Here is a 63,038-nt window from a genome sequence, read left to right as displayed (position 1 = left end):
GCTATAGCAAAAAAAAAAAAATATACAGTATTTCTTCGTTAATGGCTTCGGTTATGGCTCAGCATGTCTCATAATTAACGTCCGCGTATTTTTTTTTTCTCCTTGCGGATAAGAATGCTACTCAGAAGTGAATTGCCACTTTAGAGTAGGGGCCCTTTGTAAACGTCATTTTTATAGGACACCTTTTAGTTTTCAAGAAACTGTAATTTCGCAGGACGCAGTTGTGTACATGTAGGTGGAATATAGCGAAGCCTCCGGAGCATGGCAGAAGTTTGTCTAAAAACGTTCCCTGCGCTTGCATGGGCTATTTAAAACTCCAAAAAAAAAAAAAAAAAAAAAAAAAAAACAGTAGGTAAAGTTTTCAAAAATAATTATGAAGTGGGAGCGGAATATTCCAATCAGTGTCTCCACTGGGAAACTAGCTACCACCCCTCTAACACCCAGCCGAGCGCGCTAAACCTTACTCCAAGTCGATATATATTTTTTTTCAAACAAAACATTGTTTTACAAAATAAATACGATGCCTGGAGTGGAATGGACAGAGTAGCATCCAATAATATAACGTTCTTGTTTGTACCTATAGCAACACAAGAAGGGTCAGGTCAATTCGACCGAAAGAGACAATAATTCATGATAGCACATATAGATGCACATGTGAAGGCGAAATAAATATAAAATGAGAACATACATGTAGCAATAGAGGAGGGGAAATAAAGGGGGAGTGTCAGTGTTCAGAGAAGAGATGATGGGCATGACTACTTTGAAAGACGATGAATTGCGTTCTGACAAAAGCTTGAAAATGTTGGCCATAAAAGTGGGGAGGAAGTAATAAGCTGGAGTTGGAAGGCTGAGATTTCAATCAAGAAAACTTCGACGGTTCGGGAGGGAAAAGTTTGGGACGTAGGCCGGGAAAAGAAACCTCCCCCCAAAAAAAGAAAGACACAAGAAACAAATAATCACAAAGGGTGAAGCCGAAATGCGGAAAAGTAATGCAGGATGGAATGATTTAAGGAAGAGCCATTGGTGAAGATAAGCGAAGGGACAGGTATCAGTGGACTTTTGCCCGGCGAAGGCAGGTTCTTCTCTCAGTGGGCTATGCAAGGATGGTTTTGGAGCGTCTTAAAATCAATTGCCGCCTTTCTCTCATCTTTGAGTGCCATGCTTGAGTGAGGAATCTCGAAGGCACTCAATCAACTTTGTTGACTAAGTGCCTCCACGCCGGGCTCGTGAAAAACTGATCATAATTCTCCTTGTCTAGCATGAAAACGATAGCAGTGATGACAATGACGGTGAATTTAGTTGATAATGATGATAACAGTGGTAGTGATGATGATGATTTTGACGATAGCAGGAATGAAAATAACGATTGCATTTAATGAAAACGGTCCAGTAAAGTGGCTTTCCCCCTTTCCGTTCCTCGGCAGACTTAAGCGCAGTCCTGTAAGATTTCGACAGCACTATTTATACTGTATGACAAAAGCTACTAGCCTGCTGACGGAGGCAAAAGTTAGCTGGGACACAGGGTGTTCCAGCGAACTTGGACCAAGATTTTGAAAAATACGGTTAGCCCTAGCCCAGTGAAACCAATTCAGAGCTGTTCAGAGTCGCCTATGGTAACCTTTGGTATATTTTTGTTCACTAAAGTTAATTAAGTAGTAAAGACTAATAATCTATTTTTGTAATTATTGCCTTGCGTGAAAAGGTATCAACGTAAAAGTTGTAGATCTCGAAAAACAGGCAGCTATGTTGTTTCCGTCACGCTCCGACTTACTCTAAAATAAAGGGGGGGGGGGGGGGGGAGCCTAAGTTAATTCTTAGGTCACGCCAAAGTTTCGACAAGCGGACTTGTCTTCGCCTGGGCAGAGCGATCATCACTGGCTGGGGTTTGAATATGCTTTTGCTTCCGAAGAAGAAAAGGTGGGGAGGGACAGAGTGGGTGAGAAGAAAGTTGGTCAAGGAGTGAATAAAAAAAAAAAAAACGCATCTTCAGTATGTATTTCTCATCTTGGAACCGGTGATCATGTTGCCTGAAAAAGAAATAAAAGCGGCAGTACCAGGAAAATCTATAATGCGGGGTGGATGATTAATCAGCACCTAAAGCAGGTTCGGTGCAGACGTACCTAATAAGTCCGAAGAAATTAAATTATATATTCTCCAGTTAGGCTTTAAATCTGCGAGGGACAGAAAATATAGAGAGGCATATCTAATCTATAAATTTAGAACATTAGAACCAGCGGGAATAAATATCTGTAAAGGAACGTTAGAATCCCTTAAATATACTCCCTCTGCACCATAACTGGTTGGGAAAACAATGCCATACAGCGTTAATTGTACAGTATATTCACAGCACATGTACACTCTATTCCCCCCTCCGCAATACAGGGCTGGGCAAGATAATTCGGTGAAGTACCTTCGATACAGATACTCGATACCCTAAAAAATTGTATTTCCGATGCCGATACAAGATACAGGATCGAAATCGAGTTTCGATACAGATACTCGGTACTGTATCGCCGATACTTCGATACATCACTGAAATTCTAACATAATAAAAGTGGTAATACGATTAGCAGCATTAGGAAATTATAGCGTACTTTCTGGAATCCTAGAGCATTCCTATAGCGCAGGTTTTCTGAAAGGGCTTAGCGAACGTCGCACAAAAACCAGCCCCGTTAACACACGAGGCAGTGTTGTAGGGAGAATAGGGCTAAGGTTAAAAAGAAATGACAACGCATGCAAGACTGCTAGGACTCGAACCTAGAATCTTCTTTTCCGTAGTCAGACGCGTTATCCATTCCGCCAGAGGCCCACCTCTTTTCATTCTTTGTTGCCTGGTCTTGATACATTGCACTTTACGAAAACAAAATCGACAAAAATCACACAAACGCTATTTACATATGACACGCATGCACGACAAAGGTCTTGAGAGCCACTCGGGAGGTTCTGCAGCAGCTTTCTGGATTGCCAAAAACCTGTCCACGCTTTCCGAAAATAAATTCTGGCCGGCCGTGCATCTTTATCACAATGGTAACTAGCCATTCTTGAGCGCCATATACAGTGGAGGCCCATCAGCATAATTAAATCAAATGGTACCCTATCCTCACTTTCTAGCACTGGATGGCATGCGGGTCTAGCGAAAACTCTTTCATTAGCGTTCTTTGCAATATGTCCCAAAAATATACCCCTTCCCAACAGTGTTAAAAAACATGATCTATTGTTTCTGGCTTGCTGCATATTAAACAGTGTGATGCTCATGGTATAAATAATCCTTTTTCCTCCAAAAATGTTTTTACAGGCAAGGTTCCGGTGTGAAATTTCAAAAAAAGAAGGTTTTTGCTCCTGGCGTCACCTGCATTGTTTATACCCTTTTTAACACATCCGCACCTGGGACTCCACTGTACAAGGCCCTGTACAAAGGCACTGGGAACACAATGTCACACAATGCACATTACAATTTATTTCGTTTTACTGTTGACAAATAATCGCTCGAAAACCGCGCTGAAAGAAACCGCATACTTGCTACGACTTTTCTATAATAACCCTTAATCCCTGCAGAAAAATCTTCAGTTGAAATAACCTACTCCGGGAGCAGCCGCCTCAGTAGAACTAGGCATACGGTGCGTAAGAAAGGGTAAAAACAAAAACCGACTGACCGACTGCCGCAAAAACTGGTGGCCCAATCTTAGCCCACCTTCTTTTACTCGTCTGAACAAGTTGATCCGGCTGCAGCGCTCCCATTCAGACGCCGAAACAAATACCGCTTTAAGTCCTGTGCTGCTTCTGAATACTTAACCGTGAACAGTGAAACACCTGCATAACATACCAGAGCTTCCTGATAAACAACAATTTGCAAACTGTGGCCCTGGCAAAAATAGATAGGTCGGTCCCTCTCCACTTTTCAGCTTTGTCCTTCATCTCTTTAGTCTGCCCTCTCGAATACTATTCACGGCCACGGTAAGCCATAAACGGAACTCCCAAGTACCTCTGGTGTCGTCGTCATTGTTAAGCGTGGGATTTGGTTTTAGTGGGAAATGTGGAAGTTAAACAACAAGCTACTTGAGGATGGATTGCACAGTCGAGCAGTAAGAGAAGAAATAGCAAAAATAGACCCAAGTAAAAAAACGAAGGTTTGGCAGCAGTGGGAGCTACGTAAAGAAGCCTTTAAATTCAAAGCAATCGAAAGAGCTGCTGTTATAAGTCACGAAGAGAAACAAAACGAAGTGCGGTTAAGGACACTGCTTCATAAAATGGTGCCATAGCAAAGCCGAGCACCGGGTGAATGTATAGAGGACATAAAGAAAACCAAACAAAGCTAGAACTAATTGAGAAACAACGTTACCGAGGAAGGCTGGTTAGGGCAAGGGCTGTAGAAAGCTGCAGGCGAAGCGCTAACGAAAAGAGCGCCCGGTTTAGAAAAAGCCCGTGCTGAAAGGAATCACATCGAAGAAATAGAATGGGGAGGGGTATTATCAACAGACATCAACCACATCAAAACATTGCACCCGGTAGACGTTATCACATTTAAGGATGAGTTTATAGCTGAGCTACCGCGTCTAGACGACGAAACAAAAGACAGATTAGTACTGGACATAACTGAATCGGAGGTGGAACACGCAATTATTAAATTAAATCCCCTGGGCCCGGTAAATCCCCTCGACCGGACGGGTTCAGTGCGGTTTCTTATAAAGTACTTAAGCACATAGCCCCTGTCCTGACGACGAACGAAGCCTTCAAAGAAAAGGCTCTGCCTCCGTCATATGGGTCGTCTCCCACTGTGCTCATTTCGAAAACAAATGAAATTAGTTATGACTGGTTGCTGCATACCGGCCAATAGCACTCACACACGTGGAGTACAAAATTTTTATGAAGGTTCTGGGGCAAAGGTTGCAGACCGTGATTAGTGACATAGTTGGGCCTCATCAGACGTGTGGGATTAAAAGGCGCTCCATTTTTACCAATGTCCCAAAGCGCTTAGTGTACTAGAATACTGTGATGACAGTAATGGTCGGGCGGCCTTTTTACAGATAGACTTAGCAAAAGCATTTCGCTGTGTCGCTCATGAACCAATTTTACCAATTTTAGACCATGTGAATGTCGGTTCTGTTGTCCGTGAGGGCGTGGCCTTGGCGTAGCGGAGCTGCACGACGAGAGTAATCGTTAACAAGTGTTTAGGGGCCCCCATCAGCATACAGCGTTCCGTACGCCAGGGCTGTCTCCTCAGCCCTCTTTTATTTTGTATCTATATGGAGATCCTTTGTTTGAAAATACCCAAAAGTAATAGCATTCAGGGATTCAAGGTACAAGCAGCCGAAGTAAAGCTGTTAGCGTATGCAGACGACATCGGCGTTTTTACCGATGACGAGGGGGGCATATGCCAAGCTGTGAAGTGTGTGCGCGAATTCAGTCACGTCACCGGTAGTGGCGTTAACTGGTCGAAATGCCTTGGCCTTTGGCATGGAAAGTGGCCATCTACGCCTGAACGGTTTGCCAGTGTGCGCCACAGGCCCACTTGCCGCGGAGTACCGCACGCGCTTGTCTTAAATATGAAATTGCTGATGTCTTGCACAGGGGGGTGAATTTTCGCAGCTTTATCAAAACAGTTTTATTCTGCAGCATTCGTGCGCGTCACAGCAATAAGAACGCACACATGCGCTGACCATTTATGAAAATTTAGGGCCTTGATTTCGCGCATTACACACTATGTTTAACAAATTGCAGTGCTATTATGAAAATCCTCTTCAGGGCGCCGTATGGAGACCAGTCACAAAGCCACTAAAACTGGGAAAGTACCCCAACTGCTAGAGCCGCTCAGTTCAGCCCGGAGCGCTTGTGACTGTGTATGTTTCTCCTAGCTTCGGAACTTGAGGGGGCGCTCTGAATTGGCGCATTTCTTCAAAATTTTGTGCCGCAGATTGAATAAGCCGTGCTTATATAGTTAGGAAAGAAGCAAAATGCAGAATTCAGCTTCTTTAAGAAAAAAAATTGATTGTGAAATGAAAGAGTGTAATGAAGGAAGTAGCTAAATGCGTCAGCTGTATTCATTTTATGGCCGACAATAATATCCGAGCCCGTAATTAAATTATACAGGCTTGGGGAACGTGCCTAAACCAAAGATTTAGCGTGCACTTGACCGATTTTGGCGGTGTGGCTAAGAGAACAGCTTTTTCTAGTATCTTCATGTCCGCATCGCATTGAAGATTACATTATGCTCTTAAAATTCATGAACGTCGTTGGTGAGATCATAGTAAATTCCAATATACCATATCTCATACAACTCTTGTTTTCTTCATTTTTTAGCGTTACAATTTAGAGGAGCTAAAAAGAATATGGAGCAAATATCCTACTGTACTTTTGTTATCTTACAAGCACGAAAGTTGTACTTGTAAGCACAACTTTTGGTTTATTTTTGTAAGCACATACACAAAACGCAGTAATCCATAGTTTCCTGCTGATCATGCAAAGAGCAGTTCTTTTGCTTTTAAGCTCGCCTGGATAACATGGCTAACCCATCCTCGTATACCTATGCAGCGACACGTCATGGTCTTCATTGCCATGGTCTTTACAGTCGTGATTTTATTGCTGCTTGTATACTCTGTTCTGCAGACGCGAGAATAATGCCTCTGAATGTCGAGGCACAAAATTGTGATAAAAAATGGCTGGAAACCTGCATGTAGTTAGTTGTCATTGCAGTTGTGACCCATATTTAGGGCGGTGACGATAGCTGGCGGTTTAGTATTCAGCATAACTTTGATAAATTTCGCCACCTTACTTCCTATAACCAGCTTAACAAAAATCGTGACGACGTCTGTGTCGCTGGCTGCCTGTCACACGCAACCAATGAAAATTGGTTACTCCTGGAAAAAGAGACAGATGAAGTAACTGTCTTCATTAAAACGTATTCGGTACCGGTCACGAGCGACGGCTCTGAAGAGTGACGGGCTGGAGACAAGGAGTGGAATCCGGCCATGTTAATATCATGTTGCCCTCCCTGCCATTGGCGTTGCTACATAGGCGTCAGATAAAGATAACCAGACTTTAACAAAAATAAGAAGTATCCCGGCCAAGTGCCAATTGAATGCTGTTGAGAGTCGTGTGGTCATGTCTGCGGTATTGCATTCGCTTTCCGGAGTTGATTAATCAGTGAAGACAAATTAGACTTTTTTTTGGTTATGTGCTTCAGCAAGAAAGTATTAATGCACAAATTGTCGACAGTCTCGAAAAAAAAAAAAACCGCATTGAAATATTTTACCAATTAAGGTACCATATACGTAGTTTCTTCTACTGCCTTAAAAGATAACATACCCACTAAAAAATCTCCCACACAATGGCGGTCATGTTCCGGCACCTGAAAACCAAACTCACGCAAAAAATCTGCTTTTCTACATCACTTGCATTTCTGTGCTCGCCATGGTGAATGCTATTTTTTGCCCATGGACCGGATGGACCACAGTCTGGTGTTTGGATTTTAAAGGGTCATCTGATTTCGTTTACTATATAGCATGTCCTACGAATTCACATTTGCGAGTCTAATTGTAGTTGTGTGCATCAGTGGCGTGCAGAACCAAGCAAGTAGAATCCAAAATATACCCTTTTTTCTGAATCAGCTTGAAGTTGCAATTCTGTGCTAATTTTTGCGTCGAATAAAACTGCTAGGATCCAGGCATAGATCTGGTTCTTGAAAATCAGGTGATGAGATCGTATTCAGGTCATGGCATAATTACAAAGGCATTAAATCCATCAGGCCAAAGGCTGAATTGCCCTCCTAACGCCCCTGTCATGCAGCAGAGCGCTTATAAATGCAGCTTCCAGCTAGATCATTAAACAATACATTTTTCGCGCCAATTACTTTTACTTAGTATACATTATTCTGCTTTTTAACGAGGCCTGCCATTTCATCTTGAACGCAAAGATAGCTTTTTCGAAAGTATAATCGCTCGTTCGGCGCACATCCTTATTCTAAGAATTTCCCCATACCTTCATTTTTCATTGTGTTCTGATGTACTTGCCAAGTACGTGTTGTTTTCTGAACTTCGCGCGGACAGGGTGTATTTATCGTACGTGTCAGCAAGTGTTGTGAGTCTCAACTTTTCTCAATAGGAGGCTACGTGACCGTAGCACTTATATCAGCATCATTGAACGGTGGTACTTCGTGCAGGTCGGTTGAACTAAATTTGTCATATGCTCAGTTTTTCAGCAGAGAGTGACGAGCAGCCGTGCTGTGGGTAGCTGCGTACCAGTGGCAGCTCTGAAGAGACCACCGAGTAAGCTGAACGATGCAGAACGCGAGGATCATGTTAAAGACTGAGAAAAACAAATTGTTTGTGCACTGGTGCAGCTGTATTTAGCAGCGAGACAAAGGCTACGTCATGGTTTGTTTGGTTTGGCTAATGGGGTTTAACGTCCCAAAGCGACTGAGGCTATGAGAGACGCCGTAGTGGAGGACTCCGAAAATTTCGACCACCTGGAGTTCTTTAACGTGCACTGACATCGCACAGCACACTGGCGCCTGGCTTTTCGGCTCCACCGAAAAGCGGCCGCTGAGGTCGGGATTCGATCCCGTATCCTTGGGAACAGTAGTCGAGCGCGGTAACCACTGCACCACTCCCGGCGGGCGTCATGGTTTGTGTTGGACACTAAAACGCACGTATGGCGGAACTGCATTAGGTACCGCCATTAGTGCACTTGCGTATTTCTTCAACTGGTGTATACATGATTGTAGTGGAAGACAGTGCAGCTCCCCTTGACATTTGGTGGAGCGCGATCAGGAATAAATGATGACTCCGTGCAGTGAGAACCTAAACCACCCGCGAGAAAACTAAAGTGTGAGGACACGCGCTTTCCAGCATTTTAGTGCCGATATGCTTCTCTCGTTGTCTATTGACGTTCTCACAGCTTACATCATCGGCCGATGTTAGCTTTCTCTCCGTCGTTTCGGTCCATTCATGAGTACACATATTCGAGCTCCCTCGAAGCTGTGTGTGCAGGTAACTTTTACGGGGTGAAAACCTTTAAGTGAGCCAGTGTGCAACCTTTTAAGGGCATACGGCTGAGTTCTATATACCGTACATACCTGGGCCATTCTGCAGCTTTTGTTCAGAGCTTGCTTTTCGAAATCTTGCATGTGGCACAATCACTCCAAAGAAAGCGGTACCAGTAGCTCTTTATTTTCTATCGTCTACTAATACAGTGTTTATGCAGGTAAAGCACCAGATTTGATGATGGCATATATGCAACAACCGGGCTTCGGTAATGAGATGATATACCTCTCAGACACACAGCCACTTTTCCCATTCAAGCATTCTGTTGGAACAACACTGTCAGTTCAACTGCTACAGTGTCGTTCACTTTCGTGCGCACGCCCTACTTCACTCACGGCAGCCTCGCTCACACACTCGACAAAGGAAATGACATTCCACAGACAGCCTTGCTATTGTGCCATCATTGGCTTGCTGACTTATTGTTACTGCGATGCTCCGCAGTAAAAGCACTAAAAACCACATTCTAATTTAAAATGTGCTTTTTTTATGTCACATAGTAACAAAACAAATTTATCTTCCGTAACGAAGACTATCTTTTTTTCTTAAAGTATGTCCACTATGTCTTACGAGCATACAGTTGCAGGTTCCAGCAGAAGTTTGGAAAACATGGAAGCCACAAAGAGTCTTGATTTCTTAGCAATGCTAGCATACAGGCATTTCACTCCGCGATGAGCACTTGGTAACAGCCAATATAACCCTGCACCCAAAGCCCCTAAAAAGATTTCAGCCTTTTCTTGACTTCCGTGTTTCGCAAACTTCTGTGAGTGCCTCGAAAATAACACAGACCCCTGCCGCGCTACAAATTCGGTCTCTATTTTTCCTTTTGTTCTGGGATCAATGACGCATTCTTTTTCTGCAATATTAGCTGGGAAAGAATACATCACACAAACAATATTTCTTCCTAATAAGGCTTTCCACCCGATTTAACAGCCACACTTGGAGATAAATTGTGCGCTGTCCTGATAGCTGCAACAGCTCCATCAACACCATCTGCACCAATCGCGCCTAGAAGTGTGGTGCCGCCGTCACCTCCTGCGCCACCATTTCCGAGGCCGCCTTTATAAGCCGGGCCACCCCTATAACCAATACCACCCAGCCCAATGCCGATCAAAGCTGGATGGCGCCCACCAAGACCCACAATTCCAGGTCCACCGAGGTCTCCGAAAACAGGTCCTCCGAGTCCAGGACCACCGAACCCACCGAGGCCGTGCATTCCTAAGCCTTGCATGGCCAAACCATGTAGTCCTAGTGGTCCCAGTCCTGGCCCTCCTAGTCCTGGACCACCGAGTCCTGGTCCTCCGAGTCCTGGTCCACTGAGTCCCGGTCCCCCATGTCCTGGTCCTCCAACTCCTGGTCCACCAAGTCCTGGTCCTCCCAGCCCGGGGCCTCCGACGCCGAGGCCAACGAGAGAGGGTCCGGGAAGCCCATGACCGAGAAGGCCATGCCCACCAAGGCCTTCGAGACCTCCCGCGCCACCATGCGCTGGCCCAGCCAAACCGTTTGCGGCAGCTACGTGCGCTGCGTGCGCTTTAATGGCGGCAGCTTTTACGTTGTTTATGCTATTAAGCGCAGCCGCTCCTCCACCAAGGGTGCCAGCTCCACCACCGAGCCCCGATGTAAAGCCGGCAAGGCCATGTCCGTTGAGACTGATTCCTCCGGCCGCCTGGCCCACGCGAACAACCGGTCTGATGGCGTGATGAACAGTGGCCACCGGGTGCTTTACATATTTAATAACCGGTTTCGTCACGTAACGCAAGTTCACAACAGGCTGCTTTAGAAATACCACAGACGCAATCGGAGTTGCCACCGGTGCGGGTACCGACACTCCTTGGCCATTTGGTGCTGCAATTATTGGCCCTCCAGCCCCAAGGAGTCCGGCTCCGAGTCCGCCGTTGAATCCTCCACCAAGAGCGGCAGCAAGTCGGGCTGCTTGACCAGGAGCGAGACGAATGCCCACACCCTGGCCGCCGAGTACACCTGCGCCCCCTCCAATGAAGGGACCTGGTGCCCCTGCGCCGGGAGCACCAGCAGAGGCCTTTCCCAGGAGCGCGTACAGGACGACGGCGAAGACCTGAGTCGCAAGGAGAGTACAGTCAGAGTATCATTAGTCACGGTGTTAACTAATCATTATTCGTAGCAATTTCGCGAGGAATCGATGCGACACTTCAGCTTTGGACGTAACATATTCGTGTGTTAATACTGTCCGCATTTTCAAAGGTTCCGATTCATTGCAAATGCAGATATTCCCATAACGCACGCACGGTTTGACGGCAGATTTGATACCTGCGTGTAGCTTGCGTCGAAGCTGCCAAGGCGACATGAAACAAAGCCCTGCATCATCTCTTAATTTGGAAATTAAGAGATGATGCAGGGCTTTGTTTCATGTGGCGCTGGAGCGCCACATTCTCGGAATGCGATTCGCTATATATGCTGCATTTATAAGCAGTTTACAAAAACTGGAGCACATTTTGAAACCTTGAAGAAGCTCTTCAACCGCACTGAGGACTGCGGGTGTAGAGCTACCCCAAGATGTGGCACTGCCCGAAGTCGCCAGTACAACACAGCTAAAACGCTGTAGACAGCACATGTACTTACGACTGCTCTCATGTTGGTATCCACTGCTGGCTCTCAGTTTCGTCTGACGGCGGTCTACGACGCAGGGTGCCCTTTATAGCGGACTCAATGGTTCCCGCTTAGAGTTGACCTCCTGAACGCGCCGGGGAGCATCGCGAGCTCACTTTCCTCGGTCAATGTCTCGCAGCGGCGCGGCCCAAACAACTGATAACGTCTTTGCCACGTACGGCAGGGCTGAAAGCGAATTCTGTGTCAAGAGGGCTCCTAAACAGCGCTTTCTTTTCTGGAGGACGTTACTGGGCTTGAAGTGCAACTGGTTTTTTTTTTGGATCAACGAGGAAATATTCATTTTGACCGGCATCGTGGTACAGATGTATAGCTAACTGACGACGCACGCGATAAACAGTTCTTTAAATGTTTGCGTTTATGCGTGCGAAGAGGAAGGAGATAACAGCAACCCTGTGAGGTATGTTCGCCAGGCGAGCGAGGACGATCCGGCGTGCCCACCTTTCATCGACGTTTAACGTTCCTACCACACAGGCTACAAGTGAGTGCTCGTTCACTTTATGAACGTAATCCGCCCTTGTTCATTTTCATTTTTTTTTTCAGTGACTTCACATTACAGGATATGATGTGCCCAAACGTATTCCTGTTTCTCTGTAGAAGTTTCTGCGAAAATTTTGAACTGCTTGTTTTTCTTTGTATTCATGATACACATATCCGCGTATATCACCAGAATTACAATAGGACTCTGCTGACAAAGGCCGCATAATACCCCGCTGGTGAAAGTGCTGGTTTGATCACTGAAGCCCCTTATTAGGTTTGCTATTTCATGATAACGATACAGAATAATGCTCAGATGCCATCTGCTGGTGTTGCTGTCCTGACTATCATTGGAATCTCAGGAATGTGAATCGCTACAATCATAATGATGGAAACGCGATTATTTACATGCGCCTGCTTCGCTTTTATTTCTCTTCGAAGCGAAAATGAGGGCTAGGGTGCCTTTTCTTGTTCATAAATGTGTTGATGCTTCCCGCATAAAATGTAGGCAACTCTACTATCCTTGCGACTTGAATAGTCTATGAGGTTAGTTTTTATATGCATGGAACTACTTTTTTATTCCAGGCATGTACGCTGGGAGCCAGCTAATCAATATATGAGAGCCGTTCGCTCTGTCGGGCTGAAATGTTATCAATGAAGCTTTTTAAATTCCTGCATAGAATACCTCGTTTAATAGACACTGCGGCCACTTATTTGAAACTCGGGATGTAGAGCATAGCACGCGGCTTAGTCAGAGGCCTGGGGCCAGAATTGGCTCCAAACTATAAGCCAAAGCCCGGTTCTGACCCGCGAAGTTATCTCTGCACTCTTCTGCAAGGTATCTGTGAATCTACTGTGAATCTACTGTATCTGCACGAAGATATCTACGCAAGTTAACTTGACCCGGACTGCCAAGCTCGGCTTGAGACGTGAGTACGCGGCTCGACGCAGTTTTGGCTAAGGCTTGACTTAGGCCCCTTCCCGGCAGCTGACCGACTGGCAAGTCTCTCACCGTGTACGCATATAGACGCATACCACACCACAGAATATAGGGCATGATTCAGTACAACTCGTGTCCAACGGCTTCATAGTGTTATATTTTTTTAATGCAATACACGTCAGCATTGGAATTAAACCGGAAATAATTACGGGGCCATTTAAGCTTTGCCTTTATTGAGTATACGATCGCGATATCGCTAAGGGCTCCCTTATTGCGGTTCCTCGTTCGCGTCGTTCGCCTTTGCTCGCTTGCTTACCAACGCCTCGAGTAGTGCCTCTTATATATCACACATTTTTATAAGCATACAGTACTAAGCTGCCAAGATATCCAGCCACCGGTCTTTGCCGACCAACCGTAATATAAAGCCCCACTTTAACCACGCCGTATGAACGTGTCTGCGCTTCCTAGTAGTGTCCCTGACTCGGTAGCCAAGAACCGCCTTGAAGGTTGATTCTTATTCCACCTTCCTCCCTCAAAGTAGCAAGCCAAGTTGGCAGTTCCTCCCAACTTAGTGATGTCATGTGTTCTCCTTAAGTCACAAAAACCATCCAAGAATCAGTGCTCGGCCATGTCAGCTACTGCCAGCTGCTGCCGCCACCTGATACTTTCCAGCGTCATGTCCGTTTTTTTTTTTTTTCCGCTCACAACGCCGGCGCCGGGATTCTTGGGTAACGAGGCCTTTAAAGCTATGGAGTTAAAATGCGGAGAAACTCGCCCTACACCAGCGGGTGAAACACAAAACGAAACTTAAGTGAACCCAAATACTCCGTTCGTTAATATTGGAGTGACAATAGAGGTGAAGAGGGCCTTTTGTCACTTCTCCTCGCAAAGACAAATAAAATGAATAGGTAGGTCTATCGTGGTGAACTGTGGCTCAAGGACTGGGCTTCTGAGCCCTTCAAGTTGTTCCGTGCAATCATGAGCGCTGCTGCTGCATTTAACGGGGGCGAAATGGAAACGTGTGGCGCTATGTCATCGCACATTAAAGAACCGCAATTAAAGAACCGCAAGAACCTTCCGATGGGGCGCATTTAGTAAACAGAACCGTGTACAAGCCAGGAATCGCGTGCTAGACGAACGAAGGATCCTGGCAACCATTCTCACTGAGGACCGATAAGCTGCTGGTCCAGAACGTTTCCTATCGACCGCAGGCCGTTTCGTCAAAACAACGTCGCCCAAACACATTGCAGTGTTGCACGTTACTACAATGTTGTTTTTATTCCTGGGTAAAACGTGTTGGTCGTCGTCTTCGGGATATTACCAATCAAAAAACATCCGTGCCGTTCGTGCAGTCTGGCGTAGCCGGAAGAAAGCTAGCCACCATATCCGAGCACATACCCAGTATGTACCTTGTGCCTCACACACATTTTCCCAAAGCAGAACAAAATTTCCGGGAAAGGCTTGTTCGTGTTCTAATCATTTCGCGTTCACGCAGCCCATCGTGTACATCAGAGGAAGGAGGAAGTGAGGCTTGGAGGCCGGAATCCCACACGGGCATCCCTCACAGGCATTCCTCCCGGGCTGGTTCTCTCTGTGCATGATCCTGATTGCTGCCAACTGGCGCTGACTTTCCGCGTTACCAAGGTGTGTAATCGCCATTCAGTTTGTTTTGTCGAAGTGCTAAACTACTAGTGAAATCTCAACTTTCCTTGTGAGCTGTTTGCTGGCGACAAGCACTGTATTGTAAAGTGTCACGCACCACTAGCTTTTTGCGTGCACGGGCGATTAACATATCTGACAGAATGAAAGAAGTAAGCATACGATCTTAATCTCGTCATTTCAGCTTTAGTTTTCTTGCTAACCAGCGGTCGTGCTTAAGGGAAAGCTGTTTTTATGGCGAAAGCCCGGTGCGCCCAAAGGGGCGAATACCTGCACGGGAGCTCTTCGCAGTATGCGCCTCATTAGGACAAGCGAGTGGCTACTCCCACAGACATGCCTACATTCTCTGAGAATCCCGCTGCTTTATGAACCCGAGGACGAAAGTTTTGCGTCATGGGAAGGAGGGCGTCGGCTTAGCTACTGCCTCATTGGGAGTCCGTATGGCCGTTCCTGGCTGCGAGCCGCGGCCGCCTGTAAGGGGCCAATGCTTTCCTATTGCCATCTCTTTTTCTATCGCCCGAGTCGGAAGCGGGATACTCAGAAGCGTTAAACCCTCAGTGCGTGCCCGTGTGCCTCCCTTCTAATTTGTTCGCCCCACTTTCCGTGAACAAGGTCCTGCTGTCGAAGAGGGAAAGGCTGTAATGCGTAGCGGCGCCTAACTGAACGTTCGCGTGGAAGGCTGTTTCGTTATAGGCCTCGTGCCAAAAGGAGAATGACCGAGAAAGTAGTCAGGAGAAACGGAAAAGCTTGACGACGGTTTGAGAACAGACGAGCAAGCAGCAGAATTAGGCATGACACTAAATCTGGTCTTAACTAGCTTTACCAAGTTAGCCGTTTTCACGATACATTTAGCGGGTTTTTACGCTGTTTAGTGGGGAAAAAAGTATTGCGGGAGGAACGCTTAATAGCGGTTTTTAAGGTGTTGTTGGTTTTTTTTTTCTGGTGGTTTTCAGTGGTTTCACATATTTTGTCAAGAATAGCATAAGTTCATTAAAAATGTTTTCATTTCTGCAAAAGAAAGTCGCATGAGCGCATGACGTCAATGAGATGCCATTCATCAGCGATGCAGGAAGCCTACTTTCGTCAGGTGGAACAACCGTGGAAGCACAGATGCCTCCTGAGGCTGTGTGGACAAGTAAGTACCTACGATGAAAATCTCTTCATCGAGCGGGCTGAGTTCGCTCTCTATATGCTGATGTTGGTCTGGTGGGATGCAGTTGAAAGTTCCTGCAGTCAGCAGTTAATAGTCAGGAAAGAACGAAGTGTTTTTGCACCTTTCATTTAAACTTTGAGAAGGCATCCGGAGTTCCTAGTCAAAACAAGAATAGTGCTTTGTAATAAATTGGTAATATTGGCCACATTGTTTACAGACAAAGTCAGAAAATAAAGTGTATAAGGTTGGCATTTTGATGGAACTATTGAATTTAGCCGTTTTTAGCTGATTTTGGTGATTCCTATAGCGAGTTTCGTATTTTAGAGTTGGCAACAATGGTCTTAACATCACAAAGAAAGCGGTTAGAGCTATCTCATGTAAGCACTTGGCTAATAAAGTCACGTCACGTGCAAATCCTATAGCTTGACTTTTAGTTTAAATGCCACTCAGTTTATAGTTTGTAGGGACCGCTCTGGTTGAGCTGTAACTTAAGCAGATATAGAGGAAACTTTACTGCAAGAGGAACAACCCGTCGATGCTTGCAGCTCGTAGCTGTGAATTTAAGCTACCCACTATTATACGGTATTTATCCGTGACCGACCAGGACCATCCTAGAACAACAAGACCTTCGGATGAGCTTGAGTTAAACTAGGTGAGATTATCGGACGGAAAATATTATCACTTAAAATAAGCATGAAACAGACGTGGAAATACTAGGTACTCAGTACGTACTTATTATTTTTTTTGTCAAAGTGGAGCATTAGAAAGCACCGAACAGACGACTGTACGCATTCTGGTCGACCCGAAATTCCAGACCAGCGCCCGGCCTGCAGGCTGGGCCTGAATATAAGTTGTCTCGCCCAAACAGAGCCGGGCCTGGGCCCGAAGTTGCGAGTCTGTGAAGGCCCCAGGATTAACTTTGCGGGCCCGGGTAGGTCTTGGGTCCGCACATGAAAGACCAATGTCCCTAGTTTGATTCACTATTGCAGAGTAAAATACACTGGCCGCGTTACAGCAGAGACAGACGACATAAAGTCATGGTGCGCGAAGAGAAAAAAAGGTTTATCGGCTTCAGCATTTACTTCTACCTCGCCGCGGTGGATCAAAGGCGTTTAACTGCGGAGCCCAGTACCCGAGTTTGTTCCTGGCTGCAGCAGTCGCGTTTTGATTGAGGCAGAATTAAAGCATGACACTCCGGTTACTCTGCGGTGCCACTGCACGTTAAACTATCTCTAGTGGTCAAGATGATAAGGGGCCTTCAACTGCTGCGCCCATCATAGTCTCAGTTCCCGTGGAATGTACGTGAGTCGTTTTGCTTTCCATCTCTATTTAAAGAGTACCAGTTTGGCCGTGAAGTCAACCCTTTAAACCGCGTTAATTGAAAAAAAGGCCCTTCCACCGGTGCGAGGAGCCTTTAATATTATGATGTCGCGGGCCGTGAAATACGACTGAATAAAAACTTTGAGGGAACGTCAAGCAGTTAATTTCGCGTTTATACGACCTTTTTCGATTGGTTGTTGGGACTTCCGAGTTCAACTGTGTTCTCTCTGCGCGTCTTCGAAATCAATGTTCAAAAAGGTGCTTGCACGAACGCCTCACTTCTTTTTGAGCTAAAAAGATGAAACCCAAATTTGTTCAAGCGTTACTGTGATTTAAATTTCTTTGTCGGCCAGTTCTTTATTTATGTAGTAAGAGTGCTTGCTCAGAGTGAGCCGTTTCATCATCATCATCATCATCAGCCTGACTATATATACCCATTGCAGGGCGAAGGCCTCTCCCATATTTCTCTAATTAACCCGGTTCTGTGCTTGCTGCATCCACTTGACCCCTGCGAACTTCTTAACATCATCCGCCCACCTAACTTTCTGGCGCCCCCTGCTACGCTTTCCTTCCCTTGGAATCCAGTTTGTTACCCTAAGCGACCATCGGTTATCCTCTCTTCGCACTACATGTCCTGCCCATGCCCATTTCTTCTTCTTAATTTCCACTAGAATGTCAGTCACCTAGGTTATTTCTCTGACCCACTCTGCACGCTTCCTATCTCTTAATGTTACTCCTACCATTTTTCGTTCCATAGCCCTCTGAGTGGTCCTCAACTTAAGTAGAACCCGCTTGGTTAGCCTCCACGTTTCAGCCCCATTGGTGAGTACAGGTAAGATGCAACTGTTGTATACTTTCCTCTTGAGCGATACCGGTAAGCTGCTAGTCATAATCTGCGAGTGCTTGCCAAATGCGCTCCTTCCCAATCTTATTCTTGTTATTTCCTTTTCATGGTCCGGATCAGCGGTTACTACCTGTCCTAAGTAGACATATTCGCCTACTACTTCCAGTGCTTCGCTACCTAACGTAAACTGTTGTTTCTTCCCGAGGCTGTTGAACATTACCTTAGACTTCTGCATATTGATTTTTAAGCCTGCCTTTCTACTTTTCCTGTCTAGGTCATCAATCATTATTTGCAGTTCATCCCCAGAGTTACTTAGAAAGGCAATGTCATCAGCAAATCGCAGATTACTTGGGTATTCTCCATCTACCCTTATCCCTAACTGCTCCCATTCCAAGCCTCTGAATACTTCCTCTAAGCAAGCTGTGCATAGTGCTGGGGAGATCGTGTCTCCTTGCCTAACACCTTTCTTTATGGGAATTTTGTTACTTTCTTTATGCAGAACTATGGTTGCTGTGCAGCCACTATATATAACTTCCAGCACTTTTACGTACGGCTCGTCTACCCCCTGATTTCGCAATGCCTGCATCACCGCCGAAGTTTCAACTAAGTCAAATGCTTTTTCGTTATCAATGAATGCTATGTATAAGGGCTGGTTATATTCTGAGCATATTTCTATCACTTGGTTGATGGTATGGATATGATCGTTAGTAGAGTATCATTTCCGAAAACCTGCTTGATCCTTTGCTTGACTTCAGTGTATGTTGTCCTGATTCTATTAGCGATTACCTTAGTAAATACCGTATAAGCAACAGACAGTAAGCTGATTTGTCTGTAATTTTTAAGGTCCTTAGAATCCCCTTTCTTATGAATGAGAATAATGTTTGCATTCTTCCATGGTTCCGGTACTGTCGATGACACCAGGCACTACGTATATAGGGTGGCCAGTTTTTCTATCACGATATCCCCCCCCCCCCCCCCCCCGTCCTTCAACAAAACTGTAGTTATCTGATCTTCTCCAGCTGATTTCCCCCTTTTCATAGTTTCTAATGCTTTCTGGACCTAGTCCTTCGTCACTGGTTGAACGTCTGACTGTTTTTCCCCACCGCCAATCTCATTACGGTCCTGACTACTTTGGCTACTGTAGAGATCTGTATAGAACTCCTCGGCTACGTTTACTATCTGTCCATATTAGTGATGACGCTGCCCGCCTTGTCTCTTATCGCATACATCTGGTTTTTGCCTAAGCCCAATTTCGTCTTACCGCTTTAAGGCTTCCCCCGTTTTTTACAGCATGCTCAATTTTCTCCATGTTATACTTTCTTATATCGGCCACTTTGCACTTATTGGTTAGCTTTGATATCTCTGCTAATTCTATCTGGTCTGTTGGATTGGAAACTTTCATACTTTGGCGTTTCTTAATCAAATCCTTCGTCTCCTTAGACAGCTTACCGGTATCTTCTTTATCTATCCTACCGCCTACTTCTACGGCGCACTAATGATATCTCCTAAATTATTGTTCCTTGCTACTAGGGTAATGTCGCCATCCCCGGTTAGAGCTGAATACCTTTTCTGTAGCGAGATCCTGAACTCTCCTGCCCTCCCCCTCACCGCTAATTCGTTGATAGGTTTCTTTCTTACTAATCTGTTGCGTGCCTTCTTCAGATTTAGACTGATTCGGGACCTCACCATCCTGTGGTCACTGCATCGCACTTTCCCGATTACCTCTACACCTCATGTGTTTCTAGAAAAAAGGCAAAGGCCGGTCCCGGACTGGGCCTCACTCATAGCTCTGTGGGCAGAGCTGGATTCAAAGAGTGATATTACAGTGGTCTCGGGCCGACTACGAGCTTCAAGATGCGGCCAGAGCCGGGTTCGAGCTTTTAGTCTCGGGCTTGGGCCGGGCTCGGGCCTCGGATTGAAGCGCGTGAAGTGATCTAGTACTTGCAATAAATACAGGAAAATGTTCCATTTTAAATAACACTAGAACGAGTTTGATGCGATCACAGCCTGCAAATCAAATTGCATTCTATATTAAATAGCTTTATATGAACTGCCCGGATTATTTCAGAGTGAGGGCACGGCGAGCTGAAGTTTTTTTTTTTTTCGGAGTGCGAAATGCTACGGCGAAATTCCGCTTGCGAGCAGTCTCCGCAATTCCAAAGATTATGGACTTTAAGGCTATTGAAGCAGTTTTTAACGTTGGGTCTTCAATTAGCGGAAACGGTCATTGCGATTGTTGTCTTTCGCAGTAAAAAGGGACCGACTTTGTAAAAGTGCAGCTAACGGCGCCTCCAGTCCCTTTGCAATAATCAATGTAATGATTTCTCTACTTTCACTGCAACGAACTTCTGGAACCGATTTTCAGTACCAAGTTTTTTTTTCTTTTTTTTTTTTATCTCCGGAAATGCATTGGAACAGCCGGAGGCACAGAACAAAAGAGGCATGCTAGCTACGTTTTTTCTTTTCTTTTTTCTTTGGGGGGGGGGGGGGGGGTATGGGGGGGGGGGGGCAAATTAGCAAATTATTGCTCTCTTTCACGCTCTCTTCCGCAACGCCATCCTTGCCGCTGGAATATCTTTCTACTTATACTTGGTTCGAAAAAAGAAGTGATGCATCACAGTCACGACACAGGTCTTTCTACGTACGCGCGCAGTCTTGGTTCAAACGAGCGGCTTTAAGCTAGAGCTCACCGCTGATCAGAGAAAAATCCCGGGTTTGGCCAAGGCCCAGGAACAAACTTTGCAGGCCGGGCTCGGTCGGGCTTAGGCTCGTGAGGGGGTCCGATCTGCTACAGTGCAGAGAGAAAGAGGTGCTAGAGCTTCGGACCACCGCGCGATAGAGGCTTTCGCCTCATAGCAGTTTAGTGATCCAAAGTGCCCCCTAGAGTTTTTTTTCTTCTTTTTTGTACATTTTGGCCATTGCTATAGGCAATCTGCAATGCCTCAGCGGAGCAGAAATTGTGGCATAGGGAGCCTGAAAACTGCTGCTATTACCCGCTTTGGACACCAAAAACGCAAGAGCGCATTATGAACTACTAAAGTTGCTGGTTGGATTGATATCCTTGCTTGCTTCACTCGACATAGGCCAATTTGCTGACGCACGCCACCCGTACATTGCCCGAAGAGCGTAAGGTCATGCCGGTAAGCGCAGTCAACTGATGGGAAAAAGTAGATATGGATATGCAAAAAATTCCTTACCCCTCTTTCTAGAATCTGTTAAGGCGCTCAGATCGACGCGGCAAACTTTAAAAAAAAAAAAAAAAAAAAAGATGTTGCTTATATTGACCATATCAAGTGGCTGGTCAGCCGTAGACATAGGCAGTCAGTGAGCCTACTAATTACATGGTTGTATTTAAATATTAAACATTGGAAAATTTTGAAACTATACCACCATGTGCACTAACAGTGCAGCTTGTATCAGCGTCGCTTCGGTCCCATTGCCCCGGAAAGCATACGGATACCTATAATATTAGGGACAGGTGTGGACATAAGCAAACGGAGCACACTTTTCCGTTCAAATTACAATCACGCCTCTGTTATTAAAGATAAGAAAACATTATTTGTCCAAGTGAAAGCACACTGGTGTCTACTACCAGTTTGCACATACCACGGCTGCCATTTTCAATTATAGAACGCATGAAGAAATGTTAGAAAACGTGCTTCGTTGACTTGTCCGCACTGTACATTGCACTTGTCGACGTGAGGTTTCATTTTCAGTTCATTCAAGCGTATATAATTTTTCAAACCGCACAGCAGTAATTAATCTCTCCCGTTTGAGTAATTGTAATGAAGGTTATTTAAACCTGTCATTCATTGTGGGAAACAGGAACACTGCTCCTCTGCCCGGCGCGTTGGGCCGCAAACTTCTGCAACAGACGGTACATAACAGCTCGTGTAAAATAAAACAATGGAAAGAAACATGCAAGGGGTAATGTGTTATAGTATTAACCTACTACACAAAATATTAATGTTTTATGTTACTGTATTACTTAAGGTTATTAATTTATCTATTATGATGCATGCTTGATGAGGAGACATGGTTGTAGTTTCTATATTTATAAGCATGAAAAATGCACTTGTCCGTACGAAGTGACCGCATTTCAGGAACACGTCCCCCTTGCAGCGTAGGCGCCAGCGCTCAAAAGTCGGCCAAAAAATGTTCCACGCAAGGGCTTTAGCATGCGCAAATAGGACTAAAAAATCTTTCGAAACATTGTCATACAACCTTCTAGTGAAAAAACTTGCGTTAACTTCATTGTTGTCATTCATCTATTAAACAATTTGAACTCTATCAGCACTTTCACTACAAACTTAAAAATGTGACACCGCTACAACATGCTCAGACTAAGATGCTCTCTTTGTTTAAAGCTATAGAAGATAGGCGTGGCTAACTACCTTAGAAATAAATCAAAATATTTCTTAAGACGAGGAGTGTTTTACAAACGCACTGCAAAATCATCGCACGGTCGTCAGATCCCCCCCCCCCCCAAAAAAAAAGTAGAATAGTTTATTTTCCTTCCATGACACATTTTTTCCTCGTCATCAACTATGAAGGAAAAATGTAACCGATGAAGCAAGCTCGAAATACGTAACCTTGGCCCTCAAGCGCGATTCGAGGTCGACATAAGATTTCCGGGTTCGCCGTGCGTGTGTGCCTTCATTTTGGTAGAGGCCACCGTAGCTCGACTCGGCATTGCGAGCGCGTCGCCGACTGCGCACTCTGGTGACGCCGCTGCTGCTTCCTTAGCGGCTTTTTTGGCAGCATTTGAGTCTTTCTGATTGCTGTTGCATTTAGCCGCCATTCTTCGGTCTTAACGACACAATCGGCCACTTTGGACACCTTCTCACATTCGCGTGCAGCAACATAAAACTGCCGTTGGTGAGGTAAATGACCTTTAATAACTCATAACTCCGGACTTACCCAGCCACCTTGAAAGACCACGGCCGAGCAATACTGCAGCCCGAGTACTGCAGCCCGATACCTGGCAGCGCCGAGTTGAAAAGTTGAAGGAGTACCAAGCCGCCGACGATGATAATGACGGTCACCATCATCCATGAACTTCCATTTCATGTTAGTGGGGATTCATTGATTTAATCAAAACTTTTTGTTTAATCAAACAAATATTAAAGAGTCCGTGGTCGGCACTGTGTGGTGCTGCACACTATAACTGTGATCGGCACCATTTCTTACGCCCGCGCCTATTTGATTGCTAGCAAGTACTAAATACCAAGCAAACCATATAGCGCGAAGCGGAAAGGTGATGGTATAATTTATTTATTTATTTTTTAAGGGGGCGTGGGTTGCAAAAAAAAAAAAGTCATTAAGTCACCCAAATGCGAAGTATAGCCGAAAATACGCACATTTCATTTCACTTTCGGTTCGAGGCTAGGGTTTCAAGGTAAGGCTTCAGACAAAGATCGGTGATATCGGTGATTGAAGATTTTAGTGATAGCGCACTATAAAACTTTGGGACCACTTAAGGCACCTTATTAAGATGGCTATGTGATAACGGTGTGTGTGGATCCATAGCGCACGGATGGAAGTTGATGAAGACAACGTGCAATGCACAGCGCAAGGGAGTGGTAGTTATATACGGGAGGTGGTCGGCTGCGTTTTTTTTTTTTTTCTTTTAGCACATTCTGGCCAGCGCCTGCCCTGATCCTATAGGTCCCGCAGACTGAAACCGTAAAATCAATAAAAAATTTTGTCCTATTACGTCAGTCAATTACGGTTGACGGTTCTTTTGTAAATATTCTATACTTTGAGTGCAACAAAAAAAGCAGCGCTATTTATGTAAAGAAAAAAAAAGTTAACTGTGCCATTCTGGACTGGCTTCCCACGAAAAATTCAAGCATAGCAATTTAGATATTTTTCTTCAGGTAAGGTCAAAGTTTGAGACTTCAGGCATACCTACTGGTTTTGCATTTACCTCGTCAAGTAGTGCTTGTGCGCTGAAAAAAGGTGTTTGAACACCTGTACCCACATGCTGTGGATGCTAGGGAATTTTCCTTCTGGATGCCGATTGGACGGCGCTAAATCTTGCAAAGTTCGTCTTTAATTTTCAAGTCGGCTTTTTCGGAGTTTTGGGGCTCTGTTAGCCTGAGTTTCCTTCAAGATGGGAGCTAAAAGCAGACCGCGCTTAAAAAGGGATTTCATGCGAAAACCAACAATCCCAGAGCAGCTCTCTGACGCCAAATGCCACACGAGCCTTGGCAGCCACATAAGCAGAGGCTGAGCATAAACATTCTGTAGCTATCAGTCCATGTGCTGAATCACATTTTCACAGCTTGTAAAATTTGTATGAAGTGTCTTTCTCGAACGTCTGGGCGACGGTAGCGATGTAGTGGATGGAGGAAGATGCGGAAAAGAAGTCGAACACTGAACGCTTATTGATGTGCCAACAAGTCTAAATGCGGAGGTGGAAACTTCGCTCCCACTACTAAGCATAAAAAAAAAAAAAAGGAACACTTTGGGAATGCAGTCAGTCATCAAGTTGATTGAAACGCACAGCACAGTGCACATCAGAGAAGCACCGGCCGCATATAATTGAAAATTTGTTGTCCCGTTTCGATGCCAGTGTGTTTCAAATTGTCGATAGTTAATGAGTCCTGTTTTCCTGGCTATCATATTTAAATGTATGACAACAACGAAATATCGTCAGATATTGACATGGGAATATTTAAAGGAATGGTTCCACCTCCCGATTGGCCGCAAATTTTTCTCCTTAGTTTCCCTTTCGTTCGCGTTGAGTAGTTTTAAATGGTTGCGTTGCTTCTAAAGTATTGTTTAGAATAGATGGCATATAAATCAGGTCATTTTCAAGATTTCTTATCAGGTACAAATAAAAAAAGAAACACATATGCATAAAAAGTATCAGAAAATATTTGTGAGTTCATTACATAAACATTCATACACACACGCGAGTAGGTTTGTCCGTTATAGAGCTAGTGAGTTCTGGCCGGCGGAGCAAAGCATGCGAAATTTTAAGGCAGGCTGAGGTTTTCACAGGTAACCCTTGCGGTCAAGTGCCGCCGAATAACTAACTGCACGAGTGGTAAAAGCGCAAGCAGGGGGCCTACAGCAAAGCAACCGCGATAAGACTTTGCGTTATTAATGCGAAAGCATTAGCAGACTATGTTGACGCCGAAAGTGTCCTCAAAATGTATCGCCGGCAGTTGCTCCCCTCATGACGTCATCAGCAAGTGGCAACATATTTTTTATAACTTAATTTCTTAGAACTTGTCTGAGCATTGCATAGCTTCTGCGCTGCGATTTCAGTCTCGCTCTGTCTTCTTTCCGGCATGAAAGAGGACAAGACAGAAAGCCCTCGCGAATTCCCATTTTCCATACGTGCACCTGTTCCTCCGCGGTAGAGAAAAAAGTTATTACGTGTTCCTGCTAGTATCTTCCTCATCTAAAGCGCTTGCTTGTGGTTTTGAATTTAGAGGCTGCCCGTACTTTTATTTTATTTTTTTTTTGCGCTCCATAGTTTTTACGGGTGGGCACGCAGTAAGTTGTATGAGTAAGTATGTATGTATGAGTAAGTATGAGTAACGGGTGCGCAGAGCCGTTTACGAGCAGCCGTAACTCAGTTACCCCACCTGCCTCAAATTACGAATGATATACGCTTTACCGAGAGCAGGTATAGTTGCCTTGTCGTGTCGCCCGCAGGATTCCCTGCCCTGCGGACGCTAAACTAACGGTACGTGAGCCGAAGGATTACAAGGAAGAAAAAAAGTGAAAATGAAGCAATAGTGAGGGGACGATGTTAGTAAAGAGAACAAAGAGGGTAACGGCTCTGAACTCGGAATAGTGCCGTCAGGTTTGGCGACTTCGAAACCCTGAAATAAAGCGGATGCTATCATCACAATGCTGCTATATATACGTGGAAAGCCGCGGTCTGTCACGCTTAATAGTAGTCTAGCCGTTCCTAACTGGTTTGCGGAGCGGAGTACAAGCTATGTTTCTAATTTTGCAGCCAATACAGATCACTCATGCTATCTCGGGTTACAAGAGAATACGCTGCTGTACTACGCTACATTACGTGCGACAAGGTAGCGAACGTGTTTCTTAAGTGCGGACGTTTTTTCTTTTTTTCGTTTTTTTTTCTCAGCCTATTCAATAGGAAAGATAAGACATATAGGAAAGTCTACCCTGTCTTAGTGCATTGAGCAATGCCCCAGTCGTGTTTTCAGCAAGAAAGAATGTTATTTGTGGTATCCAGAATTGCTGCAGGCTTTTAGCATGCATGTACATCTGTCGTGCGTATATCCGAACAAGTATTACGCGTGTCATGAGGCCTTATACAGCCTATACAGGGGGTATAAAAGGCACGTTTATGGTTTCAGGAAGAAGGTAAAGAAGGTAAACGTTGCGAACGTCAAGGCGATCAACAGATGAAGGAAAGACATTCCTCCTGAGGGCTAGCGCTACCGGAAGACATGCGAGCTTCTGCTGCTAGTCAAATGGGAGACGCCTAACGTGAACAACTATGCAACATATATTGAGATTATGGCAATATATCACGATACCGCATGCCAAGATGCGCGATCAGCGTAAAATGAAAAGGAGATATCGCATCGTGCTCGAATGATCCACCATGTAGACGATGTGTTCTTTGCGTAGTTTACAATTTCGACAACTGCCGCCCAGAGAGTTGGCGGAGTTGCCATCAGTCTGCATCGCTTTTGCGGCTGAGGCGAATAGCGCCACCAGCGTTTCAGCCCCGGCCAGGGAGGCCCAGGGTAGAGGAAAGAGGGCTTGTGTCTGCTACATGCGCTGCCGAGGACAATGTCCTGAGCGGCCGAGCGCGTCGACGCGCAGAGTAGCGTGCTTTCTATCGCATCCACATCTTCGGCGGAGCGCGGATCGGCCTGCCCGCTCGCTACCTTACCTGTCCACAGAGCGTCGCGATAAGGGAGAACGAAAACGCGGTCGTCTGGGTGAGAGCGGCTGCGAGAGCGGAGAAGATGGGGTCGAAGCGGGGGCGAGTGCTGCGAGAAAGTGGACTGAGCGCGCGAAACGCCCGGGACGGGCTGGCACCACTTGGATACGCACAGGCGCCGCCGACAAGCGTGTACCACCTTGGCGCGTTTCCTTACCTGCGGCGGCCTGCGAGCAGCCGGCTTCGAACAGTTGCGCAGCAGTATCAAAGCGAGAAGCATTTGTGTTTCTTTCTCCGCACCTCTTTGGCTTCCTCTCTGGCCGTGAAGCCTATTCTACGTCCTTGATGCGTACTGGGCCTCCTCTGTATTCTCTGCGTTTTTATGCGCGCCAGCGAGCACTACTTTCCATTTTTCAATTTGTTACTGCGGTTTCAACTGATGCGATCCGTTTTCCTGGCCAGTAAATTGGTTTCGTCTTGCTTTTGTGGTGTGTTCCTGCCTTTCCTCTTTTCTAATTTTTTTTTTGTCAATAGGTCTCTTTTTTGTGTCTAAGATTAACTCTTCGAGGAAGCAAGCGGTAGAGAGTTGGCGAGGAACAGCAGTGTGGTTTTTTTGAAGCTGCCCTCGACAAAGATGTAATTTCGGTAGGGTTCGCGAGCCAGTGCCCGCGAGCCAGGGTCTGCGAGCTACTTGAACTCGAAGTTCAGATCAGGCTGCCTTGCGAGGTATATGAGGATTCCCTCAACCTTGCGCAGGCCTGGTGAAAGCTGAAACTTTTGCAACAGCATAATACTGGCAAAGAACGTGGGAAATGTGTGCCCGAGAGAATTTTAGCATACGTGTTCTGCACATACATTTTGTTTTCTTGCTCATTTATTGGGCTGCATACCAAACAACCTTTTTTTATTTTTACTGTGTAGATGATTTAGTTTAATTTATGGAGTTTAACGTCCCAATGCGACTCAGGCTACGAGGGATGCCGTAGTGGAGGGCTCCGGGTAATTTCGACCACCTGGCCGCGGTGTCATAAAAGCGGCCGCCGTCGGGATTCCATCCCGCGTCCTTCAGTTGTTTAGACGCTTCCAAACACTTTTGACTTTCTATGACATATATTAAACTTTTAGTTTATTGCTGCGTCTGAAAAACATTCCTTCTTGGTGACCACACTAGACGGACGCCCACAAAGAGTGGTAGCACTTCACCGGGCTCCCATTAAGCTTATCTGCTGGATCAGATTTTTTAGCGCCTTCAGAGTGAATCAGCACTTTGCTTGAAGCTCAAGTGCGTTCAGTGGAGTAATAGATATTCTGAAGTAACGATTTTCTTCGAGGACCGTTCTCGCGCACTACACGTCTCCAGTGCAACCAGGAAGTATGATCCATTCACTCCGAATTTGTAAACGTGGATCTTGTCAAAACGCTTCGTGTAACTTCTGCCTATTCGTCAGAGGGGCTTCAGCTATGCGTATGATGAGGGGAGACGCTTCTTCAGTTCCGCGAACTTTCAAATTAGCGAAATGATTGGGAGTCGTGGGATCCTCAGTATCGAGTCAGCACAAAACAACGTGGGATTTTGATGTCAGGCGTCCAAAAGAATTGCAGTTGTCAGCAAAATGCGCCTTGTAAAGCTTGATATCTTGATCTATGAAAGCAGGTAATTGAAACTGCGGAGCCGACAGTTTAATACAACAAAATACATGAACTCGCACAAAGTAGGACAGCCACTACGCTTAAGTTTAGTTGCCGGCAGCGTGCGCGTCAAAAGCTGTGTACTGCGACATTGTTGTTTTTTTAGCCTCAATGGACGCTGCAAGGGCAACCACAGTTTCGGAACTACATTTAAATCTTATTTCCCAAGCATATTTATCTCTGTGCTGAAGAAGACTAAATGGTGCAATGTTCTTGTTAGCATTCTTACCTGTGCAATGATGGGAACTTTTACCTGGTCTGCAGTTGTTTTCTTCGGGAGAATTCCATTTGTATTAAGCCTGCATCCAGCGTGGGTTCCCCTCACGCCAGGAAGTTTCCATAGCGCATTGAAAGCATTTCTTGCCGCATCTTGATTAGCTTGTTGTGGAGAAAGCTCGCAGTACCGTACGACAGTAAAGCTTGCCAGTACATACTCAAAACGGTCTATGGGCATCTCATATACACCAAATTTTGTAATTCAAGCGCCTAATTCAAGCGGACAATACGTCTACACATGCAGTCAGGCGTATCTCAGACTCCAAAGTTCTCGAATAAACTACGCTTCCGTTGTACTGCCAGAAACTGCAGTTGGTTCTGTTATTATGGCTTGAATACTGATAAAACATTTTGAGGTCTCCTTTTTTCGCTGTTGCTTAAGCACACTTTTCTGCAATATAGTTCGTTTTGACAGACGCCTGTTTTTTGGTATTGTTGATCATGCCAATGTGCGTATTGTTCCGACTATGAAGTGAAGTTGTGAAACAGCGCGTGTAGGGTACTGTTCCTGGCCTTGCAAGCCAACCCCCTCCCCCCCCCCCCCTTTCCCTCTATATTCCGGACAAAACTATGAATACTTTGGAACTTTCCTAGCTCTCCGTTGTTCTGGGCCCCCGGACTCTGCTTACCTTCTACGCAGCCTGCGAAAAGATATCTCTGAGGGTAGTGCCCAGATACTGTCGAGTATCATAGTCGACTCGGTATGTGGCCTGCATCTTTCACACCTTGCAACGATTAAACCTAGGCCGGTAAATCAGCAATAAGGTCCAATCTAATTTCTGGTGTTGGCTGCGTGGTCGTAGTAAGACTATGAAGCCTAACGAGAGAAAAACAGAAATAAAATGTGTATTTTAATTCACTTCTTTGTTAGTTTCTATTTGTAATAATCAGTTTATACATGACGTTTCATTCGAGGGACACTATGGTCCAATAGAAGTGCTATATCGACGGGTATCGAATTGGAACGGAGGGAGAGACTACTGCCATCGAAAACGGAGCTGCCTTTTCCAGCCGGAAAAACCTCCAGGCTCAACACATCCAGAAAAGCGAGAGAAGGACTTTAGACACTAAAGAATAATTGCGTGGAGCGGTCCTCAGTGTCCTTCAAATATGGAAAGTACTTGTAGTGAGTAGTGATTAAGTTCAACTTATGTACATTATTAAAGTGAATTTTTGGCCCTAAGATATCTGAGTATTTGAGCACCCCGGTGTCATCTAAGCTGGGCATCGAGCTGTGCTCTTGAGGGAGTTGAATCATGGCTTTTCAGCATGCAGGCATAGGTTAAAGCGCAAAAAGATGCACAGAGCCTCTATGGGTGGCCGTTTCAAGGAGAGATGAGAAGCTTTTCTTTCTCTTTTTTTTTTTTGTTTGCACTGCGAAAAGGCTGCGAGAAGAAAAAATATGAACGGATGAGGGGAATAGGGCCGGATATTTCTGTTTATCTTAAATATGTTCAACGGGTCGGGTCATGCTGCACAAGCAGCGCTTGTACAGCTTAATGGCGCACGTCAGGCATATCTTATCAGCGTCGTTTTTTAATGGAAACTTTCCTCGAAATTCGTGAGACTTGGTTCGCCGCATATATAAGAATTCATTCACTCATTCCTTCATTCATACTGCACCACTCTGGGGGAAGTAATATAACAATGCCAAAGTCGATTTCATGCCATCGGCGATGATGTCGAAATGGTGTATGATTTCAACAACAACAACAACAACAACAACAACAAAAGAAGACTATGCGCAAGACACATCACAGAAGGAAGACAACCGAAGCATGCGCATCTCGTCTCTGTAGCGTATAAGGAGACGCCAACGTGAACGCCACCACGATACCAACGCGTGACGCTTTACGAATAAAGCTAGTGGGAATTAAAAGGCACGCACAATATTTTTGTTTTGTTTTTTTTTTCCTCATAAATCCCATATACGAGGTTTATTTATTTTTGAAAAAAAAAAGTTCATTTTGTAAAAGTTTAGTAAAAAGTTAGTAGTAATAAGGTGTATTTTATATAATATGGCACAACTGAAAAGAGCTCGTAATAGACGGAAAACAAAAATTGTTTTTACGCTGTCGTAGATGCACTTACAGACTACAAAAAAACATTCCAGAGTTTTGCAAGGCAAAACAACCATGCCGTTGCATAGGATCAGCTGATATGGCGCCAGGCTTTTATTAATTTCGCGCTTCTATGGCCGTAGTGTAGCGCAGTTGGTTGCGATCGATATTTGTTGATGTTCCCTCATTCGCGAAAAAATTTGCAAACTACGACGGGTATGCGAGCTGAACACCGCCAGACGAAAGCGTTGTGCGCGAAGCCCAGCCGTTTTGTTTAAATTGATTGTACGTTTTCTGGTTCAGTCCTAATTCTTGAACAGCTGCAGTTAGTTGACAACGGCCAATGGCCGATTTTGTCGTAGCAAACATTCTTTTTCGAGACGTTGATGAAACTGAACGTACGTTTAATCCAGTAAGGACGACGGGTGAACTCTGAAGCGAGATTCCCTGTTACAAAGTGCACCTCCGCACCTATAATACCTGCATACATACATACATACATACATACATACATACATACATACATACATACATACATACATACATACATACATACATACATACATACATACATACATACATACATACATACATACATACATACATACATACATACATACATACATACATACATACATACATACATACACACACACACACACACACACACACACACACACACACACACACACACACACACACACACACACACACACACACACACACACACACACACACACACACACACACACACACACACACACACACACACACACACACACACACATATATATATATATATATATATATATATATATATATATATATATATATATATATATATATATATATATAACACAGGACGTTCCAGGTAACACAGGATGTTCCACGTCCGCCGCTATGGTTGAGGGCAGCGCTGGTCAACACTCTCAAGCTTCGTATACAGACAACATTAATACCCGAGAAAGTAGCAGGGGGGACAGTGGCCCATGTAGCTCAGTTGGAAGAGCACTGGGCGCGATATTCGGAGGTCGTGGGTTCGGTCCCCACCATCGGCACGTTGTTTTTTCTTCTACTTTGTGTTCAATTATCTTTCCCCTAAGCAGATTGCATTACTCATTTCTGTGATTATCCAAGTAAAAATTAAAAAAAAAGACATAAAACATAATCCCCAATGCCTTCCTTGGCCTCGCCGACTGTTGGCTTCTTTCCTTCACATATATATATATATATATATATATATATATATATATATATATATAAACGGTGAAGCGAAGCTTACTGAAACCAACGGCTCATTTTCCGTCATGCAGCGCTTCTCGGAGTATTTTTGCATTGCGCCCAATTAGTTATTAACAAATTGCCAAAAATCTTTATTACTCATTTTGAAGCCAAGCAGGTGTCATCAAGTTGTGGAGGATGTTCGGAAATAACGTATTCAGTTTTTTCTACCTACGTGCCCATGACTTGGCCCTTTTTTTAAAATTATTTTTAGCGTAGGCTACACTGGCTGAGGTTAAGCAGTTGCACGTAACTCTTGGAGAGCCGTGCTATGCAATGCGCGAGGAGCAGTGACGTCACACGGCATGCAGCTGGTTCGCCGGAGCCGCGCGCGCGCATCGCCTGTCTGCGCAGTCCAGAGGAGTGACGTTTTAACTGCGGCAGACGCACTGGCGCCGGCGCGTGCCCAGCTGTGCACCTTCGTTGCGTAGTAGCTAAGGCTGATGCTGCGCTGGAGCCGCTTGATAGCACCGTGCATGCGCAGAGGTATCAGTGGGGGTGTATGTATGTATATATATATATATATATATATATATATATATATATATATATATATATATATATATATATATATATTGTTACGTTGAAATAGGAAAGGGGGTGTTTATTTACAGTGCTGTGGCAGCGGGACAAGGTGAAGCCTACTAGCCCCCAGAAAACCAATGCTTCTTCCTCTTCTTCTGACACACCATCGCAATCCATTATCGTTGTCAGTAGCGTGACATTTCCCCCCTACTCAGCCGAAACCCTCTGGGCGTGGTCGTCAGTCATGCGAGGCTGACTTGGCTTCAAGCGGGCAACATGACATAGTTCGGTTTTGGCAGACCGACGACCCGATGCTGTCAGGCGGGCTATTGCATAAGTTAAATCACTGATACGCTTGACAACCACATATGGGCCGTCATAGTGGGCCAAGAGTTTTTGATGTAGGCCGCGGCGCCGAATTGGACGCCACAGCCAGACTAAATCGCCTATAGAGTACGTGACACGCCGGTGACTGGCATCGTATCGTACTTTAGAACGTTCTTGTGAAGCACCAGACCGTAAGCTTCTTCGGCGAGACAGAAGGTCTCGGCCAGGCAGGAATCTTCACAGCTTGAGAAGGGCAGGATAGTATCCAGGGGGTAGCGTGGCGGTCTGGCATACAGCACGAAGAATGGACTGTACCCAGTCATCTCATGCGTGGCGGTAATAAACGCATACGTGATGAAGGGTAGTATGGTGTCCCAGTTCTTATGCCCTGCATCCACATACATGACTAGCATGTTGATAAGCGTTCTGTTGACGCGCTCAGTCAAGCCATTTGTCTGGGGATGGTATGGCGTCGAGTGTCGGAAAGTTACGGCACATAAACGCATGAGCTCTTCAACAACATCAGCAGTGAATTGTCGGCCTCGGTCAGTGATGACAATTCGTGGCGGCCCGTGTCGTAAGATGACTGAGTGCAGCAAGAAAAGCGACACCTGATGCGCCGTAGCAGATGGAAGAGCGGCGGTTTCACAGTAACGTGTGAGGCAGTCCACGCAGATTACAATCCAGCGATTTCCATCCAAGAACTTCGGAAACGGACCTACGAGGTCAATGCCTACTTGATCAAATGCAGCTGTCGGGGTCTTCATAGGGTGCAGCAAGCCAGATGGAGTTGCAGTTGGACGTTTGTGGCGTTGACATTGCTTGCAACTGGCAACGTATTGTTCAGTCGTCGAGCGCATTCTGGGCCAGTAAAATCTTCCTTGAGCACGAAGGAGTGTTCGAAACAATCCCAAATGCCCAGAAGTTGGATCATCATGCATGATACACAATACATCCGTGCAAAGCGTCTTGGGAACTACGAGTAGGTATCGCTGTCCCACAGGCGAATAACTCTTTTTCCATAGGAGACCATCACGCACACAAAAACGGCTTGTAGCTGCGCTGACTTGGGCGGCGGTAAAGACAGGCTGCAGACTGATATCCCTTTGATGTTCCGTTTTAAAAGCATTCGTGTCGGAGAACGCTGGCTCGAGGGTCGATATATAATTGTCGAAATCGTCGCTGTCAGATCCGGTCGTGGCCATTGGCATCCTAGAAAGACAATCTGCGTCTGCATGAAGCCTCCCGCTTTTGTACACCACGGTAAAGTCATATTCGTGTAACCGGAGGGCCCAGCGTGCGAGGCGACCACATGGGTCTCGAAGGTTCCGCAGCCAACAGAGTGAATAATGGTCAGTTACAATAGTAACCGACCGTCGGTACAAATATGAACGGAAACGCTGCACAGCGAAAACTACAGCTAGGCATTCCTGTTCGGTGACTGCGTAGTTTCGCTCCGGTTTGCTCAGGGTACGACTTGCGTACGCGATAACATACTCTCGTTCATCGTGTCGTTGGACAAGGACTGCCCCGAGACCGATTCCACTAGCGTCCGTGTGAACTTCTGTCACTGCAGCAAGATCGAAGTGACGTAGGATGGGTTTCGATAATACAAGAAACTTCAGTTGACGGAATGATGCATCGCAGTCTGGTGTCCAGTAAAAAGCAGAGTTTTTGTTGAGAAGGCACGTCAATGGGTAAGCAACGTCAGCAAAGCGATGCATAAAGCGTCTAAAATGCGAACACAATCCTAGAAAACTGCGCAACTCCTTCACTGTCTGGGGGGTTTAAAAGACTCAACAGCGGCAGTTTTCTGAGGATCCGGCATTACACCATCACCATTGACAAGGTGTCCTAGCACCAGCGCTTGGCGCTCTCCAAAGCGGCACTTTTTCGAGTTTAGAATTAGGGCGGCGTTGTGCAGACAATTCAAGACGCGTACTCGACGGTCATTGTGTTCTTGGAAGGACTTCCTAAATATGACAGTATCGTCCAGATAGCAAAGACAAATGTCCCATTTTAAGCCGCGCAAAACTGTGTCCATAAAGCGTTCAAATGTGGCTGGCGCATTGCACAGTCCGAATGGCATAACATTAAACTCATAAAGGCCACCTGGCATTACAAAGACTGTTTTTTTTTTCTTATCCGGAGGGTCCATTGGAATTTGCCAGTAGCCTCATCTGAGATTGACAAGAAAAATAGGACGCACCAGAGAGGCAATCGAGGGCGTCGTCTATGCGAGGAAGAGGATAGACATCATTTTTCGTAACAGAATTTAGACGCCGGTAATCGACGCAAAATCGCCACGAACCGCCTTTCTTGCGTACGAGAATGACAGGGGCCGCCCAAGGGCTAGATGACTCCTGTATCACCTTCTTCCGTAGCATGTCCTCCACTTGCTCATGTATGACTTTGCGCTCAGATGGGGACACGCGATATGGCTTTAGACGGATGGGGCGAGCCGAACCAGTGTCGATGGTATGATGGGTCCGAGGTACAGGGCGAGAGGTTGGTCCATCTGTTTGAGAAAAGTCAAACATAGGCGAAAAGGGTAGAAGAATATCCACAAGAGTACGGCGTTGAGGTGAGCTGAGATCGGCGCTGATCATGTGGAAGATCGAAGTTTCATCAGCAGTCGAAGGTACGGTGGCACTTGTAGCATCTGTGACCAAAGCAACGAACGACGCAGGGCGCATCGGGTCCACAGAAGGAAAGCTTCAATCCGGTTGGTAAAACTGCGGGCTCAGACGATGGATTGATTGTCCATAACGAGGTACTACCGTGATGCACGGATATCATACAATGAGGAATAACAACATTTTTCTGCAGGCATGCTGAGTAAACTGGATGCACCACGGCCTGAAATGAAACCTGGTCAAAAAGTGGAGCGGACACTGGGACGAACATGGCAGACAAAGGTGGAACTACTGTGTCTCGGTAATACTAAAAACTGTTTCTTCATTACGGCCGCTTTCAAAGAGAGTCGGCAGATGCGAGCCGTCAGAATGAACCTCTTGACTTCGGCAGTCCACGGTAGCGCCACAAAACTTCAAAAAGTCCATTCCTAAAATGGTGTCATGCGTAGAGTGGGGTAAGACGATGAATTCGGCTTGAAACATTGCGCCACCCACAGACACTTACGCACTTCACCCACCCAGAGGCCGGAACGCCTCTCCACTCACACCACAAAATGTTGAAGCACGGTCATATTCAAACATAACTTTGCGTCCCAACAAGCGCCTAAACTGATTACTCATCACAGACACAGTCGCACCCGTATCCACCAACGCTAACGTACATACACCAACAATGAACACACGAATCTTGTTCTTGAGCATTATAGTTGGAGGGATGTTGGCACACAGCACATTTCCAGCCGCCTCACCCCGATTGGTCGCGCTGGTTAGTTTACCTGCCGAGGTGACATGGAACGCAGCCGCGGTGATGGAGAACGACGCGCACGGAAGGCGGGTGGAGGAGTAACACTTCTGTCAGATGCAGGGAAATAGTCGCGGAGATACTCGTTATGGATGTCGCGGTAATACCTACGCGGAGTATTTGATTGCTGAAACACGGGGTTGTATTGCCGATTTTGGGGTGCTGTTGGAGGCGCCGGGCGGTTATAGCGGGGCGGGAACCTACTGCGGCAGTACCTGGCGATGTGGCCTAGCTTCGACGCCGCAGCGGTAGCATATCGGTGCGGAAGGTAGAAAATGCTGTTGTGAATAAGAACCAGCTACAGCAGGGCGCATCGTAAGTCTGACTGAATGCTCATACTGCTCAGGAATCCTGGCAGATCGAATTGAAGATCTAGGTGCACTTGAGGCGATGTCATACCTTTGGGCGTCAAGCATCGACGCCTTCAGGTTGCAAAATGCATAGGCGGGTAGTCAATAGAAGCTGCAACTTCAGGAGCTTGGCAGAAAGGCTGCACTGCAATCGCTTGCGGAGGTGAAGCCGGCCGTTTAGATACCCTTTGGACAGAGACCTCAGCAGATTCGTGCAGGGGAAGTGGGTTGAGCCGTAGAAGTTCTTCCCGCACGATTTGCCGGATAGTCGACGGAAGATCTAGTTGGGCATGGTCATCAAGGCTGGCCACGGTAGGCGCGTTGGCCAGTCACCCAAACTTCCGTGCAATACGACGTGTTTTCAGAGCTTGAAAAGCGCGGATGTGTCTAATGACATCGGAGACAGTGTCAAGGGTGTCTTTGGCGATAAAAAAGGTGTACACGTCAGCCGCGATACCCTTCAAAATGTGGCCGACTCTCTCTTCCTCGGGCATGTTGGAATTGACACATCTGCATATTCTGAGGATTTCTTCTGTATACGTGGTACACGTTTCATCGGGCAATTGAGCTCTTTGAGCAAGGGTCTGCTCAGCCCTCTTTTTGCCCGGAACCGAGTCGCCAAAACGCTGTTTTATCTCGGTGCCAAACCGTTCGCAAGTCATCAAGTTGTCTTCGTTATTCTCAAACCAGGTCATCGCCGTTTGAGTTAAAAAGAAAACGACATTTGTTAGAATGGTGACAGGGTCCCACCGGTTGTACCAACTTACTCGTTGATAATGAAGCAGCCACTTCTCAACGTCCTCACCTTCATCTCCTGCAAACGGTCGTGGTTCCCGGTAAGGCTGGGACGGAGTAGGGCTGGAGGGGGCAGGCCTGTCACCAGCCTGGCTTGCAGCGTCGCGGCTTGCACGGCTAGAGTCGGTGTGGTTCATGATAGTCGGGAGCGGTGGCAGTCCAGCAAGGTGGCGGCTACGTCGAAACTCCAGTTGGTCTAGCTGCGCCGTAGGTAGGGATCGAACGGAGCACCTTCCACCAAGTTGTTACGGTAAAATAAGAAAGGGGGTGTTTATTTACAGTGTTGTTGCAGCGGGAGAAGGTGAAGCCTACTAGCCCCCAGAAACCAACACTTCTTCCTCTCCTTCTGACACCATCATAATCCTTCATCGACGTCAGTAGCGTGACAATATATATATATATATATATATATATATATATATATATATATATATATATATATATATATATATATATATATATATATATATATATATATATATATATATATATATTGGTTTGGTTTGGTTTTGGGGTTTAACGTCCCAAAGCAACTCAGGCTATGAAAGACGCCGTAGTGGAGGACTCCGGAAATTTCGACCACCTGGGGTTCTCTAACGGGCATTGACATCGCACAGCACATGGGTGCCTAGCTTTTCGCCCCCATTGAAAAGCGGCCGCCGAGGCCGGGATTCGATCCCGCATCCTTGGGCACAGTAGTCGAGCGCCGTAACCACTGTCCGTAACAACTGGCGGGGGCTAGGCGATATATATATATATATATATATATATATATATATATATATATATATATATATATATATATATATATATATATATATATATAGTGAAGCGTTTGCCAATGTGGTAAAGCCATGGAGAAGGAGAACGAAATTGCTGCTCAGCAGTCTCTGGCAATTGGCGGTTGAGCGTACGAAGAAAGAACATAAGAAGGCTAAACGTGCGGGGAAAGCTAAGAATAACCAGCCGAACCTTAGCTAACGCTACGTATATCCTGGCATAGCCGAGCTAAGCCACTGTTATATTTTTTTTTTTTGAAAGGGGGGGGGGGGGGGGGGGGGGGGGGGGTATTTCAAGAAAGAACGCGAAATATAAAAAAAAAATGTCATGGGACTGCGCCCGCGCGTTCAATATTGCAGGGCTCCCAGCAACGTTTGTAGGAGGATCGAACGAAGCGTACGCAGTGACCGTGCCCAAGTGAGCGACCCGCACTCATATTATGAGCTGCACCGTGACCCAAATAGAAGAAGCCAAGCCTGCCGTGAATTTCTTCTTTTTCTTCCTATTGTGTTTCCTCAATGTAATAACACTCCGTCCGGTATTGGTGTCGGTGGCCTGCCCATTGCTTATTGCTGATCGTGGCTCGAGTTTTCTGTGCTCCGGCAGAATGGGCTTACGAAATTTCGAGGCTATATGGTGATAGTGGTGTCCGTCGGCCGCTCACTTTGAGACGGGTAGCATCCACGCTTCGTTAATTCAAAACGCGCTTGACAGCGCTAAACCGCAGTCACGTGGTATTTTTTTTTTCGTATTTCGCGGGCTTTCTTTAAATGCTGGAAAAAACGATCACGTAGGAGGTAGGTTAATAGAAAAAATGTGTCGGTTATATCTTAACCCCCTCTACAACTTACCGAAGTGCACTTAATCCCTAAACTAAATATTTTACATAATTATTCTTAGTTACTTAGCCAATTGAGCGAAATATAAAAATACTCCGAGCAGCACTACATGACAACAAACAATATGTAGTTGGTCTCAACCAGCTACAAGCTCGCTCTTTTAATAATTGGTTCAGGTTACGTGCAACACCGTGGAACACCATCTTCATTTATATATATATATATATATATATATATATATATATATATATATATATATATATATATATATATATATATATATATATATATATATATATATATATATATATATATATATTGTTACGTCAACTTAACTAACGTTGATGAGGGCCCCGATTTCACAACACTCAGCGTCGTCGTCTTCTCCGAGTCTGTTGCATTCTTCATCCTCATCACGAACAGCGAATACAGCTAAGTAACAATATATATCTGAAGATGGCTACGGCGAACAACACTTTAATGCTGATGTTTCGGCCGGGGACCGGCCTTCGTTGGAATGAACAAATCTGAAGTTAGAAAGAGGCTTTTAAGCCAGCAAATATCAAGAGATATGGCTCGTAATACAGCATATTTTTCAAAAGCGCTAAAACAACATAGACGGAGAAGAAACAAACGGGGATCGCGTGCTCCAAACGCCAAATGAAGCTCGAAAGCCCAGGGCTACAAAAAAAAACAGCAACAACAAGAAACCAACTCAGACTTGAGTAAATGCTGGTGGCCGGACGCGTTCATTGCCATGTTCTTCGGCTCACTGCCTTTTACACCTTACTTGCGACAGTCACTGACGCATATCTCTTCGACACCGAAAAATGCTGAACCCCGTTCAGGGCAGCGTTATATATATATATATAAAAAAAAGAGGACTCGTTAGCTGACCGGTCATCTAGGGCGCTGGAATTGCTGTCCTATCACGTGTTTTTTTTTTTTTTCTCGGTCTTTCTTCGAAGGCAAACACATAAAGCTAGGGAAATTGTAGCTTGAAGGAAAGAACATAGCCGTTTTTTGAGGCCAGCTACAACGTTTGCATTGACACTTTCTCACTCAAGGCAATAGAATAAAAGGTATAATTTTTCTTTAGTATTAGTGCACGTTAGCGAACAAATAATACTGCAAACTAGGATAGCCGACTCTCAACAGCTCTCCGAATGCATTGAGCTAGGGCGCACCGGATTTTGGAAAACCGTGGTTACATTTAGCTGATATATATATATACCGGGTGTCCCAACTAACTTGAACCAAGGGATACAAAATAATACATTTGAGGTAGGTCAGTGAAACCAATTGCATTCAACTGCCAGCCTCATTGCGCACTACAGGCGATTTTTTGTTTGGCAATTACTTAATTAGCTAATTATGTTAATTTTTTTTATTGAATAAATATCGACTTTAGACCAAACATGTGAATTGGAAACTTGTAGAGCACCTTCAGAAACCCCCATTCCATTAATTGCGATAAAGAAAGTCCCACGTGTATCTTTTTTTCTGGGCTCAAAAGAAAGCCCGCGAAATACAAATAATACCACGTGACTAGTGCATTTGTGCGCCGCGATTGTGGTGCTCTCAGTCGTGGTTTGAGAGAACGAAATTAGCTGCGGCCGTGTCTCCTTTGCCCCGTTAAAGCGGCAGGCCGATATGCCTGCGATGGCTTCTTCGCCCTCGTCCGACAGCCGGCCCACGTGATGGTGCAAGTAGCACCGAGAGCGGCGAGCCGACACCACCGGGATTCTAACAAACACTCCTTCTCTCCCATCAGCGAACTTTACGGCAAACGGATGAGCGATAAGGTATCAGCCACTGAATCTGCGCATACAGGCTTGGGTAAAGGGGCGAGATGACATCTGATTTGACTAAAATTAGCGCTGCACCTTCATTTGCCGGTTCTTTATCGTGATCCGCCTGTCGTGATGTAGGCTGCTGCGGTGCACAGGCCTGGCCAAGATCGCGGTGACGACGGGCGAGCTCGAGCTCGCTCCAACCATCGCCAACATTTCTGCCTGCCGCTGCAACGGGACCATCGGGTCACGGCCGCAGCTGATTTCGTTCGCTCAAACCACGACTGAGAGCACCACGATCGCTGCGCTCAAATGCGCTAGTCACGTGGTATTATTTGTATTTCGCGGGCTTTCTTTTGAGCCCGGAAAAAAAGATACACGTGAGACTTTCTTTATCGCAATTAATGGAATGGGGGTTTCTGAAGGTGCACTACAGCTTTCCAATTCACATTTTTGGTCTAAGGTGAATATTTATTAAATTAGAAAAATTAACATAATTAGCCAATTAACTAATTGCAAAACAAAAAATTGCCTGTAGTGCGCAAGCAGGCTGGTAGTTGTATGCAACTGGTTTCACTGACCTACCTCAAATATATATTTTGTAACCCTTGGTTCAAGTTAGCTGGGACACCCGGTATATATATATATATATATATATATATATATATATATATATATATATATATATATATATATATATATATATATATTATATATATATATATATATATATATATATATATATATATATATATATATATATATATATATATATACACACACAGGATGTTCCACGTCCGCCGCTATGGTTGAGGGTGGCGCTGGTGAATACTCTCAAGGTTCATATACAGACAACATTAATACCCAAAAAAGTAGCAAGGGGGACAGCGGCCTGCCACCGTCGTTTAGCAACGCGCATACGGTCTTGGTTCCCAAGACTGATGAGCCAGCCATGCTTTTAAAAGCTACAAGCTATAGACCGATCACGTTAACAAATGTTGGTTATAAAATTCTGATGAAGGTGTTAGCTAAGAGATTGCAATACATTATAAAATATATTGTTGGACCTCATCGAACATGTGGAATAAAGACCAGAAGCATATTTAATAATATTCATGTAGCGCGTAGTGTGTTCGAGTGCTGCGATGCTCTAAACAGGAGAGTGGCCATGGTTCAAGTTGATTTCGAAAAAGCATTTGATCGTGTGTCTCATGAAATATTGTACTGTTTGTTGGAACATATTGGTGTTGGTGCCGCTGTATTGAAAGTAGTTAAAATGGGTTATGCATGTTGTTCTACACGCCTTATGATTAACAAAGTGTTATCTGAAAGAATTGATGTAAGAGCATCTGTGCGGCAGGGATGTCCACTGTCTCCTCTCCTCTTTGCAATATATTTGGAATCATTGTGTAGAATGGTAATTGCTAACGAATACATCCGTGGTTTTAAGCTGGGAGTATATGAAGTGAAAATATTGGCATACGCTGATGATGTGGCGCTTTTTAGTGAAGATCGCGAAAGCGTTTCGGAAGCTTTGAAAGTAACACAAAGGTATTACAGGCAGACTGGTAGTGCTGGTAATTTAAAGAAAAGTCTCGGAGTCTGGCACGGGGAATGGGAAGAGGAACCGGAAATTTTCTGTGGAGTAAGATGGGCTACAAAGCCCGGAGTTTATTTGGGAGTCCCATTGGACAAATACGGGGAAAATACGAATTACTGGTATGAAAAAGCGGAAGAAATACGGGAAAGGACGAAAGGATGGATGGGACGTAACCTCTCTACTTTCGCCCGTGCGACTGTATGCAATACCTTTTTGGTGGCAAGAATAATGTATTTACTCCAAGTATTGTATTGTGCTCGAAGCAATATACAAAGGTTCCATCGTGTATTTGCGGTCTTCATTTGGTCGTCCAACTGGGAACGAATTAGCAGAGATAATCTCTTTCGGCGAGTTAAAGACGGAGGGTTGTCTCTAAGGCATCTATATGTGCAGCAGATGGTTTTAAGGTTTTGTTTCCTACGTGAACAAAAAGATGCATTCCTGAGAACCTTTATGTAAATCATGCTATCCAGTGCAATTCCAGAGTTTATAGTCTCTTCATGTTCTGCTCGGGGTACACTGTGTCACGCTTCCATGCGAGAAGTGGTGTGGTCGTTCAAGTTTTTGCGCGTGAGGTACTCTGTAGAGTATTTAGCGACGGTACCACCTAAGCGACTGTACAAGGACCTTATTTCACAATTGTTCCCAGCTCCATTGTACAGAACCTTATACTGTGAAGGCCGGAAAGATGTGCTCAAACGAGTTAAAAACATGACTGTTGCACCGGGCGTAAAACATTCTTTTTTAAATTGCATACAGGAATCCTCCCAGTCAAAACATGGATGGAAGAAAAGGGCCTTTTTGTAGCTTGGGGCTCAAACTGTCTACTATGTAGGAAACCTGAAACAGTTGAGCACGTGTTCCTGTATTGTTGGGATGCGGTGTTTTACTGGGATGTGTTACAAAGGACACTTAAAAAAGACCTGCCATTGACGCCCCTTGGAATTCAGTACTTGACAACAGTTAATGATGATTTTCAGTATGACCTCATCATGCTATTGGGCCTTCACAGTATTTCGAGGAATAGGATAGCTTATAGACACTGTAATGTCGATGCACGATCTGTATGTGATTATTTTGTTGAACAAGTGTATAAACTAAAAGAAATTTTGAAGCAGCAAGACGCTGCGGAGGAGGTCTTGAGTCTGATGGGCGAACTTGTGGTAATGAAAGTCCATTAGACACTGTTGTCAGCCAAGGGGCATGGCAACCACGATCTTTTACTGATGTATTTGTACCAATTCATGCAATAAAGAAAAAAAAAAGAAAAAGCCGATGTAGCTCAGTTGGAAGAGCACCGGACGCGATATTCGGAGGTCGTGGGTTCGGTTCCCACCGTCGGCACGTTGTTTTTTCTTCTACTTTGCGTTTAATTATCTTTCCCTGAACTCCTGAACAGATTACATTACTAATTTATGTGATTATCCAAGTCATAATTAAAAAAAAAGACAAAGTACAATCCCCAATGCTTTCCTTGGCCTCGCGGACTGTTGGCTTCTTTCCTTCATATATATATATATATATATATATATATATGTTTTGTTAACAACAATGGTGCAACCTGAGTTGTTAAATCATGTTGTGAGCTGCGACGTGTATTCTCAGCAACATGCTATAGGAATTGTTTCAAGGATGTTTGTTTTGCTGCATAGATTGTTATGCGATACGCAGCAGTTACGTTATATTAGCTAACTGACACCTTCTTTGTTTTCGAGATTAACAGGCATGTTGTAGAATAAGCGCGCCGTGCGAAGACGGCAGCGAGGACAGCTGTCTTAGGCATAGCGGCTGCGTTTCGGACCTTAAGTTTGGTCATAATGCTGCTGATGGGGAGGACGTCATCTCTTGTTAAACTGAGAACTGATTCCTAACCGCAGACCGTCAGTGCCCAAGTCCAGCGTTCTTGGACACAGCTTTTAATTGTGAGGGAACCGGGGAATGTTATGGTACCTCTTGAAGCATTGATGAGAGTCGTATGTCCTTGGGACGGACAGTAGGATCAAGCTTTAAATTCGTCCTTGTCAGCACAGAGTAGTTATGAATGTCATGCAAAATCATTTGGATGATGTTTTGGCAATAATTGCGGATCAGATGTGAAGTATGGTAAGAGAGTGGTATGAAAATATTGATGGGAATGGTAAAATCTTCCAATGCATGCGCGCGCACCGAGTAGTTAGCAACACAATAGAAAACCGACGGTGCTCTTATACGGCAATAGCAAAAAACTACAAGCTTCTCAATGGACGTTATTCTAGCATATTGATTATATAGCAGTCTACTGATATGCGAAAGAATTCTGGTTTGGTTTGATTTATATGGGATTTTAAGTCACCAAGCGTCCTAGGGTATGAGGGATACCGCACTGGAGGCCTCCGGAAATTTCTATTGTCAGTTATTCTTCAACGTACGCTGAGATCGCACCGCACACAGGCGCTTTGTTTTTCGCTGAAAAGCGGCCGCCGCTGCGAGGATTTGATCTCGCGTCCTTGGGTTATGCGGGCATGCGACCCAACCACCGAGTCACTGCATCGGGGCGCGGAGGAGAGTGTCCATAAACAGCTTTGCGTTCAAAAAATGCGCTTGCTAATAATTTGGAGCGTTGCTCAAGCAGAATAAAAGTACAGGACGTTACAAGGATGAAGTTCCTGTCGATGGAGTAAATGGGAGGGTAATACGGAATGTGTTGTCTAGAAGGTCCAGAATTAAAGTAAAAGGGGAACAGGCTTCATATTTATTTTAGCCTTCAGGCTATATTGTACGCTACGGCGGGCACCAGGAAAGAGGCTGACCGCTATATTTAGTAAGGTAATTAGCTAAATATGTTAATTACATTTTCGTATTTATTTTAGGTGTTGGTGGTATTTGCACAGTTGGAGCTCGCCCCCACCATAGTATAACCAAAAATTCTTTGAGAACTTTTATCGCTTGCGTCAAGGCCCACAGATATCACTCTGATATCGCACCACAGATATCGCACCGTAAAAGAGCGACAGCGCGCTCATGTGAAGTACACCACGTGGTGTACATCGGTCCACCCAGAAAATTCTTCACTCTATTGGCATCCCCTGAGACCCAGACGGGCGCGCGGCGGTTAGCTATCAATTTCACTTCGAGTGAGGTCTCGCTGATCGTCGTCGCGTGTCGGTACCCAATGCGCACAGTCTTCTTTTTAGCCTCAAGGAACCGAGGCAGCGCGATCCACGCCGAACGAGCCCACTGCCGCTGTGTTACGGTGTGAAGCTGCCTATCGGGCAGACATCTGTGGGCCTTGTTGTAACGAGCACTACAATTTCATTTAGGAACTTTTTTTCTCGGCTATACTGTTTGGAGGACGCGCTCCAAATCTGGAAATGAAAATTAGAAAGTCAGTTAACGTTTTTAGTTAGCCAACTTATTGAACCATTCTGCAACCAACCTGGTGCCCGCCGTAGCCTCAGTACAGCCTCAGGACTAAAATTAATCTGAAGCAAGTACCCTTTTCATAAATGGTTGGGCCCTCTAAAAAACACCATGTATATGGAACGACAACGGAGGCGTAACACTAGCCAGCACGTTCGGTACAGTGTTGTGCCAATAGGATAGTGAAAGAGTATGGAAGAAGTTAATGAAAACTTGTGATAAGGCGCGGCCAAGGATTATTGAGACATACAACCCAAAAACGCTACCGTCGATTACCCCTTGACCTTGCGGACGCGGTCACGGTAGAAATCTAAGGTTTCGCAGGGACGTGTGTGCTGTTGAATTTTTGTCGTAGGGCCCAAGTCAACCTCGCGCATTTAAATCTTGCACTGCAAGGATTTTGTTCCAAAAACAAAGACTCAATAATAAAGGGGGCAAACCATCCCTTTCAATCAAGCGGAACCTTAAGACTTACGCAACACCGTGATTAAAATTTGTTGGAGAGCGGATAGAACACCGGCCTATCCGGTCTCCAGCAGTAGTTGGAAGGGCTGCAAGATTTCACGATGCAAAGGTCGAACTGTGTGCATTTGTGCAAAATGTGAACTTCACTTTTCGGCGTATAAGCAAGAATAACAACTGCTTCGTATAAGCTATTGCGCGACATGAGATGTCTCTTCTCCTAGGTAAAAGGAGGCACTGCTGTAAACAACGGTTACTCAATAACTACACAACCTTACAAGATGCACACCGTGACAGCAAATATCATTAATGTTTGCCATGTTCCCAAAAGACAAACGACGAGTACATGATTAGATAATCCAGGGCACAAGCGGGTAAGGAATTGCGCATGACTCCAATTGGGATTGTGAATACAATTCCTGTCGTGAGCATGACCTGTAGCGAATATGGTACCTCGCGAAACAGCAGTCATTCGTGATGTGTAGCATGTTGCTTAAACACAACATTTTGAACTCTTGACATTTTCTCTGCACTTATGCAGGCTCCCATCAGAGCCAAGCTTTACCTTAGGACATTGCTGAAATTAAGTTTTGTCAGCACGCGAAAACATTCCAGAGCAGAATTGCACGAGTGTAGTATCACATGACATACATATCTCGCACTGTACAGCCATGTACCGTCCAGAAACACCATAACTTGCGCCTTGATTATTAAGGGTACATGCTGTCTATAACCCGTCTAGTACCCGGCAGCACTATAACAAACACCATTTTTGGGCTGCGAATGCGTTTTATTTCGATGTAAAATGAGTTAAAGACGATGTCATGTACAAAGAGTTCTTAGAACCTATTTACAAGAGTTTGCTAAGGATGAAGCCGCTTTATCTTTTTTGAGTATTCTACACCTAACCCCAAGAATGGAATCCTGATTCCTAGTCCAACACCAAAGCCTCGAACATTCTTGTGAGGATGTCCATACACGTAGCCAGTGTCAACGTGCTTTACTGAATGGCTTAGACCCACATTGGGTCCAAAAGTGTGCCCCAAGCTAAGCAACTGATACTTGTTCGGCATACTATCTATGTACTTGTAATAATGGTAAGGATCATCGAGGGACTCCTTGCCATATGGCCCCTTCTCTACAGCGACAGCCACAGGCACAGCGCCCGCGACTTCTGCTCCTCCGCCAAGATGACCAAGACCCCCGTTGAGAGCTACGCCGCCAGCAGCGTGACCTCCGAGCCCTAAGCCCCCTTCCCCAAGGCCTCCTGTGCCGAGGTGACCGGCATCAGAAAGCCCTAGTCCATCGATGCCAGCATTAGCACCCAATGTGTTAACTCCTAGTTCACCGGCTCCGATAGGACTTGCTACAACCCCTGGGACGATGACAACACCCTGTCCAACGTCTTGAGACATTTTCGACATTTGCGCTGCAGCTTGAAGAGCTGTAAAGCGCGCAAGACGGATTATTTGCGCTTGCCTTAGCTTTTCATCGCCTTCTGAAGACACAGAGACGTCGTCACTGCCACGGCTTTCCTTCCCTTTTTGATTTTTGCCACCCTTACCGCTCTTCCCGAAATCGCCAGAACTGCGGCCTTTCCGTCCTGCTTCGGCAAGACCTTGTCCCTTATTTGCACCGTACTCTCCGGACTCTCTAAACACGGCACCTTTTGCTCCGCCAGCGGTCTCAACATAGCCACCTGAAAGTCCTCCATATTGGTAAGACAACATAGGAAGCCCACTATAGCCACCCTCACCAGCTCCTTTTACATCTTGGCCGCCGTAGCCGCCAGCTCCATTTCCTTTAATTTCTTGGCCTTCGTAGACCCCTGCCAGTCCTGCGCCTCCGCCACTGAATCCAGAAAGGCCGCTGAAGCTGCCAGCGGAGACACTTTTCAAGTCTTGGCTTCCATAGACCTCCCCAAGCCCTCCGCCTACGCCATTAAATCCAGAAAGACCAACGTAGCCACCAGCTCTACCTCCTTTCATGTCTTGGCCTCCATAACCCGCTGAGAACCCTCTGCTTCCACCAGAAGCTCCACCAAGGCCACCGTAGCCATTAGTTGCACCTCCTTGAAGATTCTGACTTCCAGAGTCTCCCCCAAGCCCCCCACTTGCATCATACCACCCGGAAATGCCACCGTAGCCGCCACCTCCAATGATTTTCAGGCCTTGGCCTCCATAGCTCCCTCCAAACCCTCCGCCTGCACCATTCAGTCCTGAAAGACCGCCATAGCTGCTGACTTCACCTCCTTTAAGGGTTTGAGCTCCATAGTCCCCGCCAAGTCCACTGCTCGCGCTATTCAAACCATCAAGACCACCATAGCCAACATCGCCTCCTCTTGAGTCTTGGCTTTCATAGCCTGCTGCAAACCCCCCGCCTGCACCATTACCTCCATGAAGACCACCGTAGCTATTAGCTACGCCTCCTTTAAGACCTTGACTTTTATAGCCGCCTCCAAAATTGCCTGCTGCACCATTAAACCCAGAAAGACCACCATATGCGCTACCATCACCCGCTTTTATATTTTGCCTTCCATAGTTCCCTCCTAAACCGCCGCCTGCCCCATTCAATGCAGCCGATTCATCGTAGCCTCTCAGTACACGTTCTTTTATGCCTTGGCCTCCGTAGCTACCACCAAAGGCTCGCCCTTCTGTGATGTACCTGGAATTTCTGCCGTAACCCCCAGCTCCACTAGATTTCAGTTCTACACCGCCGTAGCCTCCTCCTAGCTGCCCGCCTTCACGAGCGAGCCCAGCAGAGCCGCCATAGCCACCAGCTCCACCAAATTTATATTGTTGACCTCCGTAGGCTGTTTCCTGTGCTCCACCGCCCTGGCGGTCTGATCCACTGGCTTTAGAGTGAATACCTCCGTATTCTCTATTAGCACCAGCTCCAACGTAACCACCACTCCCGCCAGATTTCGTGTCGTAGCCATTCACTCCACTTCCACCAACAAATTTGGCCAGTCCGCCACGTCCGGAAAATCCCCCTATTCCTCCAAGAAAGCCACCAATGCCTCCATAAGCACTGTGTCCGCTTTGGTGCAGTTCGCCGAAGGCACCATGTTCACCACCAGGACCGTTAGGCCCGCCATTTGCACCGATGCCACTAGCGCTAAGATGTGCATTGTGATTTTCAGGACCACGCTGTTGGCCAATGCCACCAATGCCGCCGAGGCCACCTAGGCCTCCTAGGAAACCCAAGCCACCGTGAGCACCTAGGGCACCCGGCCCATAAAGGCCGCTTGGTCCTTCTGGGACACCTGGACCATCTGGACCACCTAGGCCTTCTAAGCCTCCGGGCCCGCCTGGACCTCCGAAGTCGCCTGGTCCTCCGAAGCCACCTGGGCCTCCGAAGTCACCGGGTCCGCCATGGCCTTCTAGCCCGCCGAAACCACCAGAACCACCAGGACCAGCGGGCCCATCATGACCACCATGGTCTAGGCCGACATTTGGGCCCAGTTCTTGGTTGGGACCGCCAAGTGCGTCGAAGCCACCGTAGCCACTGGCTGCTTCTTCAGGCCCGCCGTAGCCTCCTTTATCCTCAATACCACCACCAGGTCCTTCGCCTCCAGGGCCGGGTCCTTCGAAGTTACCGCCATGTGGGCCTAGCTCTCCACCGGGGCCAGGGCCCCCGAGTCCGCCCAAGGCCAAGTTTGGTTCCAGTCCTCCCAATTCGTCAAGTCCTTGATGCACGTCAAGTGGTCCACCATGGAAATGATGGGCCTTTGCGCTGCTACAGACGATCACCAGCACAAGGCTAGACACCTGCGGAATGACGTTGGAATAGAGGCGAAGACGTCATTAAACGTGCAGAGCGGCAAGAACTATAGCTTTTTCCTACGATCTCAAATTACTTCGCATGATGCTATCAAGTCGAGTGAAAGTTTAGAGGCTTTTTGCAAAACTTTTTCATGAAACATTATAAACAAAGGTGGTTTTCTTTTATATATAGAAAAACTAGGCATTGAAAAATTTAGGTAATGTAAAAACAACTTGGTATTGCATGCTGGTCATGCATGCAAACAGCAGGTAAAATGCAGAAACAAAATCAAATCAAGGAGTACTTTTGGAATGGCAGTGCTCTCCAGGGTGTCATGACTATCAAGGAAGTGGACTTTTCTGCAACTAAGCTCTGGGATGCGGCATATAATACTATGCAAGCTTATATATCGGGTGTCCCAGCTAACTTGGACCAAAGGTTATAAAATTGAATATTGCAGATAGCCCAGGGAAATCAGTTCTGTGCAGCTACTAGCCGTCTTGCGCACCACAGGCAAAGTTTTTGTTTCGGAAATAATTCATTAGTTAAGTAGTCAATTTTTCTCATTTACCTAATATTTACTTTAGACAATAAATGTCATTCGCAAACTTGGAGAGCACCTTTAGAAACACCCATTCCCTTCATTTGCTATAAATAAAACCTCACGTGTACCTTTTTTTCCGAGCTCCAAAGAAAGCCAGCGAATTACAAAAACAATCACGTGACAAGCGCATTCGTGCGCCGCAATCGCCCTGCTCTTAACGGTGGCTTGAGGGAACAAAATCCGAAGGACACCAATCCGAATGACATGTTAATACCAGTTAAGATATATAGGAGATGAGAGACCAAGTACGATTGCACTTTTGAGGAAGCCAACGAACTACAATATTTATGTGGTGTGTTTATGAATTCTCTTGTTATTCAAACATATCTCTATGAAGGAGCTGCAACGCAGCGGTGTGTGTTAAACTGAGGCCCTATTGTAGCTCTTCTATATACAAACGGCTCAGCGAAAAATAATCGCCACCAATATAAATTGTGTCTGTGTAGCTTTCTACTCAACATGTCAGCGTTAAGAGACAGCCACAACATGCCACATGCCTTGCATCAATGACATAACGCTTTCTCTCATCGCCTCGCACGGCAAAGACATAACAAATCAAATCACGCTAATAGAACGCACTGTCTAACGTTAATGTAACTTCAATCTCAATGCATACAACAGTAGCGAATACAAGGGTAGAAAAGGACAGCGTAAGCAGGTTTACAGAGATTATTTAGAAACTGAGTACGAATAAAACTGAGGTCATATAGGTACTCAGCTGTCGTAATAATCTTTATAAGTCGTATGCGCAACGTTGGTGAACCAAGGGTAGGCTATTAAGTTAAGAACCAAAAATCAAACACAACGCAAACAAAAACAAACCTATTCCCCGTATCGACACGCAACACACTGACGTTCTTACAGGAAGGGCACGGAAATTCGTTTATTTGCTCGCTGAAATATTCCTCGAGAATAAGGAATCTTCCGCTTTCATTACCATTGATGCCCTTCGAATCAAAAAAGCTCCGTGCGTATGCATTTCGCGTTGCAATAAATAACCCTGTTCTCCATGAGAACTATCTGGTATGAACGCGGCTCTGCAGCAGCTTTTCCCGTTCAGAAAACAGTTGGTGCACTTAAAATAGACCCAACACTGCCGGGGACAACAAAGAGCACTTTCGGTCATACTTTCTAGCTCGCGACGCGTGTGCGAGCATACTGCCGAGAAGCAAGCCTGAAGTTCAAGGCGCCGACCTTGACAAAGTTCAGTCGGCATCGCCCACACTTCAGCTCAGCGCCTCGTTTCGGTTCGTTTCGCATTTGCCACACAGAGAGCCGGCGCCGTCCAAAGCGCCGTCTTCCCGGCCATCACTGGCCGGCGCACACAGTCCGAAAGGAGTGGAATCCAAGCACTTACGAGTTGACGCATGGTGGTGTTCATTGCTCGCGCGCATTTGTTTATCCTGTGCGCGGCATTTCTCTCCGGCGCCCTTTTATATGACGCCAGGGGGAGGCGGAAAAGGCGGCGCCTTGCTTTCAGGAAAAACGGAAGCAGGGAGGCCCCGCCGCGAGGCGCCACTCCCCGGCCGCGGCGGTTCCTCCGTGCCGGTCATCGGACCGCTCTCGCGTGCGCAAACGCGTCCACGATAAACGACGATGCCTTATCCCGGCAACTACTTTTTTTTTCTTTTTTTTTTCTTTTTTTACCAGCGGTGCTCCCGCGCGGCGGGTCTTTATTTAGCGTCCGTCCTTTCAAGGCAGTCGCGCGGCCCTCTTGGGCGGCACCTATTTCCAGTGGACGGAAGTCAAATTTTTAGTCCCCGAGCACTTTTTCAGCCGATTGGAAAAGTCCATTCCGAGTCGTTTGCATAGCGCAGATAACAGATCGTCGACGTCCGATTAGGCTTCCGCGCTCAAATGAGCGCCGCGGGTGAATATTATCGCAATAAGCAGTGCGCTTCGCGCTGCACGTACGGCGTGGCTCAGCTTGTTTTCGCAAAGTTGCGGTCCTTGTTTCTCGTGCATGGGTAGCTTCGCTGGGCGGATGTGTTTATCTAAGGAGCCGAAAGCTGCGAGAAGATTGTTGCGCCTTTGGGTGCCGAGGAAAGCGTTGCGCGCAAAAATGGCGAGGACCGACGAGATCACTCGCTTTCTACATTTCCTGGCCTGGTTTGTTGATTAATAACGCCCATTGAATTTGGACTGGTTCCAGGATGCTGCGAACAAAATCATTCAGCATAACGCCTTAGAGAAGCTCGCCGGTAGGGTAGCACTGGAAAAACTCAGGCAAGCATTTTGTTTCTTTGTCGCTGTTTGTTTCAGAGAGAATATTTGCTCGTGTCTAACATTGTGCACCACGAAATCGTTACCCGCGCGAACTCGTTGAGTGTCACGCGTAGCTTTTTGTCTCCAGACGCGTGAGTGTATATATATATATATATATATATATATATATATGTGTGTGTGTGTGTGTGTGTGTGTGTGTGTGTGTGTGTGTGTGTGTGTGTGTGTGTGTGTGTGTGTGTGTGTGTGTGTGTGTGTGTGTGTTCCACGATTGGTCTAAGTGCTATGAGCCCAGGACATTACCACTGACATGCGCGAGTATGGTTGTCATGAGCACGAAAAAAGCGGGCTGGCGAAAGAGCGGTGACTCGGCGGTAGTTAGCACCCGTCAAGTGAGATAGTACCTGCGTAGCGTGAACTTACACCATCTCTATTCTCTTTTGGGTGATAATAATTCTAATGGTAGAGTGAGAAGCTGTAGGGCTGGTCTTGCTACTTTCGATAATGTTGGTGCTTGTGTTTTGCTACTCACAGCGACAACTGCGCTAGCTGCGAAAGAGAACTGCCGATTTTCTTTACGCCTTCCTCCCTTTGGTAATTGCTCGCTCACTCTGGAAAGCTTGAAGACTTTAGTTAAATAAGTTACTCCTGGCTGCGCCAGTGACCACGACGGCTCATTACGCTGCTTGTACTGGGCGTGAGATGTGCCGATCATGGCTGAGTGACCTGTGCGAGGCCAAATGATTTTTGCTGAGATGTCTTTTCATTCCAACCACATTTTTTGCATAATAAGGTCACTCTAAAGATGTCACGCAACTAAGACAAAACTTCTAATTCTTTCCTGCGCATTTCCAATATGTTGCGATGAGTTTCTTGTAGTTTGCAATGCTGCCTAGATTCAGACGCGGTTCTACGCTGTTTGGCCCCGTCAATTATATTTTCCTTCAGTTTCTTATTTCCCTGTGATTGGAAACAAGGTATGCCGTGCGGAGTGAATATAGATGAAATAAAACATTTTAAAGCATACAGTGCTAATTGTTGGAAACGACTGTGTAGTCCCAAATCCTTCTGTGCAATAAAAAAGAAAGGCATAACTTTATGATTGCGAAAATATCTTGTACGGATCATGTGTTCTACTGATCTTTTGTTTTCCTTTTGCAAGACGTTCCGGTAGCCGCTATACCCGTATATTCTTTTGCGGTTCCTCAACACAATATTTGTACTACATACTATTGATCGGTTCGCAACACATTTTATCAGTATCTTTTCGGTCACAGTCAACAAGCGTGACGCTGCTACGCCGAGAGCTTTCATGGCGTATAAAGAGCAAGTGCGTAATGGATCGCAGCTGCTCAAGGATTTTGTTAGCTCTATATTCAACCGTTCTCTTGGTGACATGCTTCCCATGTACATTTCCTTCGACTCCTTGTGTTCGGATCAAGTCCATCCGTTTGTAACGTTACTTATGCTTAGAACACTGTTTCTGAAGCAACTATCGCTTTTTGCCGTGTCTTACTTTTCATAGCCGTGAACCTTCCTATCTCTGGATACCATAGCGTCTTGGAGCTCGAGCTAGCTCTTGGGAGGCGGTTTAGCCTTGCATTACACGATCGGCTTGAGGCAAAGTTTCGATCCACAGCGCTTTAAGCGACCCAGTAAAACACCCTTCAGTGTACATAATAGAGGCTTCAGACAGCATGCTGGTATATAAAAGCATATAGGCATAAAAAATGCAGAAATCTGAGCAAGGTTGTTTGCATTCGTAACACCACTAGCGCTAAACACCGTGCAGACTGGGAATCAAGGAGGTCACAATGCGCGCTGCATATTGTTTGCTTCCCTTTCGCCACAAGCTCATAAGCATGTACTGATTGGCCGGCATAAATTCCTGAGCTACGTATACCAACAGAAAATATGGAAGAGAGGGCATTGGAGCACAGTTTAGGCACAGTGAAGACTTAGAAAATGAGTACTGCCTTTATGCTTCCTGTCTTAAAGTGAAATAATCACCATGGATGTGAAACGGGCCATTCAACAGAAGCCCTGCCATTACTATCCCTTATAAACGGCCAACTTGCATTTTATTAGATCACAGGGCTATCGTATGCGGTGTCAGTACTGCATGACGCGGCAAGAAGTAGAGGCCTACAAGGTTCAGGAGATATGTGGCGATATAAAAGGAAAGAGTAATCAGGTAGTTTTATTTTTGTTTTCGTTTAAGACGAGCGGGCCAGCAAACTTAGGCCACTATAGAAACAAATTAATGTAGGGGGAGTAGGCAAGATACTTAGGGCTGTCATAGCATATATCCTACAAACAAACAAATAGAGAGGTCATTACCACTCTGCCGTCTACATAAGCGGCGTGCACTTTGTTTTAGGAAACTAACAGTTGTTTCTGAGCGAAATGACGTTTATGCGATATATCGCAACCTGCTATATACAAATTCCTCTGCTGTTTGTGAGGACAAGTAATTTGGGGCGGCCTGCATTCAAAGGCTTTTACATTGAGGTAATGCAGTGATAAAACCATGAGCGCTGCCCAAGTGGCTTAGTAGATAAAAGGCCTCGCTGCTAAGCACAAGGCCCCTTGCATCTCCCGGCGTCGGGGAAGCAAAGGAATGCGAAAATTGAAGGTGGCTCCAAGGGAAGAACCCGGATGGTGGCTACTCTGGAAACGGGAGGTTATGACGTGGGCTCTAGAATGCGCAACCTGAGAGTGCTGCAACTAGAAGAAACCGAAGTGTGACTGGCTAGAAAGTATAAGAGTATTGCGAGAGCAACGGAATGCACCCCACTGAAGTTGAACACTGAAGCGCGAAAAATCACGAGCATGCCTGTAATAGGCGGTATTTGCAAGGTGGCATGAATTTCAAGCATGAAGGTGCTATGCGTTGCCAAATGAGTAGCCGCCAACTTTGGTAGCTCTTTTAAGGTGGGAATATGAGATATTAATGTATTGCAAGGCACGCTATTCCTATTGGCCACGCAGGCGCGTTCGGAGGCTTTGTAAAACAGGGCTTTATATATATGTTGGGTGGTCTTTCACATAATGTGGCAGGTGACGACGACATGCTAATGAACATGTGGGAGGTAATCATCATCATAATCATTGTCATCATCATCAGCCTGACTATACCCACTGCAGGGCAAAAGCCTGTCCACTATTTCTAAAATTAACAAGGTTCTGTGCTAGCTGCATCCACTTCACCCCCGCGAACTTCTTAACCTCATCCGCCCGCCTAACTTTCTGCCGCAGCCTGCTACACTTTCCTTCCCTTAGAATCCAGTTTGTTACCCTAAGCGACCATCGGTTATCCTTTCTTCGCGCTACATGCCCTGCCCATGCCCATTTCTTCTTCTTGATTTCCACTAGAATGTCGGTAACCTGAGTTATTTCTCTGACCCACTCTGCACGCTTCCTATCTCTTAATTTTACATCTACCATATTTCGTTCCATAGCCCTCTGAGTTGTCCTCAACTTAAGTAGAACTCTCTTGGTTAGCCTCCACGTTTCAGCCCCATAGGTGAGTACAGGTATGATGCAACTGTTATATACTTTCCTCTTTAGCGATACCGGTAAGCTGCTAGTCATAATCTGCGAGTGCTTGCCAAATGCGCTCCATCCCAATCTTATTCTCCTTGTTATTTCCCTTTCATGGTCCGGATCTGCAGTTACTACCTGTCCTAAGTAGACATATTCGCCTGCTACTTCCAGTGCTTCGCTACCCAACGTAAACGGCTGTTCCTTCCCTAGGCCATTGAACATTACCTTAGTCTTCTGCATATTGCTTTCAAGCTTAGCTTTCTGATTTTCCTGTCTAGGTCATCAATCATTCTTTGTAATTCATCCCCTGAGTTACTTAGCAAGGTAATGTTATCAGCAAATCGCAGATTACTGAGGTACTATTCTCTATCAACCCTTATCCCTAACGGCTCCCATTCCAAGTCTATGAATACTTCCTCTAAGCAAGCTGTGAATAATACTGGGGATCGAGATCGTGTCTCCTTGCCTAACACCTTTCTTTTTTAGGAATTCTGTTACTTTCTTAATGCAGAACTATGGTTGCTGTGCAGGCACTAAATATATCTTCCAGCACTTTCACGTACGGCTCGTCTACACCCTGATTTGGCAATGCCTGCATGACCGCCGAGGTTTCTATTGAGTCAAATGTTTTTTTGTTATCAATGAATGCTATGTATAAGGGCTGGTTATATTCCGAGAATTTTTATCACCTGGTTGATGGTATGGATATTATCTATAGTAGAGTATCCTTTCCGAAACCCTGCTTGATCTTTTGCTTGGTTGCAGTCAAAAGTTGTCCTGATTCTATTAGCGATTACTTTGGTAAATACCTTATACGTAACAGATAGTATACGCTGCTTGGTCTGTAATTTTTAAGGTCCTTAGCCTCCCCTTTCTTATGAAAGAGGATAATGTTTGCGTTCTTTTATGGTTCCGGTACCGTCGATGACACCAGGCACTGCGTATACAGGATGGCCAGTTTTCTGGCATGATATCCCCCCCGTCCTTCAACAAATCTATAGTTACCTGATCCTCTCCAGCTGATTTCCCCCTTTTCATAGTTTCTAACGCTTGCTTAACGTCGTCCTTCGTCACTGGCGGAATGTCTGACTGCATTTCCCTGTCGCCAATCTCATTATTTTCCTGACTTCTTTGGCTACTGTAGAGATCAGTATAGAACTCCTCAGCTACTTTGACTATCTTGTCCATATTCGTGATGACATTGCCCGCCTTGTCCCTTATCGCATACATCCGATTTTTGCCTATGCCCAGCTTCTTCTTCGTCGCTTTAAGGCTTCCCCCTTTATTGACAGCATGCTCAATTTTCTCCATGTTATACTTCCTTATATCGGCCACTTTGCGCTAATTTGTTAGCTTTGATATCTCTGCCAATTCTATCTGGTATGTTGGATTGGAAACTTTCATACTTTGGCGCTAATTAATCAAATCCTTCGGCTCCTTAGACAGTTTATCGGTATCCTCTTTAACTATCCTACCTCCTACTTCTACAGCGCACTCAATAATGATATCTCAGAAATTATTGTTCATTGCTCCTAGGCTAATGTCGTCCTCCTCGGTTAGAACTAAATATCTACTCTGTAGCGAGATCCTGAACTCTTCTGCCCTCCCCCTCACCATTAATTCGTTGATGAACTTCTTTCTTACTGATCTGTTTCGCTACCTTTTCAGATTTAGACTAATTTGAGACCTTACCATCCTGTGGTGACTGCATCGCACCTTCCCGATTACTTCTACGTCCTGCACAATGGTGGGGTTAGAACACATTATGAAGTCAATTTCATTTTTAGTCTTCCCGTTAGCGCTTTTCCATGTCCACTTCCGGTTCTTCCGTTTGCTGAAGAAGGTGTTCATGATTCTTAAGTTATTTCGCTCTGCAAACTCAACTATAGTAACTCCCCCCCCCCCCCCCCCCCCTGCTATTCCTAGAACCAATGCCATAATCACCCACTGCCTGGTCTTCTGCCTGCTTTTTCAATACCTTGGCATTGAAGTCGCCCATTGGTACAGTATACTGTGTCTTGCCTTTCCACATTGCCAATTCTACATCTTCATAGAAGTCTTCAACTGCCTGGTCATCATGACTAAATGTAGGTGCGTAGGCCTGTACAACCTTCAGTTTATACCGCTTATTAATCTTAATTACGAGGCCTGCAACCCTCTCATTAATGCTATAAAATTCGTCTATATTACCAGCTATATACTTAGTGACAAGAAAACGTACCCCTAGTTCTCGCTTCTCCGGTAAACCTCGATAATTCGCAGCGATCTAGTAGATATTAAGCAAAGACTGGAAAATACGGAGAAAGCTGTGTTTGAATTTTGTGTGTGCATGGAGAAGGTAGAAGAGAATATTAACGAAGTACACAAAAATTCGCAGCAGATACAAAGGCTGCAAGAAATTGTCGCAAAATACCAAGAAGAACTTAACTGGCAGAGGTCACGTCTAACGGATGTGGAAGATCGTAGTCGAAGAAATAACTTAGTTGTGTTTGGCCTTAACGAACAGTAGGACGAAATGGAAGATGACCTGCGACGGAAGGTAATTGATGAGGTTTTTAATCAAAAATTGGGAGTTGATTGCTTGTCTGTAGCATGCATTCACAGAATGGGGCGAGGATCTTCTATTCGCCCAGTTATTCTCTACTTCCGGAACTACATTGAGAAGCAAATGGTATGGCGTAACGTACGGAAGCTAAACCCCTTCATGGATCACTGCCTTGTCGTGGCGGAGGGGCTTGCGAAACTCGATGAAGTCGTGAGCTCTGCTGTGTAGGGCCACCCAAGATAGACAGGTCACGGCAGAGAGTTCTGACAAAATGTGATTCACTGGAGAAGGTAATGGCAACCCACTCCAGTATTTCCTGCCAAGAAAACCCTATGGCCAGTCACAATACCATTAATGATATGGCGCCGGAAGATGAGCCCCCCAGGATGGAAGGCGTCACACATGTTACTGGGGATGAACAAAGGGCGATTCCTAGTAGCTCCAGGACGAATGAAGCGGCTGGGCTAAAGCCAAAAGGACGCTCAGTTGTGGATGTGTCGGGAAGCGACCGGAAAGTCCGATGTTGCAAGGAGATGTATCACATAGCAACATGGAATGTAAGATCTATGACGCAAGGTAAACTGGATATCGTCAAGCGAGAAATGGACAGATTGAACATTGATATCTTGGGTTTCAGCGAGCTCAAGTGGACCGGAATGGGAGAATTTAACTCCGGCGACCATTATGTCTTTTATTGTGGGCACGAATCCAAGAGAAGGAATGGGGTCGCTCTCATAGTAAACAGAAGAATGGGCAAAGCAGTGCTAGGGTACAACCCCAAAAACGACCGAATGATTTCACTTCGGATCCAAGGTCACCCTTTCAACATAACAGTTATCCAAGTCTATGCACCGACCACTACTGCTGAAGAAGTTGACGTTGAGAGATTGTATGCGGACCTACAATGCCTTTTAGACCACACCCCATCATCAGACGTCGTTTTTCTCATAGGAGACTGGAATGCTAAGGTAGGGAGTGAAGAAATATCCGGAGTTACAGGCAAGTTTGGTCTTGGTGAGCCAAATGAAGCTGGGCAGAGGCTAGTAGAGTTTTGTCAAGAAAACAACCTGACCATAGCGAATACTCATTTTCAACAGCACAAGAGGCGCCTGTACACATGGACTTCACCGGACGGTCTGTACAGGAATCAGATCGATTATATTATTTGCCGGCAGAGATGGAGAAGCGCTATACAAGCAGTAAAAACAAGGCCTGGGGCCGATTGTGGCACCGATCATCAGCTTCTTGTTGCCAAGATTAAGCTTCGATTGAGGAAAACGCAGAAAACTAGGAGGCCTTTCAGGTATAATCTGGATCAAATTCCATTAGAATATGCGGTGGAAGTGAGGAATCGATTTCAAGAATTAGATCTAGAAGACAAAGAGCCCGAAGAGATGTGGACTGATGTTCGTGATATAATACAAGAAGTTGCTACTAAGGTAGTTCCAAAACAAAAGAAATGCAAGAAAGCAAACTGGTTATCTGAAGAGGCTTTGCAAATAGCTGAGGAAAGGAGGATGGCAAAAGTTATGGGGGAAAGAGAAAGAGACAGGGTTCTCAATGCGGAGTTTCAGAAAATAGCAAGGAGAGATAAGAATGCCTTCCTGAAAATACAGTGCCAAGCAGTTGAGGACAACAGCCAATTAAGGAACACAAGAGCTCTGTACAAGACAATCAAAGATATCAAAGGAAGCTTCTGTGCTAAGCTGGGCGTGATAAAGAACAAACGAGGCAAGGACCTCACTGAAGCCGCAGAGATAAAGAAGAGGTGGCAGGAATACACAGAAGAACTGTACAAGAAGGACCCGAATGTGCAAACCCAACATAAGACGGTTGTGATCACTGATCTCGAGCCGGGCATCCTGAAGAGTGAAGTTGAATGGGCCTTAGCCAGCCTTGCTAAGAACAAAGCTAGCGGAATTGATGGCATTCCAGCTGAGTTGCTTCAAAACCTCAACCAGGACGCTGTTAACATTCTGCTTACGTTATGTCAGAAGATTTGGACAACCCTGCAGTGGCCACATGATTGGAGGAGGTCAGTTTACATCCCCATTCCAAAGAAAGGTAGTGGCAAAGATTGTTCAAACTACCGCACGATCGCGCTTATTTCGCATGCTAGCAAGGTGATGTTGAAAATCCTCCAAGGTAGGCTGCAGCAGTATGTGGATCGGGAGCTTCCGGACGTGCAAGCTGGGTTTCGCAAGGGCAGAGGAACTAGGGACCAAGTTGCCAACCTTCGCTGGATCATGGAAAAAGCAAGAGAGTTCCAGAAACCCATCTACCTCTGCTTTATTGATTATGCGAAAGCATTTGACTGCGTAGATCACAGCAGATTGTGGCAAGCTCTCCAAGAGATGGGAGTTCCAATTCACCTCATCTGCCTCCTCAGGAACCTGTATGAAGGGCAAGAGGCCACAGTCAGAACTGGGCATGGTCTTACTGATTGGTTTTCGATTGAGAAAGGAGTGAGGCAAGGTTGCATACTCAATATCAAATCAGTCAATATTGTCGACTATAAACCCTGACTGTTCATTGGAGGGTCAAATTTTAAAGTTAAAGCTCAGCTACTTTGGTCATCTGATGAGAAGAGAGGAGTCGCTGGAGAAAGATTTGATGTTGGGAAAGGTTGAGGGTCGCCGGAGAAGGGGTAGGCAGCGAACGCGATGGTTAGATGGCATCCTCGAGGCACGGCAGATGAAGTTATGTGATGTTAGGAAGATAGTGAGAGACCGGAAAGCGTGGCGTGACATGGTCCATAGGGTCACGAAGAGTCGGACACGACTGAACGACTGAACTGAACTGAACGGAAGCTAAAAGATTCTGGAATTTCTATTCAAAATGACTTCTCGCCAGAAACGTTAAGAAAGCGCAAATTACTTTGGCAAAGCAGAAAAGCAGAGAAAGACGCTGGCAAAAAAGTAAATTTAGTTGGAGATAAACTACGTGTTGATAAAGCCTTTTACGTTTGGGATGATTCGTGCAAAACGCGAATGCTGGCTCGACGGACCGTTCAATCAGATAGATAGCAGTCACAGACTCAGCAGCGTCAACTACGCATGCTCTCGCTCAATGCCAGGAGTATTGTAAATAAAATTGATAGCCTGGAATGCCTGCTTCGGTTGGTTTGGTTTTGTTTGTGGGGTTTAACGTCCCAAAGCAACTCAGGCTATGAGAGATGCCGTAGTGGAGGACTCCGGAAATTTCGACCACCTGGGGTTCTTTAACGTGCCCTGACAACGCACACCACACGGGCGCCTTGCTTTTCGCCTGCATCAAAAAGCTGCCGCCGAGGCCGGCATTCAATCCCGCGTCCTTGGGAACAGTAGTCGAGCGCCGTAACCACTGCGCCACCCCGGCGGGTTGGAATGCCTGCTTCTTTCATATGACACTCATATAGTCATCCTTACAGAAACGTAGTTGCATGATGGCATCTCTAGCAATACAATTGTTCCAACTGGTTACAAAGTATACAGGCGTGACCGCTGTTCTTGTGATGGAGGGGTTTCCGTGATAGTGAAGTATTCTGTTGCTGTTACTGTATTAGACCAAAGACCTGACTACGAAAACTTATTTTTGAATGTATCTCTTTGGGGCACTTCCTTTCTACTATGTTCAGTTTATCGTCCACCCAACTCCGCAAATTTGTACCTTCAAAAACTGTATGATCACCTGCTGGCAAAGCGTTATTGTAACGCCATATTAACCGGTGATTTCAACCTGCCAAGTGTGAATTGGCCATGTCTGGCTTATGTACAATGTGATGAAAATAATACTATCTGGGATATC

General features: G+C 45.6%; 2 protein-coding genes across 2 annotated transcripts; both read right to left on the bottom strand.

The window, feature by feature from the left end:
* Positions 1-9,939: 9,939 nt before the first annotated feature.
* On the bottom strand, positions 9,940-23,141 carry LOC146204227 (uncharacterized). The gene is made up of 3 exons (XM_084604497.1): positions 22,992-23,141; positions 10,503-11,109; positions 9,940-10,388 (listed from the first exon to the last, which is right to left on the bottom strand). The coding sequence occupies exons 1-3, from the start codon at positions 23,139-23,141 to the stop codon at positions 9,940-9,942; spliced, it is 1,206 nt and encodes a 401-aa protein (XP_084460623.1).
* Positions 23,142-47,350: 24,209 nt separating this feature from the next.
* On the bottom strand, positions 47,351-52,401 carry LOC146204226 (uncharacterized). The gene is made up of 2 exons (XM_084589164.1): positions 52,296-52,401; positions 47,351-50,339 (listed from the first exon to the last, which is right to left on the bottom strand). The coding sequence occupies exons 1-2, from the start codon at positions 52,317-52,319 to the stop codon at positions 47,433-47,435; spliced, it is 2,931 nt and encodes a 976-aa protein (XP_084445290.1). The 5' UTR covers positions 52,320-52,401; the 3' UTR covers positions 47,351-47,432.
* Positions 52,402-63,038: the final 10,637 nt, after the last annotated feature.

The sequence above is a fragment of the Amblyomma maculatum genome, chromosome 1 (assembly GCF_055883805.1).
Source record: "Amblyomma maculatum isolate TAMU_Amacu chromosome 1, ASM5588380v1, whole genome shotgun sequence".
In the NCBI taxonomy this organism is placed as follows: domain Eukaryota; kingdom Metazoa; phylum Arthropoda; class Arachnida; order Ixodida; family Ixodidae; genus Amblyomma; species Amblyomma maculatum.
This window is presented reverse-complemented; position numbering and strand designations above follow the sequence as displayed.

Excerpts from the sequence above, each read along its gene's own strand:
- LOC146204227 (XM_084604497.1), bottom strand. The coding sequence starts at position 23,141 with ATGAAATGGAAGTTCATGGATGATGGTGACCGTCATTATCATCGTCGG. Across the intron at positions 11,110-22,991 it reads TGGTCTTTCAAGGTGGCTGG|GTCTTCGCCGTCGTCCTGTA; the intron begins GTAAGTCCGGAG and ends CTTGCGACTCAG. Across the intron at positions 10,389-10,502 it reads AGCGCATGGTGGCGCGGGAG|GAGTTGGAGGACCAGGACAT; the intron begins GTCTCGAAGGCC and ends TTGGTGGACCAG.
- LOC146204226 (XM_084589164.1), bottom strand. The coding sequence starts at position 52,319 with ATGAACACCACCATGCGTCAACTC. Across the intron at positions 50,340-52,295 it reads ACACCACCATGCGTCAACTC|GTGTCTAGCCTTGTGCTGGT; the intron begins GTAAGTGCTTGG and ends GTCATTCCGCAG.